At 46.5% G+C, this 71,313-nt stretch overlaps 1 long non-coding RNA gene across 1 annotated transcript; it reads right to left on the bottom strand.

Moving 5' to 3' along the window:
- Positions 1-35,906: 35,906 nt before the first annotated feature.
- Positions 35,907-50,882, bottom strand: LOC132397066 (uncharacterized). Its single transcript, XR_009513261.1, has 3 exons — positions 47,850-50,882; positions 38,460-42,063; positions 35,907-37,194 (listed from the first exon to the last, which is right to left on the bottom strand). It is a non-coding gene; the product is annotated as an uncharacterized LOC132397066 (long non-coding RNA).
- Between the last annotated feature and the right edge of the window lie 20,431 nt (positions 50,883-71,313).

Raw genomic sequence — 71,313 nt, forward strand, 5'->3', positions numbered from 1 at the left:
CCCCCCCCCCCCCCCCTTGGTACAGGGTCGGTAAAAACATCTCGGCCAAATCGATACTGGCCTGATTTAAACTGCTCTCTGTCTCAGCTGCCTTTCTCGACATGCTGCGAGTGACCGCGCATGCGGGATAGATCTTGGAATCCAGGGGCGGGACCGCAACGCTCACTGGCCGGCTTGTCAGCGTCATTGCTGACCAAACCTTACCACCGGCTAAGTCATTACCCAGAAGGACATCCGCGTCAGTTCTCGGGAATTCTGATCGCACCCCTATTTCAACTGGTCCAGATACCAGCTCACAATCCATAATGATCCTAAGTAAGGGCACCATTTCCGTCCCTTTTCCTATTCCTTTCACAGCTACCATTCCCGTCTTGCGACCAAAATCCAGTACCTTACTGCTAATCAATGATAGTTCAGCCCCTGTGTCTCTCCAGATCCGTACTGGAACTGGTGTGTCTCCCTCCCTCACAGACACGGTTCCGTTTGACATACAAGTCTCAGATCCTTCTCGTACTCTGTCTACCCGGGGCTCTCTTGTCGATTTACTGATTACCACGGCACATCCAATAGGGACTGCTGCTTTCCCTTTTCCTGTCCCTTTCCTCGGAGCAAAGCACCTAGATGCAATATGCCCCCCCCCCCTTTCCACAATTAAAACAGGTCAAGACCGGAAATCTCTAGCTGTCTTGCCTTTCCCCCTCAATCTTACCACTAGCTCCCGGCGGGACCTCTGCCTCAGCCGGCGGGCTTTCTCTACCGTTCCCACGGTCTCTCTGGGAACTTTTATTCGAGGAAAACTTTGTCTTGTGGGTTAGGGCATATTCATCTGCGAACCTAGCAAATTCTGAGATGGACTTATTCGGCTTCTCATTCAAATACATCCGGATATCCTCGAAACACAACCTTTAAATTCCTCAATCAGAATTAACTCCCTGAGACGCCAAAAACCCTCTGCCACTATTTCTGCTGTACACCAACGGTCCGAGAGCACACCCTTCTCATAGGCAAACTCTGTATACGTCTGATTCCACCCTTTCTTTAAATTTCTGAACTTTTGTCTATACGCTTCAGGTACCAATTCATAACTCCGGAAAATGGCCGCTTTTACTTTGTCATAACTCTCCACCTCTTCCTCCTCCATGGACAATGCCGTATATGCTCGTTGAGCCTTCCCTTTTAACACACTTTGTAACAGCGCCACCCACTGATCTCTGGGCCACTTCTGATTCACTGCCACCTTCTCAAAAAGCAAGAAATAACTATCAACGTCCGTCTCCTCGAACGGAGGTACTAACCTCAACTCCCGACTAACATTAAACCGCTCCTCTCGGTCTGACCCTTGATCTCTTCGCTCTTGCCTTAACTTCACCATCTCCAAGTCATGTTTCCTCTGTTTCTCTGCCTCCCTCTTCTTCTCGGCTCTTTCCATTTCTTTCTCGGCTCTCTCTCTCTCTTTCTTGGCTCTTTCTTTCTCCTTCTCAGCTGCTTTAACTTAATTGCATGTTCCAACCTTAATTTCTCCAACTCTAACTGAGCCGTCCCACTAGCTGGTACCTTTTCAGGGATATTTTCCAATACCTCAGCTGCAAACACATTCTTCCCAATATAATACTGAGTTATGGCCCTTCGCACCTCCCGCTTTTTCATGGACAACCTCACCTCTGCGAGGTTTAGCCCTTTCGCTAGATTTATCAAGTCCGATTTGGTGGCCACCTCTAGAGCCTCTAGAGTCGGGTTTTCTATAAATTCATCCACGTCCATCTTTGCTGGTTTCCCGTCTGGCTACCCGCGTAACCAGATCCAAGTTTGGACTTACAAGCCCGATTCACTGGCCTCCCAATTTGGTGTCAAATCTCGAGACGAGAATCCCAATTGTTACGTACCCCGTAACTGGGTCACTTACCAGCAAAGATAGAGAGGTCCGTTGAAGTCTGATGGTACTATTTTTAATGGTATTTATTGATAAAAATACGCAAGAGTAATATCAATGCAAACATACAGATAACATACGTCGTCAATACTAAATCTAAAAGCGCGGGTATAATAATAATCAATAAGAAATAGCTCTATCGTTGTCTAGGGAATAATGTATTGTCCGATGGAAATATAAAAGTCACTTTAGTTCATTCAAGCTGCAGCTTTTGGTTGAAGAGAGAGACGAATTAAAACTTACCCATTCCTTTTATGATGTCGATCCTTCGAGAGTCGTTGGGGCTGATTTCTCCTTTAGCTAAGCCGCCTTCTGTGGTAGGGCCTCAATCCTGGGGCAACGGGAAAGGACACACGAGCGCCCTCCACCAGCTATCGCTATTAAATGCCGTCACAGAACTTCTAGCATTTCTCCTGGTGCGTGTCAAGGGCTGTTCCCCAGACCCTCTTTTATCCTGACTCACAGGGTCTCAGATGTCAATCAGGGTGGAATGATGCCATCCCCCAACCAGCCCACATTGCCTGAGGGCTTCCATGAAGTACGGTATTCAATACACAATTCCGTCTCCAAGAGACAATGACCTTTTCCGTTGCTTTGTATCGCTGGGGCCAGGACATTCCAAACGTCTCTCTCTCATTTCCTGGGTCTCCTGCCCTAATAGTGATCTTGCGATTCTCAAAAAGGAGGAGGGGGCACAGGCGTAACACCACGAAGAAGTTCCATGTGTAACATCACCCACTGAAGCACAACGTCACCCATCGTGTCCCACAGGTCTGGATCCTGCTGCCATTTTTGATCTCCAGCAAGGTTTCTCACTCTTTGCCTTCTCATCAACAGTTGATGCTGGCAGCACACTCACTTGAGCACCCATGTCACACAGGAAGCATCGCCCTGATGTATAGTTGGAACCCACTGTGTTTACAGATGTCTGTTGAAGCCACAAGGCGGTTGGCACTTCCTGGTGTTCTTACTAAAGCATACATGGAAAAGGCACATCCAGCGTTGTCTGTTTCACAACCACAGGCGTGCTTCTGTTGGAAAACTAGGCTGAGTAGGCTTATTGAGGTAGAGAAAGGAGGAGGAGTGGTTCACTGCTGCCTAGCTGAGTGCAAACTATCAGCAATCTGGGATTATATCCCAGAGTCCTGAGAGAGGTTGCTGAAGAGATGGCAGGTGTATTGGTCATGATCTTTCAAAATATTCTGGCATGATCCTGGAGGACTGGAAGATTGCAAATGTCATTCCAATCTTTAAGTTAGAAGGAAGGCAAAAGAGAAGAAATTATAGGCTGGTTAGCCTAACCTCAGTGGTTCGGAAAATCTATTATTAAGGATGAGGTTTCAGGGTACTTGGAGACTAATGATTAAATAAGTCAAAGTCAGCATGGTTTCTGTAAAGGGAAATCTTGCCTAATAAATCTGTTGGAGTTCTTCGAGGAAGTAACCAGCAGGACAGACAAAGGAGAGGCAGTTCTTCAACAGACTTGACACTGTGGCTCCTGCCCATCCCCCACGATTCATCTGTTGTCGGCCCCCAACCAACACATACTCCACTCTCCCCTCCTACCCCTCCCCACAGCCCCCAACCCTGCTCTTGTGACTACACCCCTCCCTCACCTGAATCCACCACGGTGAGCTTCACAGCTGAACAGGTGAGAAGGCAGCTGAAACGTCTCCACCCAAGCAAGGCTGCAGGCCCGGATGGTGTCAGCCCCAGGGTGCTCAAAGCCTGTGCCCTCCAGCTATGTGGAGTACTTCACCGTGTCTTCAACCTGAGCCTGAGTCTCCAGAGGGTTCCAGTGATGTGAAAGACATCCTGCTTCATTCCTGTACTGAAGACGCTGCGCCCAGTGGCTCCAATGACTACAGATCGGTGGCATTGACCTCCCACATCATGAAGTCCCTGGAGAGACCTGTTCCAGAGCAGCTCCGGCCTATGGTTAGGCCACACTTAGACCGCCTCCAGTTCGCCTATCAGCCCCGACTAGGAGTTGAGGATGCCATTGTCTACCTGCTGAACCGTGTCTACGCCCACCTGGACAAGCTGGCGAGCACTGTGAGGGTCATGTTTTCTGACTTCTCCAGTGCGTTCAATCACCATCTGCCCTGTTCTGCTGGGTGAGAAGCTGACAGTGATGCAGATGGATGCTTCCCCGGTGTCATGGATTATTGATTACCTGACTGGCAGACCACAGTATGTGCGCTTGCAACACTGTGTGTCAGACAGAGTGGTCAGCAGCACTGGGGCTCCACAGGGGACTGTCCTGTCTCTCTTTCTCTTCACCATCTACACCTCGGACTTCAACTACAACACAGAGTCTTGCCATCTTCAGAAGTTTTCTGATGACTCTGCCATAGTTGGATGCATCAGCAAGGGAGATGAGGCCGAGTACAGGGCTACAGTGGGAAACTTTGTCACATGGTGTGAGCAGAATCATCTGCAGCTTAATGTGAAAAAGACTAAGGAGTTGGTGGTGGACCTGAGGAGGGCTAAGGCACCAGTGACCCGTTTCCATCCAAGGGGTCAGTGTGGACATAGTGGAGGATTACAAATACCTGGGGATACGAATGGACAATAAACTAGACTGGTCAAAGAACACTGAGGCTGTCTACAAGAAGGGTCAGAGCTGTCTCTATTTCCTGAGGAGACTGAGGTCCTTTAATGTCTGCCGGATGATGCTGAGGATGTTCTATGAGTCTGTGGTGGCCAGTGCTATCATGTTTGTTGTGTGCTGGGGGAGCAGGCTGAGGGTAGCAGACACCAACAGAATCAACAAACTCATTCGTAAGGCCAGTGATGTTGTGGGGGTGGAACTGGACTCTCTGACGGTGGTGTCTGAAAAGAGGATGCTGTCCAAGTTGCATGCCATCTTGGACAATGACTCCCATCCACTCCATAATGTACTGGTTAGGCACAGGAGTACATTCAGCCAGAGACTCATTCCACCGAGATGTAACACGGAGTGTCATAGGAAGTCATTCCTGCCTGTGGCCATCAAACTTTACAACTCCTCTCTTGGAGTGTCAGACACCCTGAGCCAATAGGCTGGTCCTGAACTTATTTCCACAGCATGATTAACTTATTATTATTATTTAATTATTTATGGTTTATATTGCTATATTTCTTCACTATTCTTGGTTGGTGTGGCTGTAACGAAACCCAGTTTCCCTCAGGATCAATAAAGTATGTCTGTCTGTGATATTATTTACTTGGATTTTCAGAAGGTATTTGATAACATGCCACACATGAGGCTGTTTAACAAGATAAATCCTATGGTATTACAGGAAAGATGCTGGCATAGAGAGGCATTGCTGACAAACAGGAGGCAGTGAATGGGAATAAAAGGGGCCTTTTCTGGTTGGCTGCCAGTGATTAGTGGTGTTCCTCGGGGTCAGTATTGGGACCGTTACTTTTCACATTTTTTGTCACTAATTTAGATAATGGAATTGATGACATTGTGGCAAAGTTTGTGGATGATATGAAGATAGGTGGAGGGGTAGGTAGTGCTGAGGAAGCAATATGATTGCAGCAGGACTTAGACAAATTGGAAGAATGGGCAAAAAGGTGGCAGATGGAATACAGTGTTGGGAAATGTATGATAATGCATTCTGGTAAAAGGAACAACAGTGCAGACTATTATCTAAATGGGGAGAAGGTTCAAACATCAGAGGTGCAGAGAGACTTAGGAGTCCTTCTGCAAGACTCCCAGAAGGTTAATTTACAGGTTGAGCCTGTGGTGAAGACAAATGCAATGTTGGCAATTATTTCAAGGAGAATAGAATATAAAAGCACGGAGATAATGCTGGGCCTTTATAAGACACTAGTCAGGCCACACTTGGAGTATTGTCAACAGTGTTGGGCCCCATATCTTGGAAAGGTTGTGCTGTCATTGAGGAGAGTGCAGAGAAGATTCACGAGGATGATACTTGGAATTAAGGGGTTAAAATATGAGGAATGATGGGCAGCTTTGGGCCTGTACTCACAGAAATTCAGAAGAATGCTAAGGGGTGGGGGAGGGGAAGGAATCTCATTGAAACCTGTTGAATGTTGAAAGGAGTAGATATGTGGATGTGGTGGTGGTATCCAAAACTAAAGGCCACAGCCTCAAAATTGTGGGGTGACCTTTCAGAATAGAAGGAGGAATCTTTTTTTTTAAGAAACATAGAAACACAGTAAACCTACAGCACAATACTGTGCCGAACATAACCTTAAATATTACCTAGAACTACCCATAGCCCTCTATTTTCCTAAGCTCCATGTACCTATCAAGGAGTCTCTTATCGTATCCGCCTCCACCACCATCGCCGGCAGCCCATTCCATGCACTCACCATTAAATTGGGGTTTCACTTTGAGAGGTGGGTCTGATGTGATGACATTGTTACATAAGGATTTTTAGTGCACTTTTGTGTTTGGGGTTGGAGATCAATAAAATGTATTACATGTCTCATTAATCCTAAAACGCCTCCCTTCATTTTAGTTACAAAAATCTACACTGGTGACCCCAATGCTCTAGGGCGATTCCAGAGCTATTGAACGTGTTGGCCAATGCAGTTGCTTCGAAATTGTCAGAGTTTTAGGAGCAAAATGCTGTCGCTGGGTTTATACAAGCTGAGGCCCCGTTCACTCTGCGAGAAATCTCCATGGATGACACCAAATTCTACTACGTGGTAGTATCACTCAACAACTCCATGGCTGCGAGAGTGGCGAGTCTGCTAGAACACCCTCCTGAACATGATAAATACCGATTATGAAAACTCTTTTACAGACTTTTGGACTATCGGAGTCTCAGCGCACCAAACAGTTGCTCTGCTTGGCCATTGGAGCTAATGGACCACAAGGTGTCTCTCCTGAGAAATCACCATCCTTGTTTTATTTTTAAAGAACGCTTCATGCAGCTAATGCCTGATCAAGTTCACATAGCTTTTGCTAGTGCCCCTCTGAATGACGAAAAGGAGCTTGCTAGGATTAAACCCTAAGACATAGGAGCAGAATTAGGCCTTTCAGCTTGTTGAGTTTGCTCCGCCATTCAATCATGGCTCATCCTGGATCCCACTCAACTCCATTCACCTGTTTCTCGCCATTTCCTTTGACGCCGCGACCAATCAAGAAACAATCAAGTTCCGCTTTAAATAGACCCACGGACTTGTCCTCTACCACAGTCTGGGCAGAACATTCCACAGATACATTACTCTCTGGGAGTGTGGAGAATCAGAGGGATCTTGGGGTCTAAGTCCATGGAACATTCAAAGCTGCTCCACAGGTTGACCGTGCGGTTAAGAAGCCATACAGTGCATTGGTCTTCAGCAAACGTGGGATTGAGTTTAAGAGCCGAGAGGTATGTTGCAGCCATATAGGACCCTGGTCAGACCCCACTTAGAGTACTGTGCTCAGTTCAGGTTGCCTCAACACAGGAAGGATGTGGAAACTATAGAAAAGGTGCAGAGGAGATTTACAAGGATGCTGCCTAGATTGGGGGGCATGCCTTATGAGAACACGTTGAGTGAACTTGGCCTTTTCTCCTTGGAGTGATGGAGGATGAGAGGTGACCTGATAGAGGTGTATAAGATGATGAAAGGCATTGATTGTATGGATAGTCAGAGGTTTTTTCCCAGGGCTGAAATGGCTAACACAAAAGGGCACAATTTTATGGTGCTTGGAAGTAGGTTCAGAGGGGATGTCCGGCAAGTTTTGTTTTGTTGTTGTTGGGTTTTTTTTTGTGTTTTTTTTTAAAAACGCAGAAGGTGGTGAGTGCATGGAATGAGCTGCCAGCAACGGTGGTGGAGGTGGATATGATAGGGTCTTTTAAGAGACTCCTGGATAGGTACATGAAGCTTAGAAAAATAGAAGGTTGGGCGTACCCTAGGTAATTTCTAAGGTTAAGGACATGTTTGGCACAGCCTTGTGGGCCGAAGGGCCTGTATTGTGCTGTAGGTTTTCTATGTTTCTATGTTTTTTTAAAAAAATCCTCCTTACCTCTGTTCTAAAAGGTTGCTCCTCAATTTTGAGGCTGTGGCCTCTAGTTCTGGATATCCCCACCACAGGAAATATCCTCTCCACATCCACATATCTACTCCTTTCAACATTCAATAGGTTTCAATGAGATTCCTTCCCCACCCCACCCCCCCCACCCCTTATCATTCTTCTGAATTTCAGTGAGTACAGGCCCAAAACTGCCCATCATTCCTCATATTCCCCTTCATTCCAGAAATCATCCTCATGAATCTCCTCTGTACTCTCTCCAATGACAGCACATCCTTTCCGAGATATGGGGCCCAAAATTGTTGGCAATACTCCAAGTGCAGCCTGATTAGTGTCTTATAAAGGCCCAGCATTATCTCCGTGTTTTTATATTCTATCCCTTGAAATAAATGCCAACGTTGCATTTGTCTTTACCATGAACTCAACTTGTAAGTTAACCTTCTGGAAGTCTTGCATGAGGACTCACAAGTCTCTCTGCACCGCTGATGTTTGAACCTTCTCCCCATTTAGATAATAGTCCACAACATTGTTCCTTTCACCAAAATGTATTATCATACATTTCCCAACACAATATTCCATCCGTCACTTTTTTCACTATTCTTCCAATTTGTCCAAGTCCTGCTGCAATCGCATTGCTTCCTCAGCACTACCTACTCCTCCACCTATCTTCATATTATCTCTAAACTTTGCCACAAAGCCACCAATTCCATTATTTAAAGCATTGACAAAAAATGTGAAAAGTAGCAGTCCCAATACTGACCCCTGAGGACCACCTCTAGTCACCGGCAGCCAACCAGAGAAGGCCCCTTTTATTCCCACTCACTGCCTCCTGCTTGTCAGCAATTCCTCTCTCTATGCCAGCATCTTTCCTGTACTACCATAGGATTCATCTTGTTAAACAGCCTCATGTGTGGCTCCTTATCAAATGCCTTCTGAAAATCCAAGTGAATGACACCCCTGTCTCTCCTTTTTCCACCCTGCTTGTTACTTCCTTGAAGAACTCCAATAGGCAAGATTTCCCTTTACAGAAACCATGCTGACTTTGACTTATTTTATCATTAGACTCCAAGTACCCCAAAACCTCATCCTTAATAATAGACTCCAACACTTTCCCAACCACTGAGGTTAGGCTAACCGGCCTATAATTTCCATTTTTTTTTAGCCTTCCTTCTAACTTAAAGAGTGGAATGACATTTTCAATCTTCCAGTCCTCCAGGATCATGCCAGAATATTTGAAAGAACATGACCAATACACCTGCCATCTCTTCAGCAACCTCTCTCAGGACTCTGGGATATAATCCCAGATTGCTGATAGTTTGCACTCAGCTAGGCAGCAGTGAACCACTCCTCCTCCTTTCTCTCCCTCAATAAGCCTACTCAGCCTAGTTTTCCAACTCAAGCACGCCTGTGGCTGTGAAACAGACAACGCTCGATGTGCCTTCTCCATGCGCTCTTTAGTAAGAACACTACGAAGTGCCGACCGCCTTGTGGCTTCAACAGACGTCTGTAAACACGGTGGGTTCCAACTACACATTACGGACACCCTTTCAGGTTGATGCTTCCTGTGTGTCACAGATGCTCAAGTGAGTGTGCTGCCAGCATCAACTGTTGATGAGAAGGCAAAGAGTGAGAAACCTCACTAGAGGCCGCCAATGGCAGCCAGATCCAGACTTACGGGACACGTTAGTCCTTAACGATGGACGCTTCTTTCACATGACAGTGCTTACTGGCAGAGAAGACTTTTCCTGTGGTGGACTGGGCTGCATCCATCACTTCTGTAGACTTTTTCTGTTCATGGGTATTGAAGGAGGAAAAGGCCATAGGACAGACACAGGATGAAGATCTCCCTGCACTGTCCTGTTAAACCCTGGGCAGGGACAGAACAAGTCAGTTATGCTATTTTGATGTCTCATGATGGCACTGTGGCAAAGCCAGTGACCTGGGTGCAATTCCCATCATCGTCTGTAAGGAGTTAGTACATTCTCTCCATGACCATGTGGGGTTCATACAGATGCTTTAGCTTCCTCCCACATTCCAAGGACTTGCTGTTAGCGTTAATAAATTGTGGGCATATTATGTTGCCATTGGAAGCATGGAGGAGCATACAAATTGCCCCCAGCACATCTTTGGACTTGTTGGTTATTGATGAAAACATCACATTTCACTGTATATTTTGATGTACACATGACAAATAAAAGTAATCTTTAATCTTTACGTAGTTCCACCCTACACCCGAGGTAAATAATAGTATGCTGATGTCTCAAACAGTAATCTTCACATTGAGATGCCCATTACTGATTACCAGGAAAGCTCAACCTATTTTGTGGTCTCCCGATCCCCGGATCTTTGGAAGGGGTCTTACAGTCCCCCTGTCCTGGGATGTCTCAGTCCTCCTGGTCTAGATGAGTCATTGGGTATGACAGCACAGAAACAGGCTCTTCGGTCCATCTACCCCATGCCAAGCTGGTACTCCACCTTGTCCCATTGAACCACACCTGGACCATATCCTTCCATACTTAGAAACACATCTCCTAACTGTTGCAGTTGAACCCACATCCACCACTTCCGCTGTCAGACCATACCACACTCACCCACTCCCTGAATGGAAAAGATCCCCCTCAGGTTCCCCTTAAAACTTTCACCTTTCACCGTTACCCTATGACCCAACCTATAGTCTCACCCAACCTCAATGGAAAAAGCTGCTTGTACTTACCCCATCTATATCCCTTATTATTTTGTGTACCTCTCATTCTCCTACGCTCTAGGGAATAAAGTTCCAACCTATTTAACTTTCCCTATAACTCAGGTCCTCAAGTCCCAGCAACATCCTTGAAAATTCTCTCTGTTCTCTTTCAATCTTATTGTAGGCAGGTGACCAGAACCATCTCTCTCTCATTCATTGAAAACCCTCAGGTTAGCCTTATCAGGGGCATTAAACCAGATTCTGTGCAACCTGATGGCTCAACTCTTTGGAACCACTTCCCACGTCTTTCAAATGCCAGTGCTGAGAGCAAGGATGTGCTGAGGAAAAAGTGGCCGGCGGTTACTCACTAAGTTCAGTTCTGAAGCAAATTGGTATTTTCTGACAACAATGGGAGACAGAAGCACAGACAAAAGGTGGGAGGGGCTGTCACTGTGAATGAAATAGATGTGTGATCAGGGCTGTTAGAAAAGCAAACACAGGCTCTCTGATAAGTTACCTTGAAATTCAGTAAGAAGCCAGCCACAAGCTGCATGGCACTTACAGCATAGAAGCAGGTCATTCAATCCTTCTCCTCCATGCTGGCATTTCAACACCACACCAACCTATTCCCATCCTTCTCCATCTCCATTTTCTCCTCCTATTCCTGCTGCCCTGGCCCAGCATCCCCTCAAACACATCTCTTCTGTGCACCTTTCTTTCAACGCAAATTCTACTCTCTTTATTTCACACCAGATATCTTGGATAGGGGACCTCTGTTCTGGGTCCAACACCCCAGCACAATGAAGAACTTTGAGAGGCTGGTGATAGAAAGCATCAACGTCGGTTTTTCCAGTGACGTCATCGTCGAGAATGGCAGCTTAAGTCACTAGCTCCTCTGGAAAAACATGTATTAAGCCCCGTTAACCCATCAAATATAATATTTTTGGAAAAATATTTGAACTGAAAAGAGGGGCAAGAATGGGGAAAAGGAATGGAAATTTTAAAAAAGCGACACTGCGGAGCCTGAGACTGAGAGGAGTGCAGCGAGCGGCTGTCCTACCCGACCGCTTGCTAGCGAGGCAGACGCTAGGCCTTGTTCAGGCGAAGCGGCGAATGTGATTGAAATCCTGAAAGAGATAAGGGAGTTCCAGAAAGATGTAAAGCAGCAGCTACATGATATTAAGTCAGAGCTCGCCAAGTCAATCAAAAAATAGCGGTGGCAGAGACTCGAATTGAGAAGGTGGAAGACCACATTCAAAACATTGAACAAATACTGAGTAAGTCGATAAAAATATTACATCACCAAGAAGGTAAAGAAGGGATTACACTCATTCTTCTGCTCCCCATTCTGTACATACAAGAATAGACTATTTCATAACATTTGGAAAAGACAAAGACAAAATAAACACCTGTGGAATTGGGACAATAGATGTAAGTGACCATGCACCTATATATTTATCTATTGATTTTAACCTACAACCAAAGAATACTATTTGGAAACTAAATTCAAGTCTACTGTACTTTAAGGAACAAATTTAAAAAATAAATTGGTCTCTACTTAGAATTTAATGATAATGGAGAGGTTTCACCTCCCACTTTAAGTGATACTCTGAAGGCAGTCTTAAGAGGGAAAATTATAGTGATATCTTCATATAAGAAAAAAATAAGGAATAAAACATTAGAAGAATTACAAAATAGGCTGAAGGAACTAGAGAAAAAACACAAATTGAATTTGGCACAGGATACATTAGGGGAAATTAAAAGAATTAGGAATGAAATAAATAATTTAGCTATGCAAGAAATCAGGAAAAACTTAATGTTTCTGAAACAGAGACATTATGAAAGTGAATCGAAATCTATAAAAATTCTGGTGTGGAAACTGAAAAAAAAAGATAGCAGAAAATACAATTCATAGAATTAGGGACCCAAGAACGAAAATGATAAAAAATAAGCGAAGCGTAATTCAAGAAGCTTTTGAAGTATTTTACAAAACTCTATATTTCAAAGTTCCAGGGGGAAGCATAACCCAAATTGACACCTTCTTGAATTCTCTAGAGTTACCCACTTTAAGCGAAGAACAAAATAGAACGATGACTGCTGACATAACTGAAGTTGAATTAAAAGCTGCAATTAGTAGGCATAAATTAAGCAAGTCACCAGGATCAGATGGGTATACAGCAGAGTGGTACAAAGAATTTAAAAATAAGTTAATTTCTGTTTTACTCCCCACACTGGACTGGGATTTTAAAAAGGCACAGATGCCACCCAGTTGGAAGGAAGCGATAATCTCAGCTATACCAAAAGAAGGCAAGGATAAAATGGAATGCGGGTCATTTAGACCAATATCCGTTCTTAATGTAGATTATAGATTAGTTACCTCCATTATGGCTAAATGATCAGAGAAGATTCTACCCATACTGATACGTAACAATCAGACAGGTTTTATACGACAACGCCAGACACAAGACAATATATGAAGGACACTTCACAAATCCTACTGCTAGGATTAAAATCAATGGATATTTATCAAATAGTCTTACCCTAGAAAGGGACACGAGACAGGGTTGTGCATGGTCACCACTACTCTTCGCATTATATCTGGAACCATTAGCTCAATACATCAGACAAAATGAAGATATCAGGGGAATTACTATTAAAGGGACTGAGCATAAATTGGCTTCTTATGTGGATGACATTTTGATCTACCTATGGCAATCAACATACTCTTTACCTAAATTGATGCAATCCTTTGAACAATTTGGTCAATTATCAGGATACAAGATCAACATAGATAAAACCCAATTACTTTCATATTACTATAGCCCACCAAGAGAAATTGAAAGTAGATACCCCTGGGCATGGCACACAGAGTCTTTCAAATATTTGGGCATCATTATGCTAAAAGATTTGGCAAAATTATCAGAATGTAATTCTCAGCCTTTATATTAAAAAATTGAGGAAGATGTGGCAAGATGGAACCTGATTCCTTTTTTCAGTCTCAGTTCAAGGATTGAGTCTATTAAAATGAATATACTGCCCAGACTGTTATATCTCTTTCAGACCCTACCAACAGAGATTAATCAAAATCAATTCAATGAATGGAACAAGATGCTATCAAGGTATAATTGGCAGGGTAAAAGGCCTAGAGTTCATCTCAAAACTTTGCAATTATCAAATGGAAAGGGGGGATGGGGTTTACCTTCTCTTAAAGATTATTATTTTGCAGCATAGTTGAGAGCTGTGATGCTTTGGTGCAACCCATCATATGACGCTCAATGGAAAAACATTGAGGAGCGGGTACTTCCCATCTCCATGCAAGCAATTTTGTCTGATAACAACCTGCAAAGGTACATAAATACTATTGATAACCCATGGGTGAAATTGACTCTTAAAATATGGAAAACTATTATAAAAGAATATAACCTAGAGGGAGATATTGCAATTCTTAAACGGTGTGCATGTGACTCGGATTTTACACCAAATAAATTGGATGCTGGATTTAAGGACTGGACTGCTAAAGGAATAACAGTTCTTTGCAACATAATGAAAGAAGGAACACTGTTCAATTTTGAACTGCTTAAAGAGAAACACTTATTAGAAAAACAAGATTTTTATTGGTATTTACAGATGCGACAATATGTTAATAAGGCGCTTAAAAATGTAACCAAGGCAAATACATGCTTGATAGAGCTCTTTAGAAAAGCATATAATTCAGATAATGGTAGTAGAATCATTTCAAGCATGTATAAGGGGTTGTCAAATCTTAAAACACTTCAGACATTAAAACAAAATGGGAGAAGGAAGGAGGGAATATTATATCTGAGGACGAATGGACAATAACATGGAGGTATCAATGGAAGTGTACCAGTTCACAGAAATGGAGGGAGTTTGGATGGAAAAACTTGATAAGATGTTTTATTACACCCTCTCAGAAGTCACATTATCATAGTAACCTCCCTATTTGCTGGAGAAATTGTGGAAAACAAAATGCAAATCACTATCATATTTTTTGGGACTGCCCTGTTATCAAAAACTATTGGAGGGGGATACACAATGCCCTACAAGACATCTTTAAATGTGAAATACCCTCTGAGAGTAAGACCATATATTTTGGATATATACCTCAAGAACGGTTGAAAAGAGATAAATATTTAATGAATATACTGTTGGTGGCTGGTAAAAAGGTTCTTACCAGGAAACGGTTATGACAGGAGAGCCCAACTTTAAATACATGGATGCAAATTACAATGGACATTTACAAAATGGAGAAGATGACAGCATCTGTTAATTATAAGCTGGAACAATTTGATTCATACTGGGAAAAATGGTTTAACTACATAATGCCTCATAGGCCTGATTTTATTCTCACAAATCAATGAATCTGTTGTAAAAAAAAAGATCAATCCCTACTTGTACATAGTTTCTTCCTTTTGCTTGTTTTGCTTTCTACTCTTTTCTATAAGTGTATTCCTCAGATAAATACATTATGAAGATTTGTGATATATATGATTATATGATATATATACAATGTCTGAAATACATCTTATGGAAAAGTTTGTTTGATGAACTTCAATAAAAAAATAAATTACAAAAAAAAGGAAAGCATCAACATCAACAACCCAGGCAACCTCGACATACTTCAATTCACCCACACACCCCAACATCATCAACATCAACGGTCCAGACAACCCCAACCCACTGTAATTCCCCACACACCTCAGCAGATTAACATCAATGGCCCAGACAAACTCGACCCACTGCAATTCACCCACACAGCTCAGCAGATTAACATCAATGCCCCAGAACCTCGACCCACTGCAATTCATCGACACACAACACCATCATGGGCACAGACAACCTCGAACCACTGCAGTTCAACCACACCCTAACACCATCAACGGCCCAGACAAACTAAACCCACTGCAATTCACCGACACACCCCAACACCAGCAACATCAACGGCCAAGACAACCTCGACCGACTGAAATTCACCCACACAATGCAACACCATCAACGGCCCAGACAACCTCGAAACACTGCAGTTCACCCACAGCCTAACACCATCAACACAGACAACCTCGACCCACTGCAATTCACCCACACACCCCAGCAGATTAACATCAACATCCCAGACAACCTCGACCGACTCCAATTCACCTACAGACCCTAGCAAATTAACATCAACATCCCAGACTAACTCGACCCACTGCAACTCACCCACACACGGCAGCAGATTAACATCAACATCCCAGACAACCTCGACCCACTGCAACTTACCAACACACTCCAACATCATCAACAGCCCAGAAAACCTAGACCAACTGCAACTCACCGACACATGCCAGTAGATTAACTTCAATGGCCCAGACAACCTCAACCCACTGCAATTCAAACACACACCCCAACACAATCAACATCAACGGCCCAGACAACCTCGACCCACTGCAATTCACCCAAACCCCCCAACACAATCAACATCAACGCCCCAGACAACCTCGACCAACTGCAACTCACCCACACACGCCAGCAGATTAACATCAACGGCCCAGACAACCTCGACCGACTCCAATTCACCCACAGACCCCAGCAAATTAACATCAACATCCCAGACTAACTCGACCCACTGCAACTTACCAACACACTCCAACATCATCAACATCAATGGCCCAGACAAACTCGACCCACTGCAATTCCCCACACACCCCAGCAGATTAACATCAACGGCCCAGACAACGTTGAACCACTGCAATTCAGCCACACACCCCAACATCACCAACGGCCCAGACAACCTCGACCCACTGCAATTCACCCAGACACCCCAACACAACCAACAGCCCAGACAACGTTGAACCACTGCAATTCAGCCACACACCCCAACATCACCAACGGCCCAGACAACCTCGAACCACTGCAATTCACCCACACACCCCAACAGATTAACATCAACGCCCAAGAAACTCGACCCACTGCAATTCACCTACACGCCACAACACCATCAACTGCACAGACAACCCCGACCCACGGCAATTCAACACACACCCCAGCAGATTAACATCAACAGCCCAGAGAAGCTCGACCCACTGCAATTCACCCACACACCCCAACACCAACGGCCCAGACAACCTCGACCCACTGCAATTCACCCACACACCCCATCATCAACATCAACGGCCCAGAAAACGTCGAACCACTGCAATTCACCCACATATCCCAACATCATCAACATTAATGGCCCACACAAACTCGACACACTGCAATTCACCCGCACACCACAACACCATCAACATCAACAGCCCAGGCAACGTCGAACCACTGCAATTCACCCACAAACCCCAACACCACCAAAGGCCCAGATAACCTCGACCCACTGCAATTCACCCACATGCCACAGCAGATTAACATCAACGTCCAGACAACTTCGACCCACTGCAATTCACCCACACACCCCAACACCATCAACATCAACCGCCCAGACAATGTTTAACCACTGAAATTCACCCAAAAACCCCAACACCACCAACAGCCCAGACAACCTCGAACCACTGCCATTCACCCACACACCCCAACATCATCATGAAAGGCCCAGACAAACTCGACACACTGCAATTCACCCACATACCCCAATACCAGCAACACCAACGGCCCCGACAACCTCAACCCACTGCAATGCACCCACACACCCCATCACAATCAACATCAACGGCCCAGACAACCTCAACCCACTGCAATGCACCCACAAACCCCAACACCACCAAGAGACCAGACAACCTCAACCCACTGCAATTCACCTACACACCCCAACATCATCATCAATGGCCCGAACAAACTCGACCCACTGCCATTCACCCACACAGCTAAGCAGATTAACATCAATGCCCCAGAACCTCGAACCACTGCAATTCATCTACACACGACAACACCATCATGGGCCCAGACAACCTCGAACCACTGCAGTTCACCCACATCAAAACACCATCAACGGCCCAGACAAACTAAATCCACTGCAATTCACCGACACACCCCAACACCAGCAACATCAATGGCCCAGACAACCTCAACACGCTGCAATTCACCCACACACCCCAATACCAGCAACATCAACAGCCCACACAAACTCGACCCACAGCAATTCACCCACACAGCTCAGCAGATTAACAACAATGCCTCAGAACCTCGACCCACTGCAATTCATCTACACACGACAACACCATCAAGGGCCCAGACAAACTAAACCCACTGCAATTCACCGACACGCCCCAAACCCATCAACGGCCCAGACAACCTCAAACCACTGCAATGCACCCACACACCCCATCACAATCAACATCAACGGCCTAGACAACCTCAACCCACTGCAACTTACCAACACACTCCAACATCATCAACGGCCTAGACAACCTCGACCAACTGCAATTCACCCACACACCCCAACATCATCAACATTAATGGCCCAGACAACCTCGAAACACTGCAATTCACCCACACAACCCAACACCATCAACATCAACGGCCCAGACAACGTTGAACCACTGCAATTCACCCACAAACCCCAACACCACCAAGGGACCAGACAACCTCAACCCACTGCAATTCTCCCACACACCCCAACATCAGCAACATCAACGGCCCAGACAACCTCGGGCCACTGCAATTCACCCACACACCCCAATACCACCAACGGCCCAGACAACCTCGAACCACTGCAATTCTCCCACACACCCCAGCACCACCAATGGCCCAGACAACCTGGACCCACTGCAATTCACACCCACACACCCCAGCAGATTAACATCAACATCCCAGAACCTAGACACACAGCAATTCACCCACACACCCCAACAGATTAACATCAACGGCCCAGACAACCTCAAACCACTGCAATTCTCCCACACACCCCAGCACCACCAACGGCCCAGACAACCTGGACCCACTGCAATTCACCCACATACCCCAACAGATTAACATCAACCTCCCAGAACCTTGGCACACAGCAATTCACCCACACACCCCATCACAATCAACACCAACGGCCCAGACAACCTGGACCCACTGCAATTCACACCCACACACCCCAGCAGATTAACATCAACATCCCAGAACCTAGACACACAGCAATTCACCCACACACCCCATCACAATCAACACCAACGGCCCAGACAACCTGGACCCACTACAATTCACACCCACACACCCGAGCAGATTAACATCAACATCCCAAATAACCTCAACAAACTGCAATTCACTCACACACCCCAGCAGATTAACATCAACATCCCAGAATAACTTAACCCACTGCAACTCACCCACTCACCGCAGCAGATTAACATCAACGTCCAGACAACCTCGACCCACTGCAACTTACCAACACACTCCAACATCATCAACGGCCCAGACAACCTGGACCCACTGCAATTCACCCACAGACCCCAACAGATTAACATCAACCTCCCAGGACCTTGGCACACAGCAATTCACCCACACACCCCATCACAATCAACACCAACGGCCCAGACAACCTGGACCCACTGCAATTCACACCCACACACCCCAGCAGATTAACATCAACATCCCAGAACCTAGACACACAGCAATTCACCCACACACCCCATCACAATCAACACCAACGGCCCAGACAACCTGGACCCACTGCAATTCACACCCACACACCCCAGCAGATTAACATCAACATCCCAAATAACCTCAACAAACTGCAATTCACTCACACGCCCCAGCAGATTAACATCAACATCCCAGAATAACTTAACCCACTGCAACTCACCCACTCACCGCAGCAGATTAACATCAACGTCCAGACAACCTCGACCCACTGCAATTTACCAACACACTCCAACATCATCAACGGCCCAGACAACCATGACCAACCGCAACTCATCCACACACCCCAATACCAACAACATCAACGCCCTAGAACCTGGACCCACTGCATTTCACCCTCACACCCAAGCAGATTAACATCAACAACGCAGAACCTCGACCCACAGCAATTCACCCACACACCCCAACACCATCAACATCAAAGGAACAGACAACCTCGACCCACTGCAATTCATCCTCACACCCCAGCAGATTAACATCAACGCCCCAGAAACTCGACCCACTGCAATTCACCCACACACCCCAACATCACCAACGGCCCAGACAACCTTGACCCACTGCAATTCACCCACACACCCCAACATCATCATCAATGGCCCGAACAAACTCAACCCACTGCAATTCACCCACACAGCTAAGCAGATTAACATCAATGCCCCAGAACCGCGACCCACTGCAATTCACCCACACACCCAAACATCATCATCAACAGCCCAGACAACCTCAACCCACTGCAATTCACCCACACACCCCAACACCACCAACGGTCCAGACAACCTCGACCCACTGCAATTCACCCACACACCCCAACATCATAAACATCAACAACCCAGACAACCTCGACCCACTGCAATTCACCCACACACCCCAACACCATCAACGGCCCAAGACTGCCTCGACCCACTGCAATTCACCCACACACCCCAGCAGATCAACATCAATGCCCCCAGAACCTCAACCCACAGCAAGTCACCCACACACCCCAAAACTATCAACATCAACAGCCCAGACAACGTCGACCCACTGCAATTCAACCTCACACCCCAGCAGATTAACATCAACACCCCAGAACCTCAACCCACTCCAATTCTCCCACTCACCCCAACACCATCATCAACGGCCCAGACAACCTCGGGCCACTGCAACTCACCCACAAACCCCAATACCATCTACGGCCCAGACAACCTCGACCCACTCCAATTCACCCACAGACCCTAGTAGATTAACATCAACATCCCAGACTAACTCGACCCATTGCAACTTACCAACACACTCCAACATCATCAACAGCCCAGACAACCTCAACCCACTGCAATTCACCCACACACCCCATCACAATCAACATCAACGGCCCAGACAACCTAGACCAACTGCATCGCACCCACACCCCCCAAAACAATCAACATCAATGGCCCAGACAAACCTCGACACACTGCACCATCAACATCACCATCACAACCCAACACCATCAACATCAATGGCCCAGACAATGTTGAACCACTGCAATTCACCCACAAACCCCAACACCACCAAGGGACCAGACAACCTCAACCCACTGCAATTCACCCACACACCCCAACACCACCAACGGCCCAGACAACCTCGACCCACTGCAATTCACCCTCACACCCCAACATCATAAACATCAACAACCCAGACAACCTCGACCAACGGCAATTTATCCACACACCCCAACACCATCAACGGCCCAAGACTACCTCGACCCACTGCAATTCACCCACACACCCCAGCAGATCAACATCAACGCCCCCAGAACCTCGACCCACAGCAAGTCACCCACACACCCCAGCAGATCAACATCAACGCCCCCAGAACCTCGACCCACAGCAAGTCACCCACACACCCCAACAATATCAACATCAACAGCCCAGAGAACGTTGACCCACTGCAATTCAACCTCACACCCCAGCAGATTAACATCAACACCCCAGAACCTCGACCCACTCCAATTCTCCCACTCACCCCAACACCATCATCAACGGCCCAGACAACCTCGGGCCACTGCAACTCACCCACACACCCCAGCAGATTAACATCAACGGCCCAGAAAACTTCAGGCCACTGCAATTCACCCACACTCCCCAACATCAGCAACATCAACGGCCCAGACAAACTCAACCCACTGCAATTTACCCACACACCCCAGCACCATAAATATCAACAACCCAGACAACCTCGACCCACTGCAATTCTCCCACACACGCCAGCACCACCAACGGCCCAGACAACCTGGACCCACTGCAATTCACACCCACACACCCCAGCAGATTAACATCAACATCCCAGAACCTAGACAAACAGCAATTCACACACACACACCACCACCAACAACATCAACGGCCCAGACAACCTCGACCCACTGCAAATCACCCACTAACCCCAACATCACCAACGGCCCAGACAACCTCGACCCACAGCAATTCACCCACACACCCCAACAGATTAACATCAACAGCCCAGACAAACTCGACCCACTGCTGTTCACCCACATACGCCAATACCATCAACACCATCAGCCCAGACAACCTCGACCCACTTCAATTCATCCATACACCCCAACAGATTAACATCAACGACCTAGACAACCTCGACCCATTGTAATTCACCCACACACCCCAGCAGATTAACATCAACGCCCCCAGAAACTCGACCCACTGCAATTCACACACACACCCCAACACCATGAAAATCAACAGCCCAGACAAACTCAACCCATTGCAATTCATCCACTCACCCCAACAACATCAACATTAACGGCCCAGACAACCTCGACCCACTGCAATTCGCCCACACACACCAGCAGATTAACATCAACACCCCAGAACCTCAACCCACTGCAATTCTCCCACACACCCCAACACCTCAACATTAACAGCCAAGACAACTTCGTTCCACAGCATTTCACCCACAAACCCCAACAAATTAACATCAACGGCCCAGACAACCTCGGGCCACTGCAACTCACCCACACTCCCCAGCAGATTAACATCAACGGCCCAGATAAACTCGAACCACTGCAATTCACCCACACTCCCCAACAGATTAACATCAACGGCCCAGACAACTTCGGGCCACTGCGACTCACCCACACACCCCAACAGATTAACATCAATGGCCCAGAAAACCTCGGGCCACTGCAATTCACCCACACACCCCAATGCCACCAACGGCCCAGACAACCTGGACCCACTGCAATTCACACCCACACATCCCAGCAGATTAACATCAACATCCCAAAACCTAGACACACAGCAATTCACCCACACACACCAGCAGATGAACATCAACAGCCCAGACAACCTCGATCCACTGCAGTTCACTCACACACCCCAACACCACCAACGGCCCAGACAACCTCGACCCACTGCAATTCTCCCACACACGCCAGCACCACCAACGGCCCAGACAACCTGGATCCACTGATTTTCACACCCACTCATCCCAGCAGATTAACATCAACATCCCAGAACCTGGACACACAGCAATTCACACACACACCCCAACACCAACAACATCAACGGCCCAGACAACCTCGACCCACTGCAAATCACCCACTAACCCCAACATCACCAACGGCCCAGACAACCTCGACCCACAGCAATTCACCCACACACCCCAACAGATTAACATCAACAGCCCAGACAAACTCGACCCACTGCTGTTCACCCACATACGCCAATACCATCATCACCAACGGCCCAGACAACCTCGACCCACTTCAATTCACCCACACACCCCAACACCATCAACAGCCCAGACAACCTCGAACAACTGCAATTCTCCCACACACGCCAACAGATTAACATCAACAGCCCAGACAACCTCGACCCACTGCAATTCTCCCACACACCCCAGCACCATCAACAGCCCAGACAACCTCGAACAACTGCAATTCTCCCACACACGCCAACAGATTAACATCAACAGCCCAGACAACCTCGACCCACTGCAATTCACCCACACACCCCAACAGATTAACATCAACGGCCCAGACAAACTCGACCCACTTCAATTCACCCACAAACCCCAATACCATCAACATCAACAGCCCAGACAACCTCGACACAATGCAATTCAACCTCACACCCCATCATCATCAACATCAGCGGCCCAGACAACCTCGACCCACTGCAATTCTCCCACACACCCCAGCACCATCAATAACTCACTCTGAGACGTAAAGGCAAGATATTGGCTTTTATTGACTGGAAGAAGGAACCAGCAGTGAGTGACCACCATACTACATCATGGAGACTGAGAGGCCGGCCCCAGGCCTCGATCGCCTTTATACAGGGGTCTGTGGGAGGAGCCACAGAAGCACTCAGCAGGTGGCGCATCCAGACAGGCACACGTCGTTCACCACAACACCCCAGCAGATTAACATCATCATCCCAGAACCCAGACACACAGCAATTCACCCACACACCCCAACACCATCAACATGAACGGCCCAGACAACCTTGAACCACTGCAATTCACCCACACACCCCAACACCATCAACATCAACTGCCCAGACAACCCCGACCCACTGCAATTCTCCCACACACCCCAATACTATCTACGGCCCAGACAACCTCTACCCACTGCATTTCTCCAACACACCCCAACACCACCAACGGCCCAGACAACCTCGACCCACTGCAATTCACCCACACACCCCAATGCCATCAACAGCCCAGACAACCTCGAACCACTGCAACTCACCCAGACACCCCAGAAGATTAACCTCAACATCCCAGAACCTAGACCCACAGCAATTCACACACACACCCCAGCAGCACCAACCGCCCAGACAACCTCGACCCACTGCAATTCTCCCACACACCCCAACATCACCAACGGCCCAGACAAACTCGACCCACTGCAATTCACACACACACCCCAGCACCACCAACGGCCCAGACAACCTCGACCCACTGCAATTCTCCCACACACCCCAACATCACCAACGGCCCAGACAAACTCGACCCACTGCAATTCACACACACACCCCAGCACCACCAACGGCCCAGACAACCTCGACCCACTGCAATTCTCCCACACACCCCAGCACCACCAACGGCCCAGACAACCTCAACCCACTGCAATTCTCCCACACACCCCAATACCATCAACATCAATGGCCCAGACAACCTCCACCCACTTCAATTCATCCTCACACCCCAACAGATTAACATCAACGGACCAGACAACCTCAGGCCACTGCAACTCAACCACACACCCCAACACCATCAATGGCCCAGCCAACCGCAACCCACTGCAATTCTCCCACACACCCCAACATCACCAATGGCCCAGACAACCTCGACCCACTGCAATTCTCCCACACACCCCAGCACAACCAAGGGCCCAGACAACCTCTACCCACTTCAATTCACCCACACTCCTGATGCACCATCAATAACTCACTCAGAGACGTAAAGGCGAGATATCGGCTTTTATTGACTGGAAGAAGGAACCAGCAGTGAGTGACCACCATACTACATCATGGAGACTGAGAGGCCGGCCCCAGGCCTCGATCGCCTTTATACAGGGGTCTGTGGGAGGAGCCACAGAAGCACTCAGCAGGGGGCGCGTCCAGACAGGCACACGTCGTTCACCACAACACCCCAGCAGATTAACATCATCATCCCCAAACCTAGACACACAGCAATTCACCCACACACCCCAACACCATCAACATGAACGGCCCAGACAACCTCGAACCACTGCAATTCACCCACACACCCCAAAACCATCAATGACCCAGACAACCTCAAACCACTGCACTTCACCCACACACCCCAACACCAACAACATCAACTGCCCAGACAACCCCGACCCACTGCAATTGACCCACACACCCCAATACCATCTACGGCCCAGACAACCTCGACCCACTGCAATTCTCCCACACACCCCAACACCACCAACGGCCCAGACAACCTGGACCCACTGCAATTCATCCACATACCCCAACACCATCAACATCAATAGCCCAGGCAAACGCAACACATTGCAATTCACCCACACACCCCAACGGCCCAAACAACCTTGAACCACTGCCATTCACCCACACACCACAACACCACCAACGGCCCAGACAACCTCGACCCACTGCAATTCACACACACACCCCAACACCATCAATATCAACAGCCCAGACAACCCCGATCCACTGCAATTGACCCACACACCCCAATACCATCTACGGGCCAGACAACCTCGACACACTGTAATTCTCCCACACACCCCAACACCACCAACGGCCCAGACAACCTGGACCCACTGCAATTCATCCACATACCCCAACACCATCAACATCAATAGCCCAGGCAAACGCAACACATTGCAATTCACCCACACACCCCAACGGCCCAAACAACCTTGAACCACTGCCATTCACCCACACACCACAACACCACCAACGGCCCAGACAACCTCGACCCACTGCAATTCACACACACACCCCAGCAGATCAACATCAACGCCCCCAGAACCTCGACCCACAGCAAGTCACCCACACACCCCAACAATATCAACATCAACAGCCCAGAGAACGTTGACCCACTGCAATTCAACCTCACACCCCAGCAGATTAACATCAACACCCCAGAACCTCGACCCACTCCAATTCTCCCACTCACCCCAACACCATCATCAACGGCCCAGACAACCTCGGGCCACTGCAACTCACCCACACACCCCAGCAGATTAACATCAACGGCCCAGGAAACTTCAGGCCACTGCAATTCACCCACACTCCCCAACATCAGCAACATCAACGGCCCAGACAAACTCAACCCACTGCAATTTACCCACACACCCCAGCACCATAAATATCAACAACCCAGACAACCTCGACCCACTGCAATTCTCCCACACACGCCAGCACCACCAACGGCCCAGACAACCTGGACCCACTGCAATTCACACCCACACACCCCAGCAGATTAACATCAACATCCCAGAACCTAGACAAACAGCAATTCACACACACACACCACCACCAACAACATCAACGGCCCAGACAACCTCGACCCACTGCAAATCACCCACTAACCCCAACATCACCAACGGCCCAGACAACCTCGACCCACAGCAATTCACCCACACACCCCAACAGATTAACATCAACAGCCCAGACAAACTCGACCCACTGCTGTTCACCCACATACGCCAATACCATCAACACCATCAGCCCAGACAACCTCGACCCACTTCAATTCATCCATACACCCCAACAGATTAACATCAACGACCTAGACAACCTCGACCCATTGTAATTCACCCACACACCCCAGCAGATTAACATCAACGCCCCCAGAAACTCGACCCACTGCAATTCACACACACACCCCAACACCATGAAAATCAACAGCCCAGACAAACTCAACCCATTGCAATTCATCCACTCACCCCAACAACATCAACATTAACGGCCCAGACAACCTCGACCCACTGCAATTCGCCCACACACACCAGCAGATTAACATCAACACCCCAGAACCTCAACCCACTGCAATTCTCCCACACACCCCAACACCTCAACATTAACAGCCAAGACAACTTCGTTCCACAGCATTTCACCCACAAACCCCAACAAATTAACATCAACGGCCCAGACAACCTCGGGCCACTGCAACTCACCCACACTCCCCAGCAGATTAACATCAACGGCCCAGATAAACTCGAACCACTGCAATTCACCCACACTCCCCAACAGATTAACATCAACGGCCCAGACAACTTCGGGCCACTGCGACTCACCCACACACCCCAACAGATTAACATCAATGGCCCAGAAAACCTCGGGCCACTGCAATTCACCCACACACCCCAATGCCACCAACGGCCCAGACAACCTGGACCCACTGCAATTCACACCCACACATCCCAGCAGATTAACATCAACATCCCAAAACCTAGACACACAGCAATTCACCCACACACACCAGCAGATGAACATCAACAGCCCAGACAACCTCGATCCACTGCAGTTCACTCACACACCCCAACACCACCAACGGCCCAGACAACCTCGACCCACTGCAATTCTCCCACACACGCCAGCACCACCAACGGCCCAGACAACCTGGATCCACTGATTTTCACACCCACTCATCCCAGCAGATTAACATCAACATCCCAGAACCTGGACACACAGCAATTCACACACACACCCCAACACCAACAACATCAACGGCCCAGACAACCTCGACCCACTGCAAATCACCCACTAACCCCAACATCACCAACGGCCCAGACAACCTCGACCCACAGCAATTCACCCACACACCCCAACAGATTAACATCAACAGCCCAGACAAACTCGACCCACTGCTGTTCACCCACATACGCCAATACCATCATCACCAACGGCCCAGACAACCTCGACCCACTTCAATTCACCCACACACCCCAACACCATCAACAGCCCAGACAACCTCGAACAACTGCAATTCTCCCACACACGCCAACAGATTAACATCAACAGCCCAGACAACCTCGACCCACTGCAATTCTCCCACACACCCCAGCACCATCAACAGCCCAGACAACCTCGAACAACTGCAATTCTCCCACACACGCCAACAGATTAACATCAACAGCCCAGACAACCTCGACCCACTGCAATTCACCCACACACCCCAACAGATTAACATCAACGGCCCAGACAAACTCGACCCACTTCAATTCACCCACAAACCCCAATACCATCAACATCAACAGCCCAGACAACCTCGACACAATGCAATTCAACCTCACACCCCATCATCATCAACATCAGCGGCCCAGACAACCTCGACCCACTGCAATTCTCCCACACACCCCAGCACCATCAACGGCCCAGACAACCTCTACCCACTGCAATTCACCCACACTCCTGATGCACCATCAATAACTCACTCTGAGACGTAAAGGCAAGATATTGGCTTTTATTGACTGGAAGAAGGAACCAGCAGTGAGTGACCACCATACTACATCATGGAGACTGAGAGGCCGGCCCCAGGCCTCGATCGCCTTTATACAGGGGTCTGTGGGAGGAGCCACAGAAGCACTCAGCAGGTGGCGCATCCAGACAGGCACACGTCGTTCACCACAACACCCCAGCAGATTAACATCATCATCCCAGAACCCAGACACACAGCAATTCACCCACACACCCCAACACCATCAACATGAACGGCCCAGACAACCTTGAACCACTGCAATTCACCCACACACCCCAACACCATCAACATCAACTGCCCAGACAACCCCGACCCACTGCAATTCTCCCACACACCCCAATACTATCTACGGCCCAGACAACCTCTACCCACTGCATTTCTCCAACACACCCCAACACCACCAACGGCCCAGACAACCTCGAACCACTGCAACTCACCCAGACACCCCAGAAGATTAACCTCAACATCCCAGAACCTAGACCCACAGCAATTCACACACACACCCCAGCAGCACCAACCGCCCAGACAACCTCGACCCACTGCAATTCTCCCACACACCCCAACATCACCAACGGCCCAGACAAACTCGACCCACTGCAATTCACACACACACCCCAGCACCACCAACGGCCCAGACAACCTCGACCCACTGCAATTCTCCCACACACCCCAACATCACCAACGGCCCAGACAAACTCGACCCACTGCAATTCACACACACACCCCAGCACCACCAACGGCCCAGACAACCTCGACCCACTGCAATTCTCCCACACACCCCAGCACCACCAACGGCCCAGACAACCTCAACCCACTGCAATTCTCCCACACACCCCAATACCATCAACATCAATGGCCCAGACAACCTCCACCCACTTCAATTCATCCTCACACCCCAACAGATTAACATCAACGGACCAGACAACCTCAGGCCACTGCAACTCAACCACACACCCCAACACCATCAATGGCCCAGCCAACCGCAACCCACTGCAATTCTCCCACACACCCCAACATCACCAATGGCCCAGACAACCTCGACCCACTGCAATTCTCCCACACACCCCAGCACAACCAAGGGCCCAGACAACCTCTACCCACTTCAATTCACCCACACTCCTGATGCACCATCAATAACTCACTCAGAGACGTAAAGGCGAGATATCGGCTTTTATTGACTGGAAGAAGGAACCAGCAGTGAGTGACCACCATACTACATCATGGAGACTGAGAGGCCGGCCCCAGGCCTCGATCGCCTTTATACAGGGGTCTGTGGGAGGAGCCACAGAAGCACTCAGCAGGGGGCGCGTCCAGACAGGCACACGTCGTTCACCACAACACCCCAGCAGATTAACATCATCATCCCCAAACCTAGACACACAGCAATTCACCCACACACCCCAACACCATCAACATGAACGGCCCAGACAACCTCGAACCACTGCAATTCACCCACACACCCCAAAACCATCAATGACCCAGACAACCTCAAACCACTGCACTTCACCCACACACCCCAACACCAACAACATCAACTGCCCAGACAACCCCGACCCACTGCAATTGACCCACACACCCCAATACCATCTACGGCCCAGACAACCTCGACCCACTGCAATTCTCCCACACACCCCAACACCACCAACGGCCCAGACAACCTGGACCCACTGCAATTCATCCACATACCCCAACACCATCAACATCAATAGCCCAGGCAAACGCAACACATTGCAATTCACCCACACACCCCAACGGCCCAAACAACCTTGAACCACTGCCATTCACCCACACACCACAACACCACCAACGGCCCAGACAACCTCGACCCACTGCAATTCACACACACACCCCAACACCATCAATATCAACAGCCCAGACAACCCCGATCCACTGCAATTGACCCACACACCCCAATACCATCTACGGGCCAGACAACCTCGACACACTGTAATTCTCCCACACACCCCAACACCACCAACGGCCCAGACAACCTGGACCCACTGCAATTCATCCACATACCCCAACACCATCAACATCAATAGCCCAGGCAAACGCAACACATTGCAATTCACCCACACACCCCAACGGCCCAAACAACCTTGAACCACTGCCATTCACCCACACACCACAACACCACCAACGGCCCAGACAACCTCGACCCACTGCAATTCACACACACACCCCAACACCATCAATATCAACAGCCCAGACAACCCCGATCCACTGCAATTGACCCACACACCCCAATACCATCTACGGGCCAGACAACCTCGACACACTGTAATTCTCCCACACACCCCAACATCACCAACGGCCCAGACAACCTCGACCCACTGCAATTCTCCCACACACCCCAATACCATCAACGGCCCAAACAACCTCGAACCACTGCACCTCACCCAGACACCCCAGCAGATTAACATCAACATCCCAGAACCTGGACCCACAGCAATTCACACACACACCCCAACATCATCAACGGCCCAGACAACCTCGAACCACTGCAATTCCCCCATACACCGGAACACCACCAACGGCCCAGACAACCTCGACCCACTGCAGTTTACCCACACACCCCAACATCATCAACATCAATGGCCCAGTCAACGTCGACCCACTTCAATTCATCCACACACCCCAGCAGATTAACATCAACTTCCCACAACCTCGACCCACTGCAATTCACCCACACACCCCAGCACCACCAACGGCCCAGACAACCTTGACCCACTGCAATTCTCCCACACACCCCAACATCACCAACGGCCCAGACAACCTCGACTCACTGCAATTCACCCACACTCCTGATGCACCATCAATAACTCACACTGAGACGTAAAGGCAAGATATTGGCTTTTATTGACTGGAAGAAGGAACCAGCAGTGAGTGACCACCATACTACATCATGGAGACTGAGAGGCCGGCCCCAGGCCTCGATCGCCTTTATACAGGGGTCTGTGGGAGGAGCCACAGAAGCACTCAGCAGGTGGCGCATCCAGACAGGCACACGTCGTTCACCACAACACCCCAGCAGATTAACATCATCATCCCCAAACCCAGACACACAGCAATTCACCCACACACCCCAACACCATCAACATGAACAGCCCAGACAACCTCGACCCACTGCAATTCACCCACACACCCCCATACCATCAACATCAATGGCCCAGACAACCTCGACCCACTTCAATTCATCCACTCACCCCAACAGATTAACATCAACAGCCCAGACAACCTCAACCCACTGCAATTCACCCACTCACCCCAACACCATCAACGGCCCAGACAACCTCGACCCACTGCAATTCACCCACACACCCCAATACCATCAACATCAATGGCCCAGTCAACGTCGACCCACTTCAATTCATCCACACACCCCAGCAGATTAACATCAACTTCCCACAACCTTGACCCACTGCAATTCACCCACATACCCCAACATCATCAACATCAATGGTCCAGACAACCGCGACCCACTGCAATTCACCGACACACCCCAACACCATCAACATCAATGGCCCAGACAACCTCGACCCACTGCAATTCACCGACACAACCCAACACCATCAACATCAATGGCCCAGACAACCTCGACCCACTGCAATTCACCGACACAACCCAACACCATCAACATCAATGGCCCAGACAACCTCGACCCACTGCAATTCACCGACACAACCCAACACCATCAACATCAATGGCCCAGACAACCTCGACCCATTGCAATTCATGCACACACCCCAACACCATCAACGGCCCAGCCAACCGCAACCCACTGCAATTCACCCACACACCCCAACGTCATCAACATGAACAGCCCAGACAACCTCGACCCACTGCAATTCTCCCACACACCCCAGCACCACCAACGGCCCAGACAACCTCGAACCACTGCAATTCTCCCACACACCCCAGCACCACCAATGGCCCAGACAACCTTGACCCACTGCAATTCTCCCACACACCCCAGCACTATCAACGGCCCATACAACCTCTACCCACAGCAATTCACCCACACTCCTGATGCACCATCAATAACTCACTCAGAGACGTAAAGGCGAGATATCGGCTTTTATTGACTGGAAGAAGGAACCAGCAGTGAGTGACCACCATACTACATCATGGATACTGAGAGGCCGGCCACAGGCCTCGATCGCCTTTTTACAGGTGTCTGTGGGAGGAGCCACAGAAGCACTCAGCAGGGGGCGCGTCCAGACAGGCACACGTAGTTCACCACAACACCCCAGCAGATTAACATCATCATCCCTGAAACTAGACACACAGCAATTCACCCACACACCCCAACACCATCAACATGAACGACCCAGACAACCTCAAACCACTGCACTTCACCCACACACCCCAACACCATCAACATCTACGGCCCAGACAACCTCGACCCACTGCAATTCTCCCACACACCCCAACACCACCAACGGCCCAGACAACCTCGACCCACTGCAATTCACCCACACACCCCAATACAATCAACGGCCCAGACAACCTCGAACCACTGCAACTCACCCAGACACCCCAGCAGATTAACATCAACATCCCAGAACCTAGACCCACAGCAATTCACAAACACACCCCAACATCATCAACATGAACAGCCCAGACAACCTCGACCCACAGCAATTCACCCGGTGACAATCTCGGGATTGCTACCTGTGCCACGTGCGAGTGAGGCGAAGAATAGAATGATTATGCACATTAATACGAGGCTGAGAGCATGGTGCAGGAAGGAAGGGTTCAGGTTTTTGGATAATTGGTCTTTGTTCCAGGGACATTGGGATCTGTTTCGAAGGGATGGTCTACATCTGAACTGGAGGGGTACTAACATTCTTGCAGGAGTATTTGCCAGTGCTGCTCGGGGGGGTTTAAACTAGATGTGCAGGGGGCAGGGATCCAGATCCATAGGGTTGGTCAGAAGGTGCATGGGGTTAAATGTGTACAAGGTTTGGGTGATCTTGAGAAGGTCATCAAAATTCAGGGTGCAATTTGCCCGATGGAAGTTCAAGGAGCTGGGTTAGGTACAGTAGACAGTGTTTTAAGCAAAGAGAGGAGGAATGGGCTAAGAATTCTATACTTGAATGCGCGTAGTGTCAGAAATAAGACAGATGAGCTTGAAGCTCAGATGAAAATGGGGAACTACGATATTGTTGGGATAACGGAGACATGGCTGCAAGGGGATCAGGCCTGGGAATTGAGCGTACCAGGGTATACGTGCTATCGTAGAGACAGAAATATGGAAGAGGGGGTGGGGTGGCCCTGTTGGTGAGGAATGAGATTCAGTCCTTAGTAAGAGGTGACTTGGGAACAGGGGAAGTAGAGTCTGTGTGGATTGAGCTGAGGAACAGTAAGGGTAAAAAGACCCTAATGGGTGTTGTGTACAGGCCCCCAAACAGTAGCGTGGATATTGGGTACAAGTTGATTAGGGAGTTAACATTGGTATGTGCTAAAGGTAATGCAGTCGTTATGGGAGATTTCAACATGCAGGTGGACTGGGAGAATCAGGTAGGTGCTGGACCTCAGGATAGGGAGTTTGTGGAGTGTCTAAGGGATGTATTTTTGGAACAGCTTGTGCTTGAGCCAACCAGGAACGAGGCTATTTTGGACTTGGTGATGTGTAATGAACAGGAATTGATAAGTGATCTTGAAGTAAAGGAGCCATTAGGAAGTAGTGATCATAACATGATAAGTTTTTATCTACAATTTGAGGGGGATAGGGGCAGATCAGAGGTGTCAGTGTTGCAATTAAATAAAGGAGACTACGGAGCCATGAGGGATGAGCTGGCCAAAGTTAAATGGGCGGATGCCCTGGCAGGAAAGACAGTGGCAGATATTCTTGGGCATAATACAAAAGATGCAAATGCAGTTCATTCCAATGAGAAGGAAGGATTCAAAGAGGGGGAAGGGGCCACCGTGGTTGACAAAGGAAGTCAGAGATTGTATAGCATTAAAGAAAAAGAAGTATGACAGGGCTAAGATGAGTGGGAATACAGATGATTGGGAAAGTTTTAAGGAACAGCAGATCTTAACTAAAAAAGCAATACGGAGAGAAAAAATCAGGTATGAGCTCAGTCTAGCCAGGAATATAAAAGGGGATAGCAAAAGCTTTTTTAGCTATGTGAAGAAAAAGAAGATAGTTAAGAACAATGTTGGCCCCTTGAAGAATGAATTGGGAGAAATTGTTATGGGAAACAGGGAAATGGCAACAGAATTTAATGCATACTTTAGATCTGTCTTCACCAGGGAGGACACAAGCAATCTCCCAGATGTATGGATGGGCCAGGGTCATAAGATATCAGAGGAATTGAGACAGATTGACATTAGGAAAGAAACTGTGATGAGTAGACTGGTAGGACTGAAGGCTAATAAATCCCCGGGTCCAGATGGTCTGCATCCGAGGGTTCTAAAAGAGGTGGCTCAGGAAATTGCGGATGCATTGGTAATCATTTTCCAATGTTCCTTAGATTCAGGATCAGTTCCTGAAGATTGGAGAGTGGCTAATGTTGTCCCACTTTTCAAGAAGGGAGGGAAGGAGAAAACAGAGAACTAACATCAGTCGTGGGGAAGATGCTTGAGTCCATTATTAAGGACGAAATAGTGGCACATCTAGATGGCAGAAATAGGATTAGGCCGAGCCAGCATGGATTTACCAAGGGCAAATCATGCTTGACTAATCTGTTGGAGTTTTTTGAGGGTGTAACAAGGATGTTAGATGAGGGTAAGCCAGTAGATGTTGTGTACCTAGATTTTCAGAAGGCATTCGATAAGGTGCCACATAGGAGATTGATGAGTAAAATCAGAGCTCATGGCATTGGGGGCAGGGTTTCAACATGGATAGAAAACTGGTTGGCAGATAGAAAGCAAAGGGTAGCAGTGAATGGGTGTTTCTCAGACTGGCTGGAGGTGACTAGTGGGGTACCACAGGGCTCTGTATTGGGACCACAGCTCTTTACGATTTATGTCAATGATTTAGATGAGGGCATTGAAAACTATATCAGCAAGTTTGCTGACGATACTAAACTGGGTGGCAGTGTGACTTGCGAAGAGGACGTTAGGAGAATACAGGGAGACTTGGATAGGCTGAGTGAGTGGGCAGATACTTGGCAGATGTCATTCAATGTGAATAAATGTGAAGTTATCCACTTTGGAAGCTGGAACAAGAGGGCAGAGTATTGTCTGAACGGTGTCGAGTTAGGTAAGGGAGAAATGCAAAGAGACCTAGGAGTCCTAGTTCACCAGTCAATGAAGGTGAATGAGCAAGTGCAACAGGCAGTGAAGAGGGCAAATGGAATGTTGGCCTTTGTTACAAGGGGAATTGAATACAAGAGCAAGGATGTTCTTTTGCATTTGTACAGGGCCCTGGTGAGACCACACCTGGAATATTGTGTACAGTTTTGGTCTCCAGGTTTAAGGAAGGACATTCTGGCAATTGAGGAAGTGCAGCATAGATTCACTAGGTTGATTCCTGGGATGGCAGGGCTGTCTTACGCAGAGAGATTGGAGAGATTGGGCTTGTACACACTGGAATTGAGGAGATTGAGAGGGGATCTGATTGAAACATTTAAGATAATTAAAGGATTTGATAGGATTGAGGCAGGAAATATGTTCCAGATGTTGGGAGAGTCCAGTACCAGAGGGCATGGATTGAGAATAAGAGGTCAGTTATTTAAAACAGAGTTGAGGAAGAGCTTCTTCTCCCAGAGAGTTGTGGAGGTGTGGAATGCACTGCCTCGGAAGACGGTGGAGGCCAATTCTCTGGATGCTTTCAAGAAGGAGCTGGATAGATATCTGATGGATAGGGGAATCAAGGGATATGGGGACAAGGCAGGGACTGGGTATTGATAGTGAATGATCAGCCATGATCTCAGAATGGCAGTGCAGACTCGAGGGGCCGAATGGTCTACTTCTGCACCTATTGTCTATTGTCTAATACCATCAATGGCCCAGACAACCTCGAACCACTGCAATTCTCCCATACACCCGAACACCACCAACTGCCCAGACATCTTCGACCCACTGCAGTTCACCCACACACCCCAATACCATCAATGGCCCAGACAACTTCGACCCACTGCAATTCACCGACACAACCCAACACCATCAACATCAATGGCCCAGACAACCTTGACCCACTGCAATTCACCCACACACCCCGACACAATCAACATCAACGGCACAGACAACCTCGACCCACTGCAATTCACGCACACACCCCAACACCATCAACGGCCCAGACAACCTCGACCCACTGCAATTCAAACACACAGCCCAACACCATCAACTGCCCAGACAACCTCGACCTACTGCAATTCACCTACTGCTGAAACAGGAATAAGGCAGATGTCATCTCCTTGTCTTGACACTTGTTTCTGGAGCTTCTGGACAGTCGAGACACCTATGTCAGACTGCAACTCTGTGTTCAGTACTCTAATTTCAAGCAACCTCTGAATTAGGAGTCTATGACACCCTCTACAATTGGATGCTGGACTTCCTGGATAACAGACCACAATCAGTAGGGACAGGCAGCAATATCTCCACCACAGCTATTCCCAACACTGCTGTCAAATAAGCTGGTGTCATCAGCCCCCTATGGGTATTTACAGGAAAATGAAATAATGTCATGGTTTATTAAAAAGTATAAATAACAAAGACTGACAAACAGTCACTGTGCAATAGAAGACAATTTGTGCAAATAATATAAATAAATAATATTGAGTACATAACTTGTTGAGTCCAAACATTAGTCTGTAGGTTGTGGAATTGGTTCAGAGCTGAGGTGAATGAGGTTATCCACGCTGGTCCAAATGCCTGATGGTTGAAGGGTAATAACTGTTATGGTTCACAAGGCTCCCGTACCTCCTACTGTATGAGAGCAGCAAGTAGAGTGCAAGGCCTGAATGGTGGGGGTCCTTGATGATGTGTGCTGCTCCCCTTGTAAGTGTGCTCAATGAAGAGGCTTTGCCTGAGATAAACTGAGCATCATGGATTCTGGTAGATATTTCAACAGCAAATCTGAGAGGGAATTAAGTATGAATATGAGAATTGTCAATGTCCTTTGGCAGCTGTGGTTTTCAAGCAGAGAGGACACAAGTCATTGGAGAGGGCAGAGTAGCCAGAGTCTTGGTATATAAAACTTGGTGCTGGACAACAGACTGTGTGGACAGTGGCGGAACAGTCAGAAATGATGTTCAGTAACTCCAATCAACCATCAAACTACTTTGTTTTCAGCAGTTCAAAGATGTTCAAGCCATAGAACTGTTAAACACTGCACAGATATGTGTTACTGCTTGAAACACAAAAGATTCTGCAGATGCCGCAAATCCAGAGTAACACACAAAACGTAGAGGAACTCAGCAAGTCATGGAGAGGAATAAACAATATTTTGGGCTCAGACTCTTCATCAGGTCTGGAAAAGTAGGAGGAAGAAGCCAGAATAAGAAGGTGGGAAGGGAAAGTAATACAAGCTGGTCAGTGATAGGTAAGACCAGGTAGGTGAGTGGGGGAGAGGAGTTGAAGTGAGAACCTGGCAGGCTACCCTGGAGTGTGTGATGGGAGAGTGTGGAGGGAGATTCACTCTGTATCTGACCCTGGAGCATGTGATGGGAGAGTGTGGTGGGAGATTCACTCTGTGTCTGATTTTGGAATGTGTGATGGGAGAGTGTGGAAGGAGCTTCACTCTGTGTCTGACCCTGGGAGTGTGTGATAGGACAGCGTGGAAGGAGCTTTACTCACTGTCTGATCCTGGAAGTGTTTTGGTCAATTCATAAGAACAGAAATGGGTCATTTGCCTATCAAGTCAAGTCTGTCGAGTCAGTCCTGATGAAGGGTCTCGACCCAAAACGTCAACAGCGCTTCTCCCTATAGATGCTGCCTGGCCTGCTGTGTTCCACCAGCATTTTGTGTCTGTCATTTTAAATTGCCTCAACCCCATTCTCCAGTCTTCTCCCCATAACTTTTGACACCCTTACTAATCAAGAACCTATCAATCTCCATTTTAAATATACCCAATGACTTGTCTTCCAGAGCTGTCCATGGCAAAGAATTCCACAGATTCACCAACATCTGGCTGAAGAAATTCCTCCACCACTCTGGTCTAAAGGGACATACTGCTATTCTAAGGCTGAGCCCTCTGGTTCTGGACTCTCACTTAGCCTTTCAATATTCCTAAGGTTTCAATGAGATGACCCCTTATTCTTCTGAACTCTAGCAATTACAGGCTAAGAGCCATCAAACATTCCTCATATTATAACCACACCCACCCACATGTGGCAACGTACCTGATGCCTATGCTCTTAGGTGCTCCAGCCTTCGCTTGGATTTCATTGGCTGCTTCCTTGGAGCTTTCATGGTGTGCTGGGTGTCGTCCTTTGAACACACAGAGGCTTGGTTCAACACACCTGTCAAACAACAGCACCAAGCATGGTATGTCTGGCCCTCTCCCACCCTTACCAGATGCCTCACCCCATTAAACCTCTGCCCTGCTGTTATGACTGGCACAGAGCTGAGGAATCCTCACTTGGCACCCTCCTGCCCTTACCACAGATACCTCTCCCCAGCATTAAGAGCCTAGTCTCAGCTCTAACATCACCAACCTCTCTGACTCCCCCTTCAACTATAATTAAACTCTACTCCCAGAACACCTTCGACTCCCTCTCCCTCAGGCCACCTATAACACCACCCTCTTTCATTGAGCTTCTGATGATGCGGTTTGACCAGAGGTTGGTTTGAGAACCACGCCTCATCTCCCTTGCCCTCCCAGCAGTGCTGCAGCCAATAGAGCCACTGCTTCATCACTCCAGTGAGCCAGCTTTGATCCTGCTGCCTGCGTGGAGTTTCCCATGGGTTTCCTTGGGGAATTCCAACATCCCAGAACTACGCCATTCAATCCCAGAACCATAACTGTAAATTGCCCCTTGTGTAGCAGGTGGTAGAACAGATGGAAAGACTTGGGTGCAGGGAAAATAAGTTGGGGATGGGGGTGGCATTCAGCTAGAATTGGTGTATTGGGCCAAATGGCCTCCTATATGAAAATGCAAACTTTGTCAATGTGAAATTGCTGTTATCCAATTTGCCCTCACATTCAATTCAGCTGGAATGAGTTCCACATTCTTCCCACCCTCTGGATAAATGAGAGGGTAGGCAATGGGAAGGGCTGATTTGGGAGGGACAGGGTAGGCCAGGGGTGGAAGAGAGAAGAAAGGATTGGCAAGCTGGGGATTGTCTCTGAATGGAAGGGGAAGCAAAGCATTGTTCTGATCATCCTATTATAGGAAGGACGTGGAGAGAGCATTTACCAGGATGTTTTAGAACATAGAATAGTACAGCACATTACAGGCCCTTCGGCCCACAATGTTGTGCCGACCCTCAAACCCTGCCTCCTGTATAACCCCCCACCTTAAATTCCTCCATATACCTGTCTAGTAGTCTCTTAAACTTCACTAGTGTATCTGCCTCCACCACTGACTCAGGCAGTGCATTCCACGCACTAACCACTCTCTGAGTGAAAAACCTTCCTCTAATATCCCCCTTGAACTCCCTCCCCTTACCTTAAAGCCATATCCTCTTGTATTGAGCAGTGGTGCCCTGGGGAAGAGGTGCTGGCCGTCCATTCTGTCTATTCCTCTTAATATCTTGTACACCTATATCATGTCTCCTCTCATCCTCCTCCTCTCCAAAGAGTAAAGCCCTAGCTCCCTTAATCTCTGATCATAATCCATACTCTCTAAACCAGGCAGCATCCTGGTAAATCTCCTCTGTACCCTTTCCAATGCTTCCAAATCCTTTCTATAGTGAGGCGACCAGAATTGGACACAGTACTCCAAGTCTGGCCTAACTAGAGTTATATGGTGCTGCATCATTACATCGTGTCTCTTAAACTCTATCCCTCGACTGATGAAAGCTAACACTTCATAAGCTTTCTTAACTACCCTATCTACCTGTGAGGCAACTTTTGGGGATCTGTGGACATGTACCCCCAGATCCCTCTGCTCCTCCACACTAGCAAGTATCCTGCCATTTACTTTGTACTCTGCCTTGGAGTTTGTCTTTCCAAAGTGACCACCTCACACTTCTCTGGGTTGAACTCCATCTGCCACTTCTCAGCCCAATTCTGCATCCTATCAATGTCTCTCTGCAATCTTCGACAATCCTCAACACTATCCACAACATCACCAACCTTTGTGTCATCTGCAAACTTCTATCCCCACATCCAGGTAGCTAATAAAAATCATGAAAAGTAGAGGTCCCAGAACAGATCCTTGTGGGACACCACTAGTCACAACCCTCCAATCTGAATGTACTCCCTCCACCACGACCCTCTGCCTTCTGCAGGCAAGCCAATTCTGAATCTACCTGGCCAAACTTCCCTGGATCCCATGCCTTCTGACTTTCTGAATAAGCCTACCATGTGGAACCTTGTCAAATGCCTTACTAAAATCCATGTAGATCACATTCACTGCACTACCCTCATCTATATACCTGGTCACCTCCTCAAAGAACTCTATCAGGCTTGTTAGGCACGATCTGCCCTTCACAAAGCCATGCTGGCTGTCCCTGATCAGATCATGATTCTCTAAATGCCCATAGATCCTATATCTAAGAATCTTTTCCAACAGTTTTCCCACCACAGGCATAAGGCTCACTGGTCTATAATTACCTGGACTATCCCTACTACCTTTTTTGAACAAGGGGACAACATTCGCCTCCTTCCAATCCTCCGGTACCATTCCCGTGGACAATGAAGACATAAAGATCCTAGCCAGAGGTTCAGCAATCTCTTCCCTTGCCTCGTGGAGCAGCCTGGGGAATATTCTGTCAGGCCCCAGGGACTTATCCGTCCTAATGTATTTTAACAACTCCAACACCTCCTCTCCCTTAATATCAACATGCTCCAGAACATCAACCTCACTCATATTGTCCTCACCATCATCAAACTCCCTTTCATTGGTGAATACCAAACAGAAGTATTCATTATGTATTTCTTATGAGGATAGTCTGAGCGAGCTAGGGCTTTTCCATTTGGACCAAAGGAGGATGAGAGGTGACTTAATGAAGGTGTACAAGATGATAAGAAGCATACTGTAGGTAGAATGGATATGATTTGCCAGACTTTTTCCCCCAAGGTCAGTATGGCTAATGCTCGGGCCATCATTTTCAGGTATAGCAGGGGTGGGTGATCAGAACTTTTTTGTCCTTTTAAACAGGGTGTCGGGTGTCTGGAACAAGAAGTGATGGTAAAAACAAATATATTAGGGACATTTAAAAGACTGAGATTGGCACAGGGATGAAAGAAAAATGGTTATGTAGGAGGAAAGGGTTAGATTGATCTTGGAACAGGTTAACAGATTGTGACAACATTGTGGCTGAAGGGACTATGTTCTAAATGAGTATAGGGAGTTTGGGGAAGGAGAGGAAGATTGGAAAGTAAAGGAGAGAATGCTGTGGGGAGGGGAAGGAGTTGGTGTTTGGAAGGTAGAGAAGGGGTGGGAATCAGTGGGGCGATTCGGTTAGCAAAAGGAGGGAGAATGGTGTGGACCAGCAAACTGAGGAGGGGAGAAGGGGGACAACTGGGCAGGGAGGTAGCCTGATATGATCTTACATTGGTGATATCTCAACAAGTGGTCCTCTCCAACACCTGAGGTTCAGTCTGGGGCCACTTTGACATGCCGTTGTTCCCTGCTGCTGGACCAGCATGCTCAGAGGGGTGGGTGGCAATTATTTTGAGGACCATGAACTTCGAGAGGTGGAAGCACCAACAGACGCAAGATGGGCCTCGTTCTTGTCAAACCACTCTGTCCAGTGGTTGCCTACTTTCCGCTGTCCAATCAGACAAAAGCCTCTTGTGGTGCTGACGAGGATAATGCAGGGATGTTGGAAAATTAACTGAAACAAAAGACATCATGTATTTTCAGGATATGCAAAATATGTTTTTTTATTCTGTGTGGTTATTCTTTTACCTTATTCTACAGAATACTTTAACCACCTTGAAGAATAACATCACACTCAGGAAAACTTCTTCCAACTAAAACATTGCAATATTCTCAAGTCACAGTGGAGGGGCTTACAGAGAATAATGGTAGAGTGTACTGTAAATATAATTGTATCATGCCTGATTTGAGGTTACCTGCTAACATGGATGCCTAATATAATTTAGTGTCTGGTGTTACTTATCTGTACTAAATGTTCTTGCGATGGTTTGTGAGTGCTTTGAAATTCACATGGCGGAATCTGGTTAAAACAGTTAACACATGAGCAGTTACTGGAAACTTTTACACAACTTTTCAAGCTTTAAATCACAACACACTACCTGCTACTTCAATCTTAACACTGCTTTTCTATCCCTCCCCCACTCGACTCTTCACTGTAACGTTCCTGATTCAAGGGGAGTCCCATTTCTTGACATTTTAAATCAATACAATTTGCATGGAAGAATCGACTTTCACTGACTGAGAACTGCAAATGAATTTCTGTTAATTCTTTCACCTAACTGGCTGACAGTTAGAATTCATTGTGATTTAATTCTTGGCTGCATTTGATTTGGAAACCCTCAAATCCTACCCTATCTACCGCAGACAGGCTGATGCCGTAAAATTATTAATGAAATCAAGGCTGCATTTAATTGCTAACAAGAGAAAATCTGCATATGCTGGAAGTCCAAGCAACATCCACAAGGAAATCAGCAGGCCAGGCAACATCAACGGAACAAAAGTATAGTTGACATTTCGGGCCAAGACTGAAGGGAAGAAAAAGCTGAGGAGTAGAAGGAGTTGATTTAAACTGGGTGGGGGGGGGTGGGTAGGAAACACAAGGTGATAGGTGAAATCGGGAGGGGAGGGATGAAGCAAAGAAAGATGTTGCTTGGTGAAAGAGATAGAGGGCAGGAGAATAGGGAGTCTGATAGAAGACGACAGAAAGCTTTTGAAGAAAGAAAAGGGGGAGGAGCACCAGAGGGAAGCAGTAGGCAGGCAAGGAGAGAGAGGGAAAAGGGAATGGTGAAGGGGGATTACTGGAAGTTCGAGGTCAATAGTCATGCCATCAAGTTGGAGGCAACCCAGGCGGAATATATGGTGGTGTTCCTCCAACCTGAGTATGGCTTCATCATGACAGTAAGGGAGGCCATGGATAGACATATTGGAATAGGAAGAGATATAGTCCAGGTGGCTGTGAGAGTCCATGGGTTTATAATAGACATCAGTAGATAAGCTGTCTCTAGAAATAGAGACAGTGAGTTCAAGAAAGGGGAGGGAGGTGTCAGAAATGGACCAGATAAATTTGAGGGCAGAGTGGAAGTTGGAAACAAAGTTGATGAAGTTGGGCATGGATGCAGGAAGCGGCACCAATGCAGTCGAGGATTTAGTGCAGGAAAAGTGGGAGGCGAACACCAGAGTAGGCTTGGAATGTAGACTGTTCCACATAGCTGATGAAAAGGCAGGCAGAGCTGGGACCCATACAAGTGCCCATGACAACACATTTTGTTTAAAGGAAGTGGGAGGATCCAAAGGAGAAATTATTTAGAGTGAGGGCAAGTTTCACAAGATGGAGGAGAGTGGTGATGGAGGGGAACTGGTCAGTTCTGATGTCCTAAAAGAAACACAGAGCTCTGAGGCATTCATGGTGGGGATGGCAGTGTATAGGGACTGGACATCCATAGTAAAAATAAGATGATGGGGGCCAGGGAACTTGAAATCGTTGAAAAGATCCAGAGAGTGTGAGGTGTCATGGATGTAGGGAGGAAGGGACTGAATGGGGGGTGGGGGGGAGATAAGAGTCCAACTAAATTGATATGAATTCAGTGGGGTAGGAACAGGCTGCAACAATGGGTCTACCTGGATTAACTGGTTTGCGGATCTTGGGTAGGAGGTAGAAATGGGAGGTGCGGGAACTATGAGGTTGGTGGCAATGGATGGGAGATCCCCAGAGCTAATAAGGTCAGTGATGATGTGGGAGACAATGGTCTGGTGCTCCTTAGTGGGATCCTGTTCAAGGGGTAAGTAAGAGGAGGTGTCTGAGAGTTGTCACTAAGCCTCAGTAAGGTAGAGGTCAGTCGACCCACCAGACAATCTGCAGGTTTGAGGGTGAGGTTAGGATTAATGCGGATTTCATTGCTTTCTGGGTAGATATGAGTGGAATCTGATCCCAAACTCCCTCTGAAATATTAATTGCCTCATGTTTTGCATCCTTTTTTGCCCCTCCTCACCTTTGCTGCATGCTTCTAATGACCCAGACGATGCTGCAACTATAGCCTCTACCATGATAGTTAAACCACCACAGACAATTTGGAACTTCAAGAAGCCACGCTAAACACCTTGACCAATAGGTGCTCGGCGTCTCTGCTCAGTGTTGCCAATGACGCAACTCCACACCACTTCCACACATGCCCCCTGCCAGCCTTGATTAATTGAACAGTGAGGTCCCAGCGATGTGGATGCCGGACTGATGAAGCTGAAGATAGCTAATCCCATCCGCCTGCTCATGGTCTTTGAATTTAGTCAAAGAGAGCTGCGTCACAGCTCTTCAGCCCATCTTGTCTGTGCCGAAGGACTAGATAGTATGGGGTCAATGGGCTAATTTAGTGCCAACGACCACACTGGAGCATAGCTCTTGTTACCCCTCCCACCTATGTAACTGAAACTCGAATTAATGAAGGCCAATATACCAAAATCTCTCTTCACGATCCTATCTACCTGTGATGCCGCTTTTAAGGAATTGTTGATCTGTATTCCCAGCCCCTTCTGTTCTACTGCACTTCTCAGTGCCATACCACTCACTGTAGATCCCACAGCTAGCCTTGATATCCCTCCTCACTGTCTACTACGTCCTCAATCTTGGTGTCATCTGGTTTATGTTCAGCAGTCATGGCCAAGGGAAAGAGATGAAGTTGTCATTTGTTACTCCCTGTTCCTCTGAACTCCCCCTGCCAACAGAGGTGAAACACCTGTCCCCCTCACCACCATCCAAGGACCAGAGACACTTCCACCCTGGTCCATTACATCCAGTGCTCTCTGTATGGCCTACTCTACATTTGTCAGAGCATCTACTCTGTCCATCTCAAGCTTCCTATTGCTTGTGATTTTAATTCTCCTCCCCATTCCCATGTGGACTTTTCCATTCCTACTGGAAGAATGACAACTCATATTTCATTTATAACCCAGTGATATGAACACTAAGCATTTCACTTTCAGCTGACCACTTTCAGCTGGCATTCATAACAAAAGGATTTGAGTTCAGGAGCAGGGAAGTTCTACTGCAGTTGTACAAGGCCTTGGTGAGACCGCACCGAGAGTATTGTGTGCAGTTTTGGTCCCCTAATCTGAGTAAAGACATTCTTGCCATAAAGGGAATACAAAGAAGGTTCACCAGATTGATTTCTGGGATGGCAGGACTTTCATATGAAGAAAGACTGGATCAACTAGGCTTATACTCACTGGAATTTAGAAGATTGAGGGGGGATCTTATTGAAACGTATAAAATTCTAAAGGGATTGGACAGGCTAGATGCAGGAAGATTGTTTCCGATGTTGGGGAAGTCCAGAACGAGGGGTGGCAGTTTAAGGATAAAGGGGAAGCCTTTTAGGATCGAGATGAGGAAAAACTTCTTCACACAGAGAGTGGTGAATCTGTGGAATTCTCTGCCACAGGAAACAGTTGAGGCCGGTTCATTGGCTATATTCAAGAGGAAGTTAGATATGGCCCTTGTGGCTAAAGGGATCAGGGGGTATGGAGAGAAAGCAGGTACAGGGTTCTGAGTTGGATGATCAGCCATGATCATACTGAATGGCGGTGCAGGCTCAAAGGGCCAAATGGCCTACTCCTGCACCTATTTTCTATGTTTCTATATCCCACACATTTGTGTATCCACATAGTATCTTCTCCCTTTGTTCAGCAACCCCTAGCCTAGTTCCATCTGCCCACCCCAATTGGTCCTGAGGTTGGAGTCCAAATGGCAGATATCGAGGTCGGTGAACTCGAGACCAAGGACTGAAGGGCAGAGGCCTGTCCTGCTGTTGGAGGACCTGGGTCAGCAGGCTCAGAGGTCATGGTGTCCCAGCCGAGTGGGGCAGGGGGTAGTGTTTGTTTTGCTGCTGTGATTGTTTTATATGTTGACTGCATGTTGTTCTGCTGAGCATTGAGGTCTTGATCTTGACGGGGGCAGGGATCGGTGTTTCTCCTGCAGTGATTTGCCATGTATAATCTATGATTTGCTTGAGGGAACTAAATCCAAATATGGCCAAGTGTGCAAAACTAGGCGGATTGTGAGTAGGATGCAGTAGATCAGTGAGGGGGTGCAAAGATGATAGTTGAAATAAAAAACAGGAAACTGTAAGGTTATGCACTTCAGAGCATTAAGGAGAAAAACACTACTTTTAAAGAGATAAGGAGAAGTTGTTACTCAAAAGGACCTGGGTGAACTTGCAGGTTAAACCAGGCAAATGAGAGAGTAAGTGAGGGGATATTGTATAGACGTATACAGAATAATGAGTGGTATAGATAGGGTAAATGCAAGCAGTTTTTTTCCCCACTGAGGAGAAACCTAGAACTAGAGGTCTTAGGTTAAAGTGAAAGATTAAATGTTTAATGGGAGCCGCCACTCAGAGGGTGATGTGAGTGTGGAACAAGCTGCCAGTAGAAGTCAAGAATGCTGGTTCGACTGCAACGGTTAAGAGATGTTTGAATAACTACATGGATGGAAGGCTGAGGTCTAGGTGAGCATTGATGGGACTAGCCAGAATAACAGTTCAGCGAAGACTGGATGGGCCAAAGGTTGTTCTCTGTTACTCAGAGTGATAAATTGAACATCAAGTGCAGAGCAGAAGTTGTACTTCAAGTATACAAGGTTTAACATCTGGAATACTGAAGGTAGATTTATTCTCCTGACTGAAATGCAGTAAAGATTCACTATTTTGGTTCTTGCAATTGCATTATCATTTAAATGAGATGAAATAGATTATGCCTGTAGAGAGGTGATCTCACTGAAATTTATATTCTTACCCAGCCTGAAAGGGTAACTAGAGAAAAGTAGTTTCCCAGGCTGATGGGACTAGAAACAGGGGTACCATGAGTTGAAGTTTCTTTATGAAGAGGGAGGTAAATCATTGGAACTCATTTAAGATTCAAATACTGCAGCTATTCAAAAGATTTAAAGATGAGTTTAGAAAGGTTTAGACACTTTAGAAAGGTTGTTCATGAAGATCCGAGATGAAGTACAGAAGAAATTTACTGGATATATTTCAGGGATGAGGAATTTCAGCTACAAAATTGGGCTGAGAAATGTAAAAAGATTAACTTCATTTGTCACATAGACAGCAAAACATACAGTGAAATTTATCATTTGCATCAATATCCAACACAGTTTGTTGATGTGCTGGGGACAACCCATAAGTGTCACCAAGTCAAACTGGCATGCCCACAACTCACTAACCCTAACCTGTATGTCTTTGAAATATGGGAGGAAACCAGAGCTCCCAGAGGAATCCACATGGCCCTTGCAAATAGCAGCAGGAATTGAACTTCAATGGTTGGCGCAATATTAGCATCACGCTAACTGCTTTGCTACCACGTTGTGTAGAATATGGCTAAGCAGCTTTGCAAAACAAAATAGGAGGGGTTAAAGAACAGGGGTGAGAACAGAATATAGGAAAAGGCAGGAAGTACAGAAGATCTAAAGCTCACCATCTGCTTTAATTACCAGGAGTCACGCAGGGCTTCCAAAAGAAAATTAGAGTGCTGGGAAAGAGCTGGACAGGCTGGATTGCTTGACATACAGCTTGTATCCATCTGGTGGGCTGGATAGACACCATCTGTGCACTAACAGCTCTAAAAAGCATTAAAATTGAATTAAATCAACTGGTGTCAGTGCCTTTGCCCATTTACCCTCAGTTCAGCAATCCCTCAAATTTTCAGAACAGCTTAGCCCTTCTCCATAGCAGCCTCCAGAATAACACTCTCCATGTTCCTCCAATATTGGCCCCCAACATCTCACATATCCAGAGTCTTAAACTCCAGAATCACTGTGCCTTAATCCTCTTTGTGGGCTGCAGGTTTTCTATGTTTTTGGACTAAAGTTGTGCCGAACATGTCCCAACCTTAGAAATTACTAGGCTTACCTACAGCCCTCTATTTTTCTAAGCTCCATGTACCTATCCAAAACTCTCTTAAAAGACCCCATCGTATCCACCTCCACCATTGTTGCCGGCAGCCCATTCTACGCACTCACCATTCTCTGAGTAAAACCTTACCCGACATCTCCTCTGTACCTACTGCTCAGCACCTTAAACCTGTGTCCTCTTGTGGCAACCATTTCAGCCCTGGGAAAAAGCCTCTGACTATCCACATGATCAATGCCTCTCATCATCTTGTACACCTCTATTAGATCACCCATCATCCTCCGCCGCTCCAAGGAGAAAAGGTCGAGTTCACTCAACCTATTCTCATAGGGCATGCTCCCCAATCCAGGCCACATCATTGTATATCTCCTCTGCACCCTTTCTCTGGCTTCCACATCCTTCCTGTAGTGAGGCGACCAAAACTGAGCACAGTACTCCAAGTGGGGTCTGACCAGGATCCTCTATAGCTGCAACATTACCTCTCAGCTCCTAAATTCAATTCCACAATTGATGAAGGCTAATACACTGTACGCCTTCTTAACCACAGAGTCAACCTGCACAGCTGCTTTGAGCGTCCGATGGACTCAGACCCCAAGATCCCGCTGATCCTCCACACCAACAAGAGTCTTACCATTAATACTATATTCTGCCATCATATTTGACCTACCAAAATGAACCACTTCACACTTATCTGGGTTGAACTCCATCTGCCACTTCTCAGCCCAGTTTTGCATCCTATCAATGTCCCGCTGTAACCTCTGACAGCCCTCCACACTATCCACAACACCTCTGACCTTTGTGTCATCAGCAAACATACTAACCCATCCCTGCACTTCCACATCCAGGTCATTTATAAAAATCATGAAGAGTAAGGGTCCCAAAACAGATCCCTGAGGCCCTCCACTGATGACCGACCTCCATGCAGAATATGACCCATCTACAACCACTCTTACTTCTGTGGGCAAGCCAGTTCTAGATCCACAAAGCAATGTCCCCTTGGATCCCATGCCTCCTTACTTTCTCAGTAAGCCTTCCATGGGGTACCTTATCAAATGCATTGCTGAAATCCATATGCACTACATCCATTGTTCTTCCTTCATCAATGTGTTTAGTCACATGCTCAAAAAATTCAATCAGGCTCATAAGACATGACCTGCCCTTCACAAAGCCATGCTGACTATCCCATATCATATTATACCTCTCCAAATGTTCATAAAGCCTCTCAGGATCTTCTCCATCAACTTATCAACCACTGAGGTAAGACTCATTGGTGTATTATTTCCTGGGCTATCGCTACTCCCTTTCTTGAATAAAGGAACAACATCCGCAACCCTCCAATCCTCCGGAACCTCTCCCATCCCCATTGATGATGTCAGGATCATCTCCAGAGGCTCAGCAATCTCCTCCCTTGCCTTCCACATCTCATCCGGTCCCGGTGACTTATCCAACTTGATTCTTTCCAAAAGCTCCAGCAAACCCTCTTTCTTAATATCTACATACTCAAGCTTTTCAGTCTGCTGGAAGTCACCAAGATGGTTTCCATAGTGAACACTGAAGCAAAGTATTAAGTACCTCTGCTATTTCCTCCAGTTCCATACATACTTTCCCACTGTCACACTTGATCCTATTCTTTCACGTCTTATCCTCTTGCTCTTCACATACTTGGAAAATGCTTTGGGGTTTTCCTTAATCCTGCCTAACTTCTCATAGCCCCTTCTGGCTCTCCTAATTTCCTTCTTAAGCTCCTTCCTATTAGCTTGTAATGTTCTAGATCTCTAACATTTACCTAGCTCTCTGAACCTTCTGTGAGCTTTTCTTTTCTTCTTGGCTAGATTACAGCCTTTGTACACCACAGTTCCTGTACCCTACCATAGCTTCCCTGTCTCATTAGAACCTACCTATACAGAGCTCTACACAAATATCCGCTGAATATTTGCCACATTTCTTCCATACTTTTCCCTGAGAACATCTCTTTCCAATTTAAGCTTCCAATTTAAGCCTGATAATTCCCCTTACTCCAATTAAACACTTTTCTAACTTGTCTGTTCCTCTCTTTCCAATGCTATTGTAAAGGAGATAGAATTATGATCACTATCTCCAAAATGCTCTCCCATTGAGAGATCTGACACCTGACCAGGTTCATTTCCCCAATACCAAATCAAGTAGAGCCTCTTCTTTTGTACGCTTATCTACATAGTGTCAAGAAACCTTCCTGAACACAGCTAACAAACTCCACCCCATCTAAACCCCTTGCTCTAGGGAGATGCCAATCGATATTTGGAAAATTAAAATCTCCCATCATGACAACTCTTGTTATTATTACATCTTTCCAGGCTGTTTCCCTGTCTGCTCCATGATATCCCTGTTACTATTGGGCGGCCTATAAAAAACACCCTGTAAAGTTATTGACCCCTTCCCGTTCCTAACCTCCACCCACAGAGACTCTGTAGACAATTCCTCCATTGTGTCCACCTTTTCTGCAGCCATGACGCTATCTCTGATCAACAGTACCACACCCCCACTTCTTTTGCCTCCCTCCCTGTCCTTTCTGAAACATCTAAAACCCAGCACTTGAAGTAACCAATCCTGTCCTTGCGCCATCCAATGGCCACCACATCATATCTCCAAGTACTGATCCATACTCTCTCATCTGCTTTGTTCACAACACTCCTTGCGTTAAAATGGACGCATCCCATACCTTCGGTCTGAGCGCATCCCTTCTCTATCACCTGCCTATCCTCCCTCTTGGTCTGTCTACAAGCTTTCTCTATTTGTCAGCCAACCTCCTCTTCCCCAGACTCTTCAGTTCAGTTCTCACTCCCCAACAATTCTACTTTAAATTCTCGAATTTATACAGGTATCCATCCCCCTCTTTTCCTTCACTACATCGATGACTGCATTGGCGCTGCCTCCTGCATGCATGCTGAGCTCGTCGACTTCATTAATTTTGCCTCCAACTTTCACCCTGCCCACAAATTTACCTGGTCCATTTCCAACACCTCCCTCCCTTTTCTTGATCTTTCTGTCTCCATCTCTGGAGACGGCCTATCTACTGATATCTACTATAAGCCTACACTCTCACAGCTACCTGGACTATTCCTCTTCCCACCCTGTCTTTTGCAAAAAGGCTATTCCCTTCTCACAATTCCTCCGTCTCCACCGCATCTGCTCTCAGGATGAGGCTTTTCATTCCAGGATGAAGGAGATGTCTTCCTGTTTTAAACAAAGGGGCTTCCCTTCGTCAACCATCAACTCTGCTCTCAAACGCATCTCTCCCATTTCTTGCACATCTGCCCTCACCCCATCCACCCGCTACCCCACTCAGGATAGGGTTCCCCTTGTCCTTAACTACCACCCCACCAGCCTCCAGGTCCAACGTATAATTCTCCGTAACTTCCGCCACCTCCAACGGGATCCCACTACCAAATACATTTTTCCCTCCCCCCCCCTTTCTGCTTTTCGTAGGGATCGCTCCCTACACGACTCCCTTGTCCACTCGTTTCCCCCCCCCATCCCTTCCCACGGATCTCTCTCCTGGCACTTATCCTTGTAAACAGAACAAGTGCTACACCTGCCCTTACACTTACTCCCTCACCACCATTCACAGCCCCAGACAGTCCTTCCAGGTGAGGCGACACTTCACCTGTGAGTCGGCTGGTGTGGTATACTGCATCCGGTGCTCCCGGTGTGGCCTTTTATATATTGGTGAGACCCGACGCAGACTGGGAGACGGTTTCGCTGAACACCTATGCTCGGTCCGCCAAAAAAAGCAGGATCTCCCAGTGGCCACACATTTTAATTCCACATCCCATTCCCATTCTGAAATGTCTATCCATAGCCTCCTCTATTGTCAAAATGAATCCAAACTCAGGTTGGAGGAACACCACCTTATATACCGGCTGGGTAGCCTCCAACCTGATGGCATTAACATTGACTTCTCTAACTTCCGTTAATGCCCCTCCTCCCCTTCTTACCCCATCCCTCACATATTTAATTGTTTGCCTGTTCTCCATCTCCCTCTGGTGCTCCCCCCCCCCCTTTCTTTCTCCTGAGGCCTCCTATCCCATGATCCTTTCCCTTCTCCAGCTCTGTATCACTTTCACCAATCACCTTTCCAGCTCTTAGCTTCATCCCATCCCCCTCTGATCTTCTCCTATCATTTTGCATTTCCCCCTCCCCCCACTACTTTCAAATCTCTTACTATCTTTCCTTTCGGTTAGTCCTGACAAAGGGTCTCGGCCTGAAACATCGACAGTGCTTCTCCCTATAGATGCTTCCTGGCCTGCTGTGTTCCACCAGTATTTTGTGTGTGTTGTTTCTACTTTAAATTCTCCCCAGTAGATTTAGCAAGCCAGGATATTGGACCCCTGGGATTCAGGTGCAACCTGTCCTTTCCCATCTTCCAAAATATTAATGTAAACCTACTCCATGAGAAACGCACTGCAGTATAATACTTCTTTGTTCATATTGTATTGCCTGTATAATTTTGAATTATTTAATCTAGATTTTTTTCTTGCGAATGTTATGTCTTTAGAACCATAGAACATTACAGCACAGAAACAGGCCTTTTGGCCCTTCTTGCCTGTGCCAAACTATTTTTCTGCCTAGTCCCACTGACCTGCACCTGGGCCATATCCCTCCATACACCTCTCATCCATATACTTGTCCGAGTTTTTCTTAAATGTCAAAAGTGAGCCTGCATTCACCACTTCATCTGACAGCTCATTCCACACTCCCACCACTATCTGCGTGAAGAAGCTCCCCCCCCCCATGTTGCCGTTAAACTTTTCCCCCTTCACCCTTAACCCATGACCTCTGGTTTTTTCTTCCTTAGCCTCAATGGAAAAAGCCTGCTTGCATTCGCTCTATCTATACCCATCATAATTTTATACACCTCTATCAAATCACCCCTCATTCTCCTACGCTCCAGGGATTAAAGTCCTAACCTATTCAACCTTCCTCTGTAACTCAGTTTCTCAAGTCCCAGCAACATCCTTGTAAACCTTCTCTGCACTCTTTCAATCTTATTAATATCCTTCCTGTAATTAGGTGACCAAAACTGCACACAATACTCCAAATTCGGTTTCACCAATGTCTTATACAACCTCACCATTACATTCCAACTCTTATACTCAATACGTTGGTTTATAAAGGCCAATGTACCAAAAGCTCTCTTTACGACCCTATCTACTTGTGACACCACTTTTAGGGAATTATGTATCTGTACTCCCAGATCCCTCTGTTCTACTGTGTACCTTGTACGTTCTACCTTGGTTTGACCTTCCGAGGTGCAATACCTCACTCTTGTCCGCATTAAACTCCATCTGCCATTTTTCAGCCTATTCCTCCAACTGGTCCAAATCCCTCTGCAAGCTTTGAAAACCTTCCTCACTGTCCACTACACCTCCAACCTTTGTATCATCAGCAGATTTGCTGATCCCATTTGCCACATTATCATCCAGATCATTGATATAGAAGACAAATAACAATGGACCCAGCACTGATCCCTGTGGCACACCACTAGTTACAGGCCTCTACTCAGAGTAGCAATCCTCCACCACCACTCTCTGGCTTCTTCCACTGAGCCAATGTCTAATCCAATTTACTACCCCTCCATGTATACCTAGCGACTGAATCTTCCTAACTAATCTCCCATGCGGGACCTTGTCAAAGGCCTTACTGAAGTCCATGTATACAACATCCACTTTCCTGGTAACTACCTCAAAAAACTCTTAATAGATTGGTTAAACATGACCTACCACGCACAAGGCTATGCTGACTTTTTCTAAAAAGCCCCTGTCTATCCAAATACTTGTGGATCCTATCTCTTAGTATTCCTTCCAATAATCTACCTACTACCTACGTCAAACTTACCGGCCTATAATTTCCCGTCTCACTTTTTGAGCCTTTTTTAAACAATGGAACTACATGAGCTATCCTCCTATCCTCCTGCACCTGACCCGTGGATATCGACATTTTAAATATTTCTGCCAGGGCCCCTGCAATTTCAACACTGGTCTCCTTCAAGGTCCGATGGAATAACCTGTCAGGTCCTGGGGATTTATCTACTCAGATTTGCCTCAAGACAGCAAGCACCTCCTTTTCTTTAATCTATGTTCCATTACCTCCCTACTTGTTTGCCTTGTTTCCATAGACTCCATTTCTGTTTCCTTAGTAAATACAGATGCAAAAAAACCATTTAATATCTCTCCCATTTCTTTTGGTTCTATAAATAGCCAACCACTCTGATCTTCAAGAGGACCAATTTTATCCCTTACTATCCTTTTGCTCTTAACATACCTGTAGAAGCTCTTAGGATTATCCTTCACCCTGACTGCCAAAGCACCCTCATGTCTTCTTTTAGCCCTCCTGATTTCTTTCTTAAGTATTTTCTTACTCTTTTTATACGCCTCAAGCATCTTATTTCCTCCCTGTTGCCTATACAAGTTATACATCTCTCTTCTTCTTCTTTATAGAGTTCCAATATCCCTCGAGAACCAAGGTTCCTTATTCTTATTCATTTTGCCTTTAACTCTGACAGGAACATACAAACTCTGCATTCTCAAAATTTCTCCTTTGAAGGGCTCCCACTTACCAATCACATCCTTGCCAGAGAACAACCTGTCCCAATCCACACTTTTTAGATCCTTTCTCATTTGGCCTTTTTCCAGTTTAGAACTTCAACCCAAGGACCAGATCTATCTTTATCCGTAAAAAAGTTGAAACTAATGACGTTATGATCACTGGAACCAAAGTGTTGCCCTACACACACTTCCATCACCTGCCCTAACTCATTTACTAATAGAAGATCTAATATTGCATCCTCCCTAGTTGATATATCTATATATTGATTTAGAAAACTTTCCTGAACACATTTTACAACCATTTCCTGAACCCATCTAGACCTTTAACAGTACAGGAGTCCCAATAAATGTGTGGAAAATTAAAATCCCCTACAATCACAACTTTGTCTGCTACAATTGTCTGTTATCTCTCTGCAGATTTGCTCTTCCAATTCTTGCTGACTATTGGGTGGTCTATAATACAACCCTATTAATGTGGTCATACCTTTCCTGTTTCTCAGCTCCACCCATATGGCCTCAGTAGACAAGCCCTCTAATCTATCCTGCCGAAGCACTGCAATAATATTTTCCCTGACTAGCAAAGCCACCGCCCCTCCCCCCCTCCCCCCCCAACCCTTCATCCCTCTGTCTCTACCACGTCTGAAACATCAGAACCCTGGAACATTGATCTGCCAGTCCTGCCCTTCCTGTAGCCAAGTTTCAGTAATGGCTATGGTGTCATAATTCCATGTGTCAATCCAAGCCCTCAGTTCATCTGCCTTTCCCACAATACTCCTCACATTGAAATATACACACCTCAGAAGATGATTACCACCACACATAACCTTAATATTTGTGACTTTGCATGAACTACTAACATCATTTACTTTTACCCCCGTTCCACTATCTACTCTGGTTCCCATCCCCCTACAAATCTAGTTTAAACCCTCCCCAAATAACACTAGTAAACCTCTCTGCAAGAATATTGGTCCCCTTGTAGTTCAGGTGTAACCTGTCTCTTGTACAGGTCCCACCTGCCCCAGAAGAGGTCCCAATGATCTGGAAATCTGAAACCCTGCCCCCTACACCAGTTTCTCAGCCACATAACATGTTCATCTGCCAGAGCATCCTACTCTTACCCTCAATTCGGAGACTACCACCCTCGGAGTCCTGTTTTTCAACTTCCTACCAAGCTCTCTGTACTCACTCTTTAGGACCTCCTGACTCTTTCTACCTACGTCATTGGTACTGATGTGTACCATGACATCTGGCTGATCACCCTCCCACCTCAAAATGCTGTGCACATGATCAGAGACTTCCCTGACCCTGGCACCCAGGAGGCTACAAACAATCCGGGAGTCTCTGTCACGACCACAGAATCTCCTGTCTGGACCCCTGACTATGGAGTCCCCTATCACTACCGCTCTCCTCTTCTTCCTCCCTCCCTTCTGCACTGCAGAACCAAACTCAGTGCCAGAGGTCCAACACGAGGAAATCTGCAGGTGCTGGAAATTCAAACACGTGAGACACTTCACCTGTGAGTCAGCTGGTGTGGTATACTGCATCCGGTGCTCCCGGTATGGCCTTTTATATATTGGTGAGACCTGACGCAGACTGGGAGATGGTTTCGCTGAACACCTATGCTCGGTCCACCGGAGAAAGCAGGATCTCCCAGTGACCACACATTTTAATTCCACGTCCCATTCCCATTCTGATATGTCTATCCATGGCCTCCTCTACTGTCAAGGTGAATCCACACTCAGGTTGGAGAAACAACACCTTATATACCGGCTGGGTAGCCTCCAACCTGATGGCATGAACATTGACTTCTCCAACTTCTGTTAATGCCCCTCCTCCCCTTCTTACCCCATCCCTCACATATTTAGTTGTTTTTTTCTCTCTCTCTCAGCCCATCACCCTGCCTGTTCTCTATCTCCCTCTGGTGCTCCCCCCTCCCCCTTTCTTTCTCCTGAGGCCTCCCATCCCATGATCCTTTCCCTTCTCCAGCTCTGTATCACTTTCGTCAATCACCTTTCCAGCTCTTAGCTCCATCCCACCCCCTCCGGTCTTCTCCTATCATTTCGCATTTCCCCCTCCCCCACTACTTTCAAATCTCTTAGTACCTCTCCTTTCAGTTAGTCCTGATGAAGGGTCTCGGCCCGAAACGTCGACAGTGCTTCTCCTTTAGATGCTGCCTGGTCTGCTGTGTTCCACCAGCATTTTGTGTGTGTTGCCAGAGATGCAGCTGCTGCAGCTTGTCCCAGGTAAGCCATCCCCCCCCAACAGTATCCAAATCAGTATACCAGTTTTGGAGGAGAATAGCCACAGGGGAACCCTGCACTACCTGCCCTTTCCCCTTTCCTTGCCTTTCGGTAACCTAATTACCTGCGCCCTGTTTCTCAGGTGTAACTACCTCCTGGAAGCTACTATCTATAAACTGCTCAGTCTCCCGAATGATCCAGAGGTCATCCAGCTCCTGCTCCAGTTCCCTAACACGGTCTGTTAGGAGCTGCAGCTGGATGCAGTTCTCGCAGGTATCGTTGTCAGCTACACCGGACGTCTCCCCGACTTCTCACATCTTGCAAGAGGAGCATTCCAACATCCTGCCTAGCATATTCTCTAGTCTGAACAAAAAAAAGAAAAACAGAAACTTACCGGAACCTACCCTCGCCGAAACCTGATTGAGCCAAAGCCATCCCAGTCCGAATCAATCCACTCCAACGATGGCCACTGTATGTGGTGGTCTTTCTTTTAAACCTTGGCGCGCTACGTCATGCGCTTGCGCAGTCTAGCCTCTTCTCCCCGAGCTGTTAAAGAAAAACAACCTTCTCTCTGCAATGCCTTCAGTCTTCCAATCTCAGCCTCTTGCTTCGATTGAAAAGCAATCTAATGCAATATACCTGTGATACTGGTACAAGCCAGTCGCAAGTATGTGTCTGTACAAATGCAATAGGGCTTGTTTTAGCACTTGAAATGTCTTTGTTCTGCCAAGCATCATGGGCATGCTAAGTTGGCACTAGCACATTTCTAGGCAGCACATCCTTGTTGTTTTACTGTTAATTTGAAAGGATGCATTTCACTGTTTCAGTGTACATCTGAACTTTAGTTTTTGTGGCTTAGCATATATTGCTTCAGAGGATGTTAAATCCAAGTTGTAGCTGAAAGTTGATGCCAGTCCGGGAATCCATGATGCAAGACTCCCTACTATTCTGCAACAAATTTCACTACACAGGATTTTCTAACAGAATTTAACACAAAGGTACGAGGACAGATGACCACCAGCATGGTCAAAAGTATATGTGGTGTGGGATCAGCTTCTTCAATCATAGAGGAAGGACAAGAAACTTAGAGGGGTATACCAAAGCAACACACAGAAAACACAGAAAGAACAAGGAGAAAAATTTGTTTTTTCTTAACTTTATTTCCAGTAAAAATATACAGGTACAAACAGTGCATGGCTCAATATTGTGGTAGTTTGTCTCAAGCACCACTACCACGCTGTGCTCTCTTCAGATGATTTACGCCCCCCAACTTAGCCCCTCAGTCCTACCCTACACTGAGCTTCAGTGCCTCCTCACCAGAACTCGCTAACAAGCACCTTATATGGTTGGTGGTGAGAGGGACTCTCCCTGTCTGATCTTTCCTGTATAGTCAGCATCTCACTCCCAGCAAATGGCCCATGGCACCAACCTCTGCAGACTGCATACCTGCAAAAAGGATGCAATGTGCCTTAAAGAGCAAACACGAGGAAATCTGCAGATGCTTATCCCAGTTGATCTTGAGCAGATGTGTAACAGATCCAGTCTGCTCATAGGGATACATACAGAGACACATGTATGAAGTTACATCAAGTGGTGCTGGAAGATCACATTAGTGAGAGACACTTGTTGGTCTGCCCCATACAAGATGTAGTTAAGGAAACACTGCTGACTCCACATTTCACACTAAAGAAGCACATGCTGGTTGGGATAGACATTGCTGATTCAGGCTGAGGCCTATGTTTATTATTTATTTATATAAATACTTGAGGTTGTTATAGCCGGCTTGGGCCGGGGGGGGGGAGAAAGAGGTGATAATGGGGACAAGCTCCCACTACTTATTAAATGCTCCCAATGGCATGTGCCTCAAATAGCTTCTGACAACCAAGTCCAGCTCCTGGCCTTCACGTGTGGCTTAACTACTTCTACTGACAGAAGAAGGGGCAAAGGCTCCCTAAAACTAGTCACTTCAGACAGATAGGAGTCGGCAGCCATGGTTGGCAGTTCATCTAGAAAGCAAAACTCTGATCCCAAATCTCCAACTACCTTACGGCTATACCCACTCATGGTGGAAGGCTTCAGGAGTAAACCCAGGAGAAAAATCCAGAGTCTGGACTAACAACTCCTGAAACACTGCTGGTACCAAAATGTATCAGTCTCTGCCATTCCTTTGGGTTCATCAGCTGTCTGGAGAGTGGGAGCTTGCTACATGAGTAACAGCTTGCTCTCCATATCGTACTGCGCCAGGTTAGCGTATCTAGACAGCTAGGACGTAATATCCATGGTCAATTTTGACTGATGGCGGACCATGTCACGCATTGTGATACAGTGCAGAATAGGCCCTTCGAGCTGCCCCGCTCAGCACAGTCATAGTACAACTTATAATGACCAATTAACTGACCAACTCCAAACTGTGGGAGGAAACCAGAGCACCCGGAGTAAAGCTACAAGGTAGCAGGGGAAGAACATGCAAAGTCCTTATTGACAGCAGTGGGAAACGACCCCAGGGTCGATGGTATTGTTCTGACCACTACGCTACCGTGCTGCCCTAATATGACCGAGATTGAAAAGGGAAGGTGTTAATAATATTAAAAGGTATAAATAAAATGCAGGGCAGGTGATCAGTCTTAAGAGTCGTACAGCATGGAAACAAGCTCTTTAACTCAACTCATCCTGTCGACTGTGCTGCCCTTGTACCTGGATGGTCACAGCCACTACTTCATTCCAAATGTACAGACCCTTTGTGTAAGGAAGCCGCCCTGAAGTCTCCTTTAAATCTCTGACCTCTGGACAAATGAATCCTCGAGTCCCGAAGTGTCTCAGTCCAAATCAACGACTGTTTACTCTTTTCCATAGATACTACCTGTCCTGCTGAGTTCCTCCAGCATTTTGTGTTGCTCAAGATTTCCAGCATCTGCAGATTTTCTCATTTCTGTTTACAACAAATCCTTCTTGGTTTTAGCACCTCATCTGTGGGGGGAGAAAAGGACCATAAGCTTCAGCCTGTTAAAAAGTTATGAAATTACAGACAGCAAACAATTAAGATTGAAGTCTATTGTCATTTAACTATAATATAGTTATGTACATTTAAAAAAGTTTGAAATAGAAACAAGACAACATTTCTTCGAACCAGGGTGTAAAGCACAGTACTACATATTAACAGATAACTTGAGGGTATGGGTAAAATCTATAGATGAATCACATACAATTACTAACGTGCATTAATATTAAATATTGTAAGGAACAGAACAGATTAACCAGTGACACTTTGAATACGATACAGCAGGCAGTGCCAAAGCCTAATGGCTTAGGGGAAGAAACTGTTTCTCATTCTTACTGTTCTTGTTTTTATGCAATTAGTCCCCTGCCTGATGGTAGAAAGTCAGAGGATGCTGGATGGACGGGTGGGATCCTTATAAATGTCCCTGATGGATGGTAGGGAAGACTCCCATGATCCTCTCAGCTGTTCTCACAGTACTTTGTAGGGACTTCTGGTCCAATGCTCGACTGTTCCTATACCATAGTGGTCACCAACCTTTTTAAGCCCAAGATCCCCTACGTCAGCCTTAGTAAAAGGCAAGATTGACCCCAGATCGATTAGTTACACACACGCACACCGGGGCAGAAAAGACGAAGTAAAACACCACAATCCAGAAGTAGAAATAATGTATAAACACCAGGAGTACCCACCCTTCTTTTTGCACCATGGATTGGTTTAAAATTGACAATATTCTTACGGATCGGCTGACTGGGGGAGGGGGGGGTGTTAAACATGACGGAAATACAGTGATACTCGAAGCAGGTTCCTTATGTCCAGTCTATTCCGCAATTTAGTTTTCGCGGCTCTCGGCACTTAGCTTCTGTCCTGCCACTGCTCACGTTTTTTCTGCTGAAATAACTCAGCGGGTTTGTCTTTAAGTGCTGAGTGCTTGGACTCAGGGTGCCGAAGCAGTTTTGAGGGCTTCATTGCCTCATTAGACAGCCTCCGGGTCCAAACTCCAGCCTCCCATCCGCCCGCCGCCAGGCACCTTGGCCAGGTGCGGTTGGTCGTGGGTCAGGTGAGAGGACAAGATCAGGGCCAGAGGTCCTGATCTTGCCAGGGCCATAGCGGTCACCGTCCGGAGGAGTACAACCCCTTGTAGGATCTATCAGCCGACAAAAGTTTGTTTCAATAGATTGGAGTGAGGAAGCTGCTCTGATACTTATGAAATGCTGAGCCCAAATTAGGTCGTCTGCAAAAATTTTAGTACCGGGTTCCCCATGAACATTCGGTGTGTTAAGCAGGTTTAGTGGCAGTGCGCCAGGCCAGTAGCGATGGCACTTCCTGCCGGCCACACGAGGCCAACCAGTGATCCCTGGCGCGAGGGTGTTACTGCGTTGAGGTGACTGATGACCTCGCGTGGGTTCAAGTTCAACAGTGGGCATGACAGGGAATGAGGAAAGGTGCAGCTGACTCGTATCATTTCTTCGCGGCCTGGAGGTTGGGGACCACTGAAGTGCACTGTATAGTGCGGGGGGAGCTACACACATGCGCACTGGGCAGAAAGAATGGAACTAAAACCCCGCAACCCAGAAACAATCTCTCAACAGTATTTGTGTATTTTTTTTCAGGATCCACTGGGAAACCTATACCAGATTCAAAGTGCTTTTATAATCACAAATGATAAAGTTGTATCATAACTGATACAACTTTGAGTTTTGGTTGTTTATAGGCAGTCGCAAAGCAAGGAACCCGACAACAAAACGATTAAAAAACAATTAGACCAACCCTCAGTGCACAGAGAAAAAAACCCAAAACAAACCATGCAAGCAATGGAAGCCAGCAACAGCAGCATTCTAAACCAAATTCAATCCAAATCCCTGTAGCAGCCCAGAGTAGGCCCAAAGCCTCAGTATTCATTTCATCACATTAGCAAGCAAATCAATGAGAAGTTTGCAGACACAGCAGCTGGATCAGTTTCACAGAATTAGCGTTGTGGAGAGAGAAGCCCAAGACCACCTGGGCCAGCATTTCACTTAACCAAATCTCACACTATGACAAGGCCCCGCCACTGCAAATCACTCCGGGCTAGATTTCACTGCCAGAGAAGCCTCTCCAAATCAGCTCAGCATCCAGAGGATACCATTTCGTCCATCTATCTTAGAGTCTGTATTTAGAATGTCCGAACAGCATGTTGTACCTGGCATTAGGACCCAGGCCTCACCGCTGCAAAAAGCTCTGGACCTAGAACCCGATGCCCAGCAATTCCGTTCAGACTTGGAAGAGGCCGTTCTCAACCTCTCCAAATAGGTTCAGTGCTTAAAGCTACCAGACCAGCTGGACAAGCATCGGAACTCCTGTCCCATCGTCTCCCCACCAAATTGCTCACCCCAAGTGCGTCAATTTTGCAGTGCCCCAGCGGGGCACATCCCACAAATTCACTTTGCCTTTGCTTGCCTCTTCATTGTTTGCAGTGATAATTTGCCACAATTTACTTCATTAATATTAATGTTCTTGCATTGAATTCTTTTGCTTTCGAACTACCAGTAATTCTAACCCGGGGGTCGGCAACCCGCGGCTCCGGAGCCACATGAGGCTCTTTTACGTCTGTGCTGCGGCTCCCTGTTGCTTTGGGAAATAATTGGTCAGTATTTAATTAAAATGTATTTTATGTTAGTTTGTTAGTTTTTGAAATGTAATTCTAAATTTGAAGATTATGGTGATCTTGTACAATCTAAATAAGACATTGTGGCGACCCATTTCCTGACACATCCGAACCGGCTCACAATTAGCCAGCGTTCAGGCTAAGGGAGATAGCCTACGGGGGTTTGTGAGTACGTGTCTTTTGCAGCATCCGCGCCCATGGGGGGGTGGGTTGAGGGAGGCTTAAAAGCAAGGCTGTTTAGTTCGAATAAAGCTATCTTTGACTGCAGTTTACTGACTGCGTGTAGCACACCGCTACAACGTGTTTTTATCACTGGCTGTCCAGAGGGGAGGTGCTGAAACGCTTTGTCGTGTGTCTGGAAGAAGTGAAAACTTTCCTGGGCAGCAAAGGGTTCACCTTTCCTGAGCTGGAACAGCCAGAGTGGCTGGAAAAGCTACACTTCATGGTAGACATGACAGCGCACCTGAACACGCTGAACACAGCTCTTCAGGGGTAAGGACGTACAACCCTGCACATGCTGGAGGATGTTTTGGCATTCGAGCGCAAGTTGACAGTGCTTGCCAGAGATTTACAGAAAGGCACATTGTCTCACTTCCCCAATTTGAGAGAGTTCAAACAAGGTCACGACATGATAAATTCGGAGTATTTACATTCTGCAATCATCGCAATGCAAACATCGTTTGGGAAACGCTTCTGTGAGTTCAGAGAGGAAAAAAAACACATTATCCTTCCCGGTCACTCCCCTAAGCATCGATCCATCCCTACTGAATATGACTGCATTGTCAGGTGTGAGTCAACCTGACCAAGTATGATAAATATTTTAATTGCCTATTATTTTACGTATATTCATATGCTTTCATTGTTCAGTGAAATAGTCCTTTTATTTTTCAGGTTGACAGCTGGCTGACGTAATTTTTGGTTTGCTGCTGGCGGCAAACTTAAGTTTGGCGTTTTTCATAAATACAAGAAGGACTCAAATAGACGTTGAGTATTTTACTTAAAAGTAACCTTCAACCCAACGTCTTTTTTTCGGAGTTCAAAATGTTTTTGTTGCATGCAGAAATGTAATTTCGTTTTCTCTGCAGGAGTTCATCAATTTCATAAATGCAACACATTATAGTTTGTTTATACATAGCATAAAGGCAAAACAAAACGTTGTATGCAGTGTTATTTCATTTTAAATGTCAAACGGGTTTTGCGGCTCCCAGTGTTTTCTTTTCTGTGGGAAACGGGTCCAAGTGGCTCTTTCAGTGGTAAAGGTTGCCGACCCGTTCTAACCCATTGATACAATGGACAATAGATGAGCACCAAAAACTTCAGCACATGTTCAGGGAAGCCATTAAGAGCCATCTCAAGCACTAACATCTTTAGAGGCTTATCCCTGCAGTTTGGACAGGTCTGTTTTGGTAACTCCATATTCAGGGAGTTGCTCCTCAACATGGAGTTCGTTCTGCTGATTCAGAGGTGGGAATCTATTTCATGACAAACATTCTGGTGCTAGGACAGGCATGGGCAAACTACGGCCCGGGGGCCATATGAGTTAAGCTTTTTAATCCGGCCCGCAGAACTTGATGAAATTATATTAATAAACCTTGTTAACGTTTTTTCCCCGCAATTCTGGCGTTTTCCCAATAGATGACGCACTCTATATACATTTGTGGCGACCCATTTCCTGGCACATCGGACAGGCTCACAATCAGCCAGCGTTCCGGCTAAGGCAATAAAGTTTTTTTCTTCGACTGCAGTTACCGACTCCGTGTTGTAATTTTAGCGCTGCATGTAGCACACCGCTACACATTGACCTTTGTTGAGGTGCAGCGTATTACTCCACATTTGCGCTTTACTCTTTGTTCGGCTCAACCTATTTGTGTGAACAGGCATTCAGCGTCATGAACATCAACAAAGCCAGCCACAGATCCAAGTCAACTGACCAACACCTCAGATCCATCCTGAGAATCGCCACAACAAAACTAAATCCAGACTTTGATGCGCTGGCTAAAAAGGGAGACCAACAACACTGTTCCCACTGAAATTAAAAATAAGTTTCTTCGTTGTGTTATGTAAAAAATGCATTTGAAAATATTTTTTTTCAATAAGCCTTACATGTTACATGTCATTTCTGTTAATTGATGGACATGAGTAGTGCGCAGGTGCACGTACGTTCTCAAAATAAAAAATGCGTTCCAGATCAATTAACGCGCTCCGCAAACTGGCGAGCTGTCACTGTTCTGTCCTTGTGCTGGTCGTTGTTGAGTTTTGGCACAGGGGACAATTGAATAAGAAGGAGCAGGACAAGTAGACCTGCATCTCCTACCGTTTTTGAAATAAAGACAGGCAGGAGGAGAGTGATGATGATAATATCTTGAAGGATAACAGAATTTTCAGTGCTTTAAAATAATAACTGTTACTATTAAAAAAAGATGTATTTTATTCATTTAATTTTCAGTGTTTTAAAAGTCATTTCAATAAATAGCTAAATACCATGGGACTTCAAAGACATATTTTGTTGTAATGCATTTGTTCATTTTCAATTGAAATTAAAGCACATGTTTTCTACATATCCCATGATATTTTATTTTCTCTTATGAGGTGTATTACCAAAACACTCCATCCATCTGCTCCTGGTCCGGCCCCCCTGTCAAATTTTAGAACCCTTTGTGGCCCACAAGTCAAAAAGTTTGCCCACCCCTGTGCTAGGATGTAGCAGTCTTATTGAACTCATTACCCCCCCCCCCACCCAGAATATCCCATTATTAAGAGCTGACCAATCTACTTGCCAAGAGAGTTCTCCTGTGATCCAGACTAATTTATATACTGCCAAAAACCGATGTTAAACAGGAAATTGAGGTACTGAAAGTCACCATTAGCAAATAAGAACAGCTTACCTTTTAAGCTTTTCAAATCATTGTTAATCACTCGTTTGAAGAAATCTCTGCCCAATTTTCATCAACTTGCACCACCAGGGGTCCCAACACACTCAACCACTGATATACTACGATTAGGAATACCTACTGTTCCACGGCTAGACTGCATTTCAGGAAATCTGCAGATGCTGGAAATTCAAGCAACACACACAAAATGCTGGTGAAACGCAGCAGGCCAGGCAGCATCTATAGCAGGGGTGTCAAACTCATTTTAGGTCACGGGCCGGATTGAGAAAAATGCGACTTCATGCAGGCCGGATCAGTTGTGCACGCGCGCTCCCACAGCTTTCGTTGCCTTCATTTTTTCAACCTGCTCTCATGTGTCTCAGTCTCTGCTATATCTAAAATTGTTTCACTTTACGAATTTCGTTTTTTAAGAAGCAGATTGCCTAGCAAGCATTCTTTTTATGATTGGTATTAACTTACAGACGTAGATTACAAGAAAGTCGGCAACGAGAAAGAAATGATGCTGTTTCGGCTAAGATTGTTTTGGGAGCCATACCTTTTCCATTAATAAACCGTTTGAAATCAAGCATTAGCAAAAACAAATGTAGACCTAACGCAGGGATGTCACTCAAATACACAGTGGGCCAAAATTTTAAAAATCGGTACAAGTCGAGGGCTGGACTGGTTCAGCGTTTATTGCAAAACTTATTGAAATCTATTTATTACACATATTAACCTGGAACTAACAAAGCTTAGGTTATTGTCTACAAAAACAATGAACTTTAAATAAATAAAAAATCAGTTGCATTTATTTCTTATGGCTTTATCTGCAGCTTTTCCAGAGTAATTTCTAATGAAAACATTTTTCCACGGGCCAACACTCTGTGATTCACACTAGTCTAAGCCAGATACTTGGCATCTCATCTTGGATGCAAGTTCATCAATGTTTGGAGTCAGGCTCTGAGCTGAGGAAATCCTCAGAATCGAGTGAAGGTGTTCATCAGAAAGACAACTCCTGTGTGATGTTTTGTTTATCTTCATCAAAGAGAAAAGTTGTTCACACAGATATGTGCTGCCAAACATAGAGCATTTGAGCAGCTTGGGTACTCAGCTGGGGCATTGTGTCAGGAATGAAACGTAGAAACTGTGCAGCGCCCACCGAGTCATACTTTGCCTTGAGTGTGTCACTACATTGGAGTTCAATCAGCTCCATTTGTATGTTGATTGGTGTGCTTTCCACGTCAGCTGCAAATGGATTACTGAGCAGTTCAAACCTGCTTTTTTGGGCTTCAAAGTCGGCAAATCGCCATGTGAAGCAAACTTTGCATGTGGGAACACTGCGGTAGAAACCTGCTCTTTCATAGTTTGGCAACACGGAAAATGGCTCAAGTTTTCTTGCTGCATCTGCGTCTCCCACAGGCGCAGCTTGGTTTTAAAAGCCCTCACTGCAGCGCACATGTCTGTGATCACACAACCCCGCCCCTGAAGCTGCAGGTTGAGCGCATTGAGATAGCTCGTGATGTCACACAGAAACGCCATTTCACAAAGCAACTTTTTATCCCGGAGCTCTGTTGTGTCTTTCCCTTTACTTTCCATGAACTGACAGATCTCCTCATACAACTCAAAACATCTTTTCAGCACTTTTCCTTGGCTTAACCATCACAGCTCTGTGTGACAGGGCAAATCATTATATTCTGAACCCAACTCCTCCAGAAACAACTTGAACTCGCGGTGATTTAAACCTTTGGCTCTTATGAAGTTAACTGCTCGTGTTATGGTGCTCATTATATGTTCCATTTTCAAGGCTTTGCCACACAACAATTCCTGGTGTATGATGCAGTGATAAGCTGTCAGCTCACCTGCGCCGTTTTCCTCCCGCATCTTCTCCCGGATCCTGCCCACCAATCCATTCTTTTGACCGCACATCGCGGGCTTCTGTTTCTTGTCCAGATGCTTGTATTTGTCGTGGTGTTTCGTTTCATAGTGTCGTCTTACGTTATATTCTTTAATTACAGCCACACCGTCTCCACATACAAGACAAACAGGTTTGCCCTTTATATCTGCGAACATATACTCTGCCTCCCACCTGCCTTGAAAACCCCTGTTTTCAAAGTCCACCTTTCGTTCAGCCATTTTTGGGGTGAGGGATAGCTGAAAGTTGACCACACGTGACTAGCGCCATAAGGATGCTGATGAGAGAGTCAGGCAAGCGTGAGCAATACACTGGCAGTGCATTGTGGGATTTGTAGTATTAGTGGTGCATGCAATATACCGGCGGGCCAGCTCTAATAGAAAAAAAATTATTCATTAATGATATTCAGGAAATAAACCAGGGAAACCAAATAAGCATTAAAAACCCTGAAAACCTGGTACCTGAATAAACTCAGCATTAGCCATATCATACGCCATAGGCGCTTCGATTACTGGGGCCAGCTTTAATAGTAATTAGATATTATCTCACAGGCCAAAAGATAATTCTACCGCAGATTTGGCCCGCGGGCCTTGAGTTTGACATATATGATCTATAGGAAGAAGCACTGTCAACATTTTGGGCCAAGACGCTTTGTCAGAACTAACTGAAAGGAAAGATAGTAGGTTAGAGATTTGAAAGTAGGAGGGGGAAGGGGAAATGCAAAATGATAGAAGACTGGAAGGGGGTGGGATGAAGCTGAGAGCTGGAAAGGTGATTGGGAAAAGGGATACAGAGCCGGAGAAGGGAAAGGATCATGGGATAGGAGGCCTAGGGAGAAAGAAAGGGGAGGGGAGCACCAGAGGGAGATGGAGAACAGGCAGAGTGATGGGCAGAGAGAGAGAAAAAAAGAGGGGGGAGAAAAACTAAATATATTAGGGGAGGAGGGGCATTTGGTGAACTCTTCAGCCAGTTCAGCACTAGTCAAGTACTATAAGCTGGATGCTTTCAATGGGTTCAGCTTTCTGAAGGATGCTTTTGCGTTAGTTCAGACTGAAATCACAGGGTCATCAGGTACTGTGGGAGTTTTTGAAGGAGTCTCCATGTTTTGATGGTCAAAGTGGGCATATCTGGGAGAGAAGATTTCAGGAAATCTGCTCACCTGGCTACCCTCGTCCTACCTGCATTTCAGCAGAGGCTAAAGAGCAAGGCTCCAGAAATAAGGATAACAAAGAGGTGGTTGCAGGAGGCATAAGCAGCTACACAGTTGCTTCAAGTTGTTAGACCAGATAGCTGTTCAAGGATTCAGAAGATCTGAACAAATACACCATGGCTGTCAGTCTTTATAAAAACAGGCAGATAAGTGTTTGTCTGCACAAAATCATCCAGCGTCTTCTCCAACCAGAAGGCCTGGATGAACCAGGAGATCTGTAATCTGCTGAAGGCCAGGCCTGACAACCAACCAAGATGCAAGGAGTCTAGCTACAATCTCCAGAAAGCCATGCTATCACCTCCTACAATGTGAAAACAAGCAACATAGGTGACAAGGCTCCTCTCCCAGATATGCCCACTTTGACCATCAAAACATGGAGTCCCCTTCAAAAACACAAAAGCATCCTTCAGAAAGGTGAACCCACTGAAAGCATCCAGCTTAGAGTAACTGACTTGTGGTGAACTGGCTGAAGGGTTCACCAATATCTTCAACTTCTTGCTTCAGCAGTATGAGGTACCCACCTACTTCAAGCAGGCTTTAACTATACAGTGCCTAAGAATGTGGTAACCTGTCTCAATGAGAATCACACAGTAGCACCTACATCCAATGAAGAAAATGGTACATAACGCTTAGAAAAATAGAGGGCTATGGGTAACCCTAGGTAATTTCTATGGTAAGGACATGTTCAGCACAGCTTTGTGGGCTGAAGGGCCTGTATTGTGCTATAGGATTTCTATGTTCTGAGAAGTGCTTTGAGAGGTTGGTGATGAAATACATCAATTCCTGCTGGAGAAGCTACTTGGATCCACTTCAGTTTGCACAACTGGTTAACAGCAAATACTATTTCACTGGCTCTTCAATCAAACCCTGGAACATCTGGAAAGCAAAGATACCCAGTCCACGGGTAAAGCAGCATCCATCAAGAACCTCCAACACCCAAGCCATGTTCTCTTGTTGCTGCCCTCAAGAAGGTGGTACAGGAGCTTCAGGATCCACACCACAACAATCAGGTTTTTGAACCTGAGGAAACGATTTCACTTGCCCCATCACTGAATTGTTCCCACAACCTATGGACTCGCTTTCAAGTGCCCTACAACTCATTTTCTGGATACTTATTTTTTGTAATAATCTTTTTCTGCCTGATTTGCATTTACACAACTTGGTGTCTTTCCCACAGCGGTTGTTTGTCTATCCTGTTAGAGGCAATCTTTCGTCAATTCTATTGCATTTCTTGTTCTTATGTGAATGCCCACAAGAAAATTAATCTCAGGATCGTATACAATTACATATATTCAATGAGGTTCTGCTCATGGGGATGTACCATAATTATAAGTACACAATTCTGCAAAGATATCAGTCTATATTTAAAATGTTAAAGTGGGTAATTATTAAGCAGTTCATCATGTCACTCCGTATAAAGTACAGAAATAGATTCTCCCCAGATCTGCTATGTCATATAAAAGCTTACCTAACAAGCTTCAGTCCCCTGTGACTCAGCTCACAGATGTCCCTCATGATCCTCTAAAAGGTCACCCCTCAATTTCCTATCTCTGGAAAATAGCCCATCAAACCTTGACTGACAGGAACACCAAACAGACTCTAGGTGGCAGATTTTGGGGAAAACTAATCTTGTATTCCTCAAGGTGTACACACAGACTCTATTACCAAGAGGAATGACCACAAACTCTACAGAGAGGTCAGGACTGAACCCAGGTCCCTGGAGCAGTGAAATAGCTGTAATACCTGCAATGCCAATGCAAATACGTTATCAATTTATATGACACACTTGATGACATGGGATATTGTAAACCACCCTAGACCAAACCAAATACTATCGGGAGGTGCACAAACAATAGTAGCAAACCTGAGAATAGTAAACACCAAAGCTGCTTGGCAGCAGAGGTGGCCACGAAGGGCAGTTTCACAGCCGAGACCAAATTGCACCTCTACCCATCAGGGCAGAGGACACTGCCACAGTTCTACATGGGTAATTTGCATGCATTTTGCCAAAAATTACACTAAAGTGAGAGGAACTGTGGGACTGGGGTGCAAAATTTTTATTTTGCTTGCAGTTTAACTTTCCTGTGCTTGCTTACATATTTATATAATTACCCATATACACGTAATTGTTAGTGAATTTTCCATTATGATGCAGCTGCTTCTGTATTTTCTTACAAATGTTAGTTTTCAGTAGTAGGTGTCCCACTATTTGGTCGTGGCTAATTTACAGGTCAATTGTATCAGTGGAGCAGGCTCTTATCTCTCATCCGAGTATGAAACGACCACAACTGATTTCGTCTCTTTTCTCCCACTTGTTCTCTCAACAATTGTTCATTTTTGCTCTTGTAACATTTAATAAAACAATCTAAGCAATAACTTTTATTCCTCATTCTTGACTTAAGCAGCTTGGGATCACCAAAGAATCAGTCAGAATCCAAAAGCTTAAGATCCACCTAAGAGTACATAACATTTAACAGAATGCACACTTGGATAGAAAGAAAGAAAATTGCTAAGCTGCTGCCTGTTACCTTCCAACCCCCTGAAGAGGTGGCGGCAGAGAACTTAAAATGCT

The sequence above is a fragment of the Hypanus sabinus genome, chromosome 7 (genome assembly GCF_030144855.1).
Source record: "Hypanus sabinus isolate sHypSab1 chromosome 7, sHypSab1.hap1, whole genome shotgun sequence".
NCBI classification, from domain to species: Eukaryota; Metazoa; Chordata; class Chondrichthyes; order Myliobatiformes; family Dasyatidae; genus Hypanus; species Hypanus sabinus.